Source organism: Macrobrachium rosenbergii, chromosome 21 (assembly GCF_040412425.1).
Source record: "Macrobrachium rosenbergii isolate ZJJX-2024 chromosome 21, ASM4041242v1, whole genome shotgun sequence".
NCBI classification, from domain to species: domain Eukaryota; kingdom Metazoa; phylum Arthropoda; class Malacostraca; order Decapoda; family Palaemonidae; genus Macrobrachium; species Macrobrachium rosenbergii.
The window spans coordinates 5,219,001-5,288,207 of record NC_089761.1 but is presented as its reverse complement, the minus strand read 5'-3'; the positions used below and the strand labels follow the sequence as shown (position 1 = coordinate 5,288,207).

General features: G+C 37.0%; 1 protein-coding gene across 1 annotated transcript; it reads left to right on the top strand.

Moving 5' to 3' along the window:
* Positions 1-12,843: 12,843 nt before the first annotated feature.
* On the top strand, positions 12,844-40,859 carry LOC136849365 (uncharacterized). The gene is made up of 2 exons (XM_067122717.1): positions 12,844-13,016; positions 36,166-40,859. Exon 2 carries the CDS (start codon positions 39,831-39,833, stop codon positions 40,857-40,859), a length of 1,029 nt encoding a protein of 342 aa, XP_066978818.1. The 5' UTR covers positions 12,844-13,016; positions 36,166-39,830.
* Positions 40,860-69,207: the final 28,348 nt, after the last annotated feature.

Sequence of the window (69,207 nt, the reverse complement as noted above, 5' to 3'; positions counted from 1 at the left end):
TTTAAAAATTACCACAACCAAACTCATTAATACCAATAATTGCGCATTAATGCGCATTTTTCTACACTCCCACGAGGGGATTCAATTTTCAAAGAAAAAATTGAATGGAAACAATGTATTAGGTTAGATAATCGTCAAACAATTTCTTCACTTTCTCCCAATCATGGCAGCCCGCCTCTTGGGATTTTCCTTTCCCACTTCTTCATTACCCTGTTTACCAACATCTTGTGACTGCGCCTATCAACAAGTTTATCCTGAAATTCCCTTCTATAAAGCAATGGAATCAAACAGGAAACGTGCCTTTTAGTCTCTTTTAAGTTTTTCCTTTGAGTACAGTTGCACCAGTTACTTCCCCAAAGAATTAAGTTTTATCTCTTTAACTATACCCATTGGAAAATTAGTAGGTTTAAGCAGGGGTTCTTTAATGAGAACAATGTCTCCAACTTCTAATAGCTTATGATTAACAGGTTGGTACCTACATCGTTTATCAGTCGCTTGGTTCATAAGCTGCACAACAAACTCCTTATTATATACTTCTATTAAACTTTCCCTAGCCTTTCTTAACTTTCTGTGACTGTCCTTCACATGGGCAATGGGAGATATGTCAGGAATCCATGTATCATCTGCCGTAGGTAAAGGATGTAGATGGGGAATAATATTTAGAGAGTTTAATTCGTGTCCTTTCACTAAACTTTCGGGAGTTATAGGAGATGGTACCGGTTCAGTCCCATCATTGCTTCAGTAAATATTCTTTTGAAGGCAATTGGACGACGATTTACTAAATGTACAATATTTTGAACAGCAAATTCAAAGTCTAAGTAGTCTAGGACCATATTCCTTATAGAACCTTCAATCAGTCTCTTTGACCATTTTTACACATGATTCTACTAAAGATCCCAGTTCATTGTGGCCTTTATAGTATTGCTGAAAACTCAAGGGTCTTATGTTGTTCTCCCTGAAGTAGGATTGAGTATCCTTATCACTTAAAAAGTTTTCCACAGTTCGAGCACCTGAAGTTAACTGTGAACCTTGGTCACTTAAACAGAGTTCAGGTACCCCAAACTCGAAACAATGCAGCTGAAAGGCTCAAAAGGATGTCACCGAAAGGTCTATACATACCTTAAGATTTATGGCCCTTGACCACAAACAGGTGATACACAATATCCAAACTTTTGATTTCTTACCCATCCAATACACCCAGTAAGGTCCAAAATAATCTATGAATATGTACCTATAAGGTATGGTTGGAGGAGAAACCCTAAATTCCCTGTATGGAGACTGGTTTAACTTTATAGTTCTGCCGTTAAATCTGCGGCAGTGAACACAAGCTTTCAAGACTTTCTTTACAGTAGAAAAACTACAAGGAATCCAAAACTGTTTCCTAGCCTCCGACAGGGTAGCATATACACCAGAATGTGCTAACTTTACATGAAATTTCCTAATAATCTCTTCAGTCCATTCACTGTTTTTGGACAAAAGAATGGGGAATTCATTACCATTATCTCTCCACTTGCAAAACTTACTTTTAACCCTTAGTAACCCAGATTTCTTATCAATGAATAAATTCAGCTGACTTACAATGTTGGGTGTATCTCTAATTTGAGGGTTTCTTTCTTTGAAATATTTAAAAACTTCAGGAAATTTTTGTCTTTGATCATGCAGAACTATCATCTGCCATGCTTTACGGAAATTTCATCATTACTGAAAACCTCAAGATGGTCATACTTGCCCAATTTGTTCTTCAATTTCATTTTGATATTGTTTATGAATGTCAGTACATATTTGTAGACAGAAATCATGTGAAGCCAACTGGAACTTTCAACTGCTGTATTAAAGAGATCCATCTCTGGCTCTGTCACAGTCCTTATTTCACACTGGCCCTCTGAAACTTCAAGTACGTTGGTTAAAGGATTTGGGATTGTTATATCCTTGCTGTCATCTTCTAGGACATCCTGAATGAAATCAGGTCCTGTGAAGAAATTTGATTTTATCAACCTCTTATAAGACATGGACCTGGTAGTACAATCTGCAGGATTTATTATACCTGTACAAAATTTAAAAGTAACTGGGACAGTCTCACATAAATTCTCGATTCGGTGCAATCTGTTCATGACAAAATATTTAATTTTCTTAATTTATCAAACTTATTTGTTCGAGAATTTAGCCAACTCAGTGCAACTGCACTATCTGAGAATACTACTAATTTTGTAATGTTAATGGGAGACACATTCTCTGAACCACTAAGTTCCTTATAAATATCAACAACAGTTTCTGTCCCCAGTAAAAAGAGATTGAAATTCAAGAGAAGGGATGGATTTCAGTTCCAATTGGCATGTCCAATTAACCTATTTTTGAAAGCAGGAAACTTACCTCCTTTGTTCTCAAGTTCTTAAGGAAGAGTACAACTCCATAAATGAGTTTGCTAGAATCACAAAAAGCAATCAGTTGGAAAGTATCATTTCTACGACCAACAAATCTCTTGACTGCAATTTCAGGAACACAATTTACTTGCTTGCAAATATTAATCCACTCTCTTAATTCATCATCCGACAGTCTATCGTCCCATCCAACTTCTTTCTTGCATTGTAGTGAATGCATAAAGAGTCGAGCCCTGTTTAATAATGGACCATAAAATGAGAAAACATCAAAATTGGCTGCAATTGAACTTAAAATCTGTCTTTTGGTTGTTGCATCCCTGTCAAGTACCAGCTTTCTTGTCAAAAGAGTATCGCTGCTTCTGTCCCAAATCAAGCCAAGCAGTTTAACCCTAGGAGGAGTCTTTAACTTGTCATCTATATATTGCTGCAGAGAGTCATCATTAGTTATAAATTGCTGTAATTCAAATTGATAAGGAGAAAATATGCTTCCAAGTTTCTTATAGGCCCATTTCAACTTAACAGCATCATTGGTAGTGTAGGCTAGGTTGTCCATATAAGCTAAGTTATACAACTCTCTCTTCAATTCCTTAACATCAATATCATCCCCTTGGACCTCTAACATCAAAATCTTAAAAAGTGCTAACATTAATAAAGCTGGACTACATGGTAAACCGAATGGAAGCCTACAATGTTTATAAACAACTAAGGAATAGTCTCCTTTAGATACATTTCTATACCAATAAAAGAGTAGCCTACTTTGATCTGAAGGCCCCAACTTAATCATTAGAAAAGCCTTTTTAATATCAAAACAAATTAATTTTTCATTAACTCTTAACTGTAAAATAGAAGTAGAAATCTTCTTATTCAAACAAGGACTTGCAAAAATTGCTTGATTATGAGATAGTGTTACAGGCTTACTTAGGTCAGATTCACAAATTAGACAAAAATACATTTCGACATTTTGTCAACTCTCTGTCCATCTTAAACACAGGCATGTGAGGTAGAAAGCTATGATGGGGTTATCCTCCAAGAATTGCTCTAGACTAGATACTCTCTCTATAATGCCTAGCTGTTCCTGCTCTTTAAAAACCTCATCAATCATTTGTAAAGCATTATCCTTTTACTAAATTTCTTAAAATTTGATTTTAATATTGCTTTTGACAAACCTTGATTCTTACCAAGCAAATGAGCTACTTTCCCATTCCATAACAGAGGCATAACTAACCTTCCATCACTATCTCTGACTGTATTTTCCAAAGCATATTCTACTACTTTCCTGTTCTCCTCCGTGAAGTCTTCGTTATACACGTTAGAATCACTGTTTAAAATAGTTTCTGCCCTTGAGGAAAGAATTTCCTCTGCTTCCTTCTCAAGCTCAGCTTCAACAACCTGACCCTTGTTATTTAACACAGAAATATTAACATAAGCAGGAGACTTAAACTCTTCTACAGAATCCAGGAATAATCCATCTGCATCAAGAATACCATTAACTTCAACGGAACCATCACCAATTATACCAACTTCAGAAGAATGTTTTGTCCTGTCTGGCAATAAAGCAAGATTCTTTTTTATATCTTTCAATATCCCCTACTAACATCACTCCTAAGGGCTAATCCAAGTAAACCGAAGGAAAGACTTCAGAACTCCTCCAAACAGCTCATCCCTCTGCGGTACTAAATGAGAGTTATCATTCCCCACAAGCAATTTAATATTCTCAATTTTGTCCTAGACAGATGCAAAGTTTTGTCAGCTAATACATAGCCCTTATCCGTAAAGACTCTAGCTATATCAGAAATACCTGGCAATACTAATTTTAAATTAATGGACTTCATGGCGATAGCAGTAAAATAATTTTCATTCAACTTTACCTTATATACTACAGTAGTTAATGGCTTTGAAGAATTAATACCATTTACTACCAAGGAAAAATTAGGATCAACAACCTCAAATTGCATACTTTCAACCCAAGCTTCCTCCACGAAAGTTACTTGGCTCCCCGAATCCTTTATACCTCTATCCCCAGAGTCATTCAACGAAAAAGAAGGCATAGCAGTTACTGGGTTACAGGAAATTCTCAAACACCTAAATCAGACCAAGTTAAAGTAGACACAGCAGAGTTTGCGTTTGCTCTCTCGTTAAAATTCCCTTTACCCTTTGACTACTAGTTTCGTGGTCAGAATCACTCTTAGAGTTAACATTACATTTTGGGTCGTTACGAAGTTTGCAAAGATAGCTGAAATGCCACTTGTTACAATGTCTGCATTTACAGTTAAATTTAAACCTGCAATCTTTAGTGTTATGAGAATCATAAGTACAGTTTGTACACCAATTCAACTGCTTTAGTTTCTCAATCTTACTCTGTGGAGTTACATACACCGAACATTTGAAAATTGGGTGATCAACGTCTCCTTTATCATCTGCCAAACATAAAGAACATTCCTTAGCTTTAGATTTCTCAACGTTACTATCGATAGCAGAAGCTAAACAACTAAAGTTCGACTCTACCTTCGAAAGTACCTTTTCCTGTGCATTATTTCCCTGTCTTCCATAAAATTTCTTAGATATGTTTTTATATCTTTCTAAAGCAGAAAAATATGCAAATTTATTTGCTGCAACGACAGCTTGTTAGAGCCAGTAATATTCATTAACTGATTCTTGAAACAGTCATTAAGTCCATTCAAATGAAAAATTGCAAAACAATGTTTCGATCTATGTCTAAAGCCTCAAATTGATTACATATAATTCTCATATTACTGATGAAGTCATACGGATCACTCTGATACGTTAGCTTCAACTCTGATAACTGCTTAATAACACTGTATTGTTGAGACAAAAATCTGCAAACGCTTTCTGCAATAATTCCTTAGCTTCTTCATACGAACGGTTTACTACAGTCTAGAGAATTTACTAGCTTGAGCGAGTCCCCTGATAGCTGTCTCGTAAGAAGGGTGAATTTAACGTGAGTACTAAGATCGTACTTATCTACAGTTGCTTCAAATTCCCTCAAAACTTTGAAATATCCTCGCCTTCTCTATTACCGAATGTCGGTAAAGGTAATTCAGGTAATTTAAGCTGTGAAACTTCCGGGCACGAACGATCCGAAATTGACGCCTTAGTCTTTAAGAGAGAAAGACACTTATTCAAACGATCGTCATAAACGAACCAAGTATCCATTTCCTCACTCACTAATTCATCGCCGTCGACGAGATCACCTGCGCTATCCCAAATTTCATTTAAAATCTCTTTATTCACCTTGTCAAGTTTCTCTTTAAGGTCAAACAACACGTTCATATGCTCCTTAGCATCACTTATAGACATCGATGAAATAACACTTTCTATCCAATTACCCTTCTTAGTAACTTGCTGCCTTAGGGCTGCACGAAAGCTGCGTAAAACGCTCTTTGCCGGCATCTTTACCGAGAGTTTAAGGAACACAAATTTAAACTTGAATGCAATATACTGAAAACTTAATGCAATACTGAATATTTAGTCAAATACAACATACCGAAATATTAGCGAGTGACGTGACTCTGGAACGCAACCAACTCAAGGAATTTCAACACTAAACAAAACTCAAGGCAATTGGACCTCGCAACCAATCCCATCCTCGTCGCCATTTTCGAAAAACAATGTAAGAGAGCAATTTAACATTTAGGTCAAACAAACTTAGTTCTAGAAAAGAACACTTTTAATTTACAATTAAATTAACAATTGTAACTACATTAATAATGGGGACTGACGACTAGGATGATCCTGGTACAGCAGTCATAAACGTTGAAAACTTAGCGCGGACGTCCTCTCTCCGTTAGAGAACCTGCATTTCGGCCCGCACTATTGCCCCTTAATTTTCGAAACATCGGAAGGCCCTGTAACCCATTACATAAAACATTGAAATTTTGGAATGCACGGGTTACAATATAAATATGTAAAATATAATAAGTAAATTTCCTAAACAATTACTTGAAAATTATGAAATGTTACGGAGATATCAATAGTTATATCCCCGCTGGAAACCTCAAATTTACTAATGTTCGAACTTAATTTTAGCCCATTATCGTAGATTACAAAAATTTAAGAATTTAAGACTAAACATGAGACCATTCCGATTTTATTGTAAATATGGGTTTGGTTGCAAGACTTTGGTTATGAATAACGTAACTAAAGTTAAAAGTTTACGATAAAATGCACCTCACTTATAGCAAACTTTACCTCAACTGTTAGCCAGTCCTTTAGGTCCATAATAAAGTGTTGACAAAGGTAGCGGTGGTGATGGAAGTTAATATTCCACCTCTTGAGTAGTGGATGGTGAAGACGGTGATGAGCATCCCAGAGAGGTTACGTCCAGAGCCACAGTCCCCAATTAACGTGAGCCAGCCATTGTCACTGGCTGTAAAAAATTTCTTTTACGGAGCAGACAGCTTGCTTCTGCTTACGCTCTCTCAGTCCTCCATTCCCCCTCTTCAGGTCGCTCACTTCCGACAATGGTTTTCAGCCTTGCGATAAGTGGGGAACAACCTGAACAACCTGCCAAAACTTAAATGACATGGCTCAAGAATGGCTTGTTTCTCCTAAATTGTCCCAAGGCAGTATGTTTGCAGAAAATGCATTTGCTTTTAACCAAGAAACAAACTATTCCCGAAGAATTAATTAAATAAAAAATTACCACAACCAAACTCATTAATACCAATAATTGCGCATTAATGCGCATTTTTCTACAACTTGGGACGGTGACATAGATGCAAATTACTGCAGTCAGCAGATATTTCAATTGCTTCAGCTGTTTTGGCTCGGGTGAACACGCAAAATTGAAGCTGGTATGTGAGGCAGCCAACCAAGTTGGTATGCAAGTACGTAAGTTCGTGCGTTAGAAAAATGGAGATTGTGTGTCTGATTGTGCCAAAAGTTAGGTCTGATTGATTATTATCTAGCCAAGAGCGATATCATCCAGACGTGGCTTTGTGTGCTCCAATCTCTTAGAAAACCGGCAGTTAAGGTAAATCCAGACTTCTCTTTTTTCTGTGTGGACTGTGAACTAGTGAATTTACCATATCCAAGACACTTATGAATTTGTGGGGAGAATTGGACATAGGCATTTATGTCACTTTAATATTATATTTTATTGTGTTCTGATTTGACATTGATTAACCATGCATTTTAGATTTTCATTATTATGTCATATGCTTGTGTACTGTATTTGTGGGAGATTACAGTTTGTTTAATTCTCAACAGATGTCTGTGGTGATGTCTGTGGGGATACTGTGGATGCTGTGGTGATAGAGAAAGAACACTGCAATCTTTGCAGTTAGTGGTTGTTTTCAATGTGGTTGACTTTAAGACTAGACGAATAATGTCTAAGATGGAATGTGTGGGAGTTTTGAGTGAAAAGACGTTCATCCAGAGTAAGGTTAAATCTTGAATTAGACTATTTTGACTTGGTAATTCATTTATTATGCATTTTAATTTTCTTTTTGTTAATTCATTACTTGTTGGGTTTTGTTTGATAATAAATCTATTTATGTAGGAAAGATTGTGTTTCCTTAGAATATCCATTTTGAGAGATATGTGTGTTAAGTACCAAAGAGAGAGAGAGAGAATATGCGGGTTGAGTCCGAGAGAGAGAGGGTTGCTAGTTACCACGTCTTCTGAAGATAGGCATAAAACACGTTATGTAGCATTTCTAAAGAAATGTTTAATCTGTAGGTGTAACATATATATATATATATATATATATATATATATATATATATATATATATATATATATATATATATAATATATATATATATATATGAGAAGCTGCCATTGCTCAATACCACACAAAGGTCAAGCAAAGGGACATGCATCTTATTTTTAAAAAGTTTGTAAGCCAACGTTTCACGACGTACTTTCTGGTTGCATTTTCTTGGAAGAAACAAGTTGAAACATTAAAGTAGTACAAGTTTACACTGAAAACATTATCGTACACATAACAATGAAAACACTAACATGCGGGTAAAACTAAATAGTGTCCGACAAAGTAAAAGGCGCATACACTTCAATTTTCATTGTTTTTACCAATTTGTTTAACCGTTCTTGATTTTTATATTTATATGCAATGTCCAGTTCAAAAAAAGAATGTCTTTGAATAATAAAGACAGTCCCAGCCCTAAACACCCAGTTGTAATCTACACAGCTGTTCGTTGCCTAATAGCATTTGCTGTTTACAGACTTGCTATCAATATTTTTCTAAAAGATTTCCTTTTAATCAGCCTAGATTGCTCATAACGAGTAGAACTGAAACGAGGGCGTCTTTCACTTTGTTGGACACTAGTTCATTTTACTCGTCTTTTATCTATTTTATCTATTAAAGATTTATTAACATAGTAATTTACATCAAATTGGGTGTATTAGCGTGCTAATATACCTACCAGCAAATAATACATTCTACTCAATATATATCAAATATTTTCTTTCATTAATACAAATCATTTGTTCTAGTAAAAGTCGGGAAACCTTTGAACAATTCGAGGACATACACCATTATCCAGAAAATAACATACTTGATAGATTACATCGTTAATCTGAGAATCTCTAGATTCTGATAATTCATTGCATTCTAAAAATAATGTTGCATCGTATGTTTACGTGGCTCCCACATAGTTTACAAGATATTCCTTCAACATCAATATACTGCCAACAATACTTATAACTCAAACGTAGTCTCATTATAAAAGTGTTCACTTTAGACAAAGCCTTACCATACGTAGTAATTGTATTTTCTGAAACAAATAGTGCCTCATACTTGCCCTGCCATCGTTATTGATTCTTTGAATTTCAGCTGTTTCCCATACACATCTCTTATGCTTCATTCCTTTCTTAATTCTGTTCATGGTCGTAGTACCCTCTATGGCAATAACATCTTTGTTTGTAGCTTCTTTAACCAAGTTATCAGCCATTTCGTTTAAATGAATACCTACATGCAAGGGTATCCAGAAAAACTTAACAACATGGCCCTGCTCTTCCATTACATATACTAATACTTTACATTCATTAATCAAATCACTGTCAACTGGACTTTTATTACTGAGAGCAAATAAAGCACTTTAACAATCAACAAAAACAAATACAACCTTTCTTTTATTGACCACCAATTTCAGCCCTACATGAATTGCGTGTAATCCAGCAGAAGAAGTAGATGTCTCATCCTCAATTCTTTTAGACAAAGTCTCATCAACACATATGTCAGTCTCATAAAATTCTTGTAGTACAATGACTCTCCGCTTACAGAACCATCACAGTGGATGGTGTTACATCTAGGCAAAGTTCTAATTTTGGACAAAAACAACCGTTTTAACTCACAGGTATTGTTCCATTGTTTAAAGTCTAAAGTACAAATATTAACATTTATTCTACGACATAACCATGGTTTAATAGACACCTTTTCCCAACTTTGCACAATACTGTAAAATGTCATATTTCGTCATTAGTTTGTGCAGTTTCTTAAAATAATTACTACATTTAACATCGTGACCTCATATACCTGAACAGTTATCAACAGCCATCTTCAATGCCTTTTCACCTCTTCTATCATACAGAGAGCAGCTATACTCGTTATCTCCTGGGTTCTGTCTACAATGCTAGGTGGATTTAATTCTAATCTCATGAGTTCTACCGTTGTACTCATGGGGCAGCCTAATATAATCCTCATGGCTTAATTTTGCAAAATTTCCAAGGGCCTCAGCTCCCTCCCTGAGTAATTTATTACCACAGGAGCAGCATAGTCAGTAACTGAACGCACTGTGCTAATATGAAACATTCTCAAAACAGGTATCCCTGCACCATTACCTCTGTTAGCTAACACTTGCAATGGCTTTATTCTTGTCAGATCAAAACATTCCTCAAGTGGTTAAATTTATCCATGGTCTTAGTAAAAGGGTGTGGGTGGGTGAGGGATTTAACATATCTGTAGAACAATAACGGTAAAAGGTACAGCCATGATACTTAGTTTTTCTGAAAGTTCATATTCTAGAGGGGTGCCTTTCGGAGTTTGTTTTTTGAAATAATGAAATTTTAAAGTTACAGTGAGTCATTCAAATTAACACCAAAATTCAAACTTCCTGATGCTCAGGTACGGACTGCTCACAACATTAGAAGGGACACAGTTTTCTTAATGTGTGTTAATAATAAGTGGTGCCAGGAGAAGCTGGCTGACTTACTCTCAATTATCTATCTGTGTATATTATGTAATACTAAAACTCTGAAACTTTTGTATGTTTGTTTGTTTGCACGCTGGAGCACACAATCAAGTGTTAATTTAGCTGTGTCCTCACCAACCCTCTCCCCTCCTCCTCCCTTTCTCTCTTCCATACCCCTCCTCCTTCCTCTCCCCTCCTCCTCCTTCCTCCCCCTTCCCTCCCCCTTTCCCACCCTTTCCTCCTCCCCCCAAGCACAAGATCAAGTGTTAATTTAACTGTGTCCTCCCCCCTCTCCTTCCCTCGTCCCTCCCTTTTCCCTCTTCCATCCTTCTTCCCCTCCCCTTCTTCTCCCCTCTAATCCCCCCTCTCCCTTACCCTCCCCTTCCCATCTCCTCCCCTTCACCTCACCTTCTATATTCCCTTCCCTCTTCCATCACCTTCCCCTTCATCCTCGCTTACCACTCACCTTCCCTCTTCCCTACCCCTCCCCTTCCCCCTCTCCCCCTTCCCTCCACTTCCTCCTCCCCTGACCCTTCCCTTCCCCTCTCCTCCCTTCCCCTCCCCTCACCCTCTTCCATCCTCCCATTCCCTTCCCTCTTCCATCTCTCTTCCCCTCCTCCTTCCCTCTTCCATTTCCCTCCCCCTTCCTCCTCACCCTTCCACTCACTTTCCCTCTTCCTTCCTCATCCCCTTCCCCTCTCCCCCCTCCCTTCCATTTCCCCTCCCTTCCCCTAACCCCTTTCTCTCCCCCACTTCCACCTCCTCCTAGCCACCCTCCTACTCCCCTTCTCTCTTACCTCCCCTTCCCCCTCCCCTTCCCTTCCCCATCTCCTTCACTCTTCCCTCCCATCCCCTCCCCTCCTCTTCCCTTCTCCTTCCCCTTCTCTCTTCCTCCCCTCCCCTCCCCTTCCCTCCTCTTCGCCCTCCTATTCCCTGTTCCCCTTGGGATGGTCTATTATAATAATAAAACTCTGAATCATTTCTTTGTTTGCACATTGGAAAGTAAAAGAGGCTGGTGGAGCCCATAGACTTTTCCTGATTATTATTAGTAGGGGTAATTTAGCTTTGGGTATGGGTATGGGTATGGTAAGGATATGGGTATGGGTATGGTATGGATATGGGTATGGTATGGTATGGCTATTATAGTATGGACATTATTATGGGTATGGGTATAGGTATGGGTATGGTTCGCATATGGATATGGGTATGGTATGGGTATGAGTATGGTACAGATATGGGTATGGTATGGGTATGGTACATATATGGGTATGGTACAGATTTGGGTATGGGTATAGGTATGGGTATGGGTATGGTACAGATATGGGTATGGGTATGGTACAGATATGGGTATGGGTATTGAAAATATATTTGTATGGGTATGGGTATGATACAGGTATGGGTATGGGCATGGGTATGGATATAGTATGGAAATGGGTATGGTTATGATACAGATATGGGTATGGGTATGGGTATGATATGGATATACATATGGGTATGGGTATGGGCCTTTTGTTAAAAATGCACTAAATACTAAAGTGACCCAACGGGTCATGCATGGTCTAGTCTTAATTGAAAATTATCACACACGTTGAATTTACCTACGCGGTTTGGTTTTCGGGATCATTAACCTACCCTAAGTGAAGAGCCTCAATAGTTAAATGTATACATATATATATATATATATATATATATATATATATATATATATATATATATATATATATATATATATATATATATATAAATATATATATATATATATATATATATATATATATATATATATATATATATATATATATATATATATATATATATATATATATATATATATATATATATATATATATATATATATATATATATATATATATATATATATATATATATATATATATATATATATATATATATATATATATATATATATATATATATATATATATATATATATATATATATACATATATATATATATTTTTTTTTTTTTATTTTTTTTTTTCTTGAAATTTCTGCTGTTCACCCTCTATGCACTTTATTGTATGAATATCATTCTGACAAAGACGGGAAGGGGGCTTTGTATCGGCCATGGGAGTACTAGGCATTTCAAAAAATAACGTCTATAGCAGGACTAGGTAGCATTAGGGGCCTAACCCACAGGGAGGGTTTTAACACAGTAACCTCTGATAACGGTGGTCTTAAGCTCCTTTTCCCTGTTCTATGTTCGGCGAACGTTTTGACAAAATTTCAGACCCCGAGGGCATAAAGACACTGCCGCTTCCCGCTGCCCTGTGTTTGACCGAAAGAGGTCGCAGAGAGAAGAGAACTGTCGTGAGGGAAACATGTCTGTGCTTCCGACTCTTCGTCCCCTTTGTCTTTTACGTCTTCATTTACTAAGTGAAGTGACGAATTAATCACAGAACGTCCGAGCGTCCGTTGTATGCGCAGCAACCTACGAATAACGGTAAGTCTGGAATTTTTCAAAGTTTCGCCGACTCGCTAGTGTCTCTTTCTGTATTTCCAGTTCTTTTGTTTTCCCTCTTCACCACCATCTACAGTCAGCCAGGTAAAAAATTTACTTTTATGAACTCTATATTAAGAATAATTTATATTGCTTAGTGACATTCAACTATTCCCGTGAAGTAACTAGGACTTAGGGAAGGTTAAATAAGTAATTTTCAGCAGTTAAGCAGCCTTGTGTCTCGACCCCATTGTTCGGAAGAGGAATAGCCTTTACCAGTGCTAAATTGCGCATGATAAAATCCGTTGTGTTAAAACCTTACTGAAGCAAAGGGAAAATTGACTGCATCCAAAGTTGGGCAATTGTTCAAGTAATTTCCTAGCTAAATATATATTTTTGTGTCGGGGTTTTCTTCTCGACTGGCGACCTTATTCCATTAATAATCGTCTGTCTTTGAGGTAAATTTTAACATTAAATGACAGGTTACGTGTGTTCTTGGCACTCAGGGCCTCATAAATTACGTTAATCAAGTAATAAACTCATCAGCCAAGCTCCACACGTAACATTGGTGAGCTTGCTTAGGATCTAATTAATTTAGAGAAAGAACCTGGAGGGAAAAAAATTAATTACACATTAATTCCAAAGAGAAAAGAAAGATATTTAATTTAATGTTACTCTTCCAAACAAGGATACAGCACAAGGCATAATAATAATAATAAGAATACTAGTTATAATTGAGAAATTAGCATAGGTGGGAAAGTGTGCATTGAAGGCAGTATCATTCACAATTTGCAAAATCTTAAAACAGAGCACTTTTGCTGCGTTCAGATGCCCAGTGTGTACTTCCAGCGAAGGTCGTGGCCCGAGTTATCGTGTAATTGTTAATATTTTGCTATTTTCCCCGGCCAAGGATTAATGCATGATATTGATTTTTTTAAAACGAGTTAACTAGTGCACAACAAACGAACGGAGGAAGTGCGCCTAATGTATCTCTCGTAGGATAGGGAACAAAATTTGCGGAGTCCATTATATTTCAAATTCAGCAACCGCGTTCCCAACTTCGAAGGGACCTGTATCGAGCGTGACGGCGTTAATAAGTGTGTTTAGATAGCGAGAATTATATCAAAATTCCGTGTCATTAAAATAGCAAATGAACGGCGATAGTTAATTTCAGCATACTTTGCATTTTCAGTAACATAAAATCCTTTGCATTGTTGGTATATTTAGAGTAAATCTGTATTCCTGCATTTGCTTAGTTCGTTTTGTGAGAATTCGAGTGCTTTGTGTAACTTACTTGAGAAAACGCCTCGAAGATTGATATTCCTCCGCCGAGCATTTGTTTTGAATTTGTTTTGTGCTAACGGGATTCGTCCGCCATTTTGGGAGCCCTAGTTGACCACTCCCCATGTCCACCATCTTAAAACCTTTGTTGTTATTGTTTGTGTGATTGGTCTGTAGCACCACCGTCACCTTTAGCCTCTGCCCATTGCCACTTCGGACTACTTTGTTGTGAGGAGTAACCCCCTTACAAAATCTTAGCCAGATAGACTTCGATAGATAGAGCATAGGACAGGGTTCCATACATAGATAAAAACAAGATATAATTCAGTCAGGTCCTATACAAATACCTGACATAAAGAAAAATCATATAAGGAAAAGAACTTACAATTTTACTCTAAACTCCTCAGTGTAGACGTTCGACTCGCTGACAATTGTTGAAAGCAATAACCTAAGGAAGCCCAAGACGACTTATCTTCAATTGAGAACCCTGCCAGTGTGCACTTATACAAATTTTACCTAAAATTTTCTCAGGCAGCACAAATTGGCTGACTGAATATCTCTCTCTCTCTCTCTCTGTCTCTCTCTCTCTCTCTCTCTCTCTCTCTCTCTCTCTCTCCATATCTCTCTCTCTCCGCTCATATTATCTTTCCCCTGCACTGTGTCAACATTCAGATAACCTAACCCTCTTGAGTGTATCCTGACCCTCTTCAAGGAAAGAAGGGCCGACACCACTTGTTGGAGAATATAATTAAATTAAACCAAATAAAAGAAACACCTCTGTCCCACAAAGGACTAGATGAGGACAAGTTAAGATTAATTACAATACTGTCTGTGATAAACTGTCAGGTCACCATGGCCTGCACCCTGGCCTTTTATCCAGGACCTAAGCAGACAGTGTCCTCGCCTTTCCCCCTCTGCATGAGAGGAGGGGGTTGTTTTCTCCCCACCTTAGCACCACAGGTACTGGGACCAGACACTCATGAGGGCCTTAAAAGCAACCACAAATTGATCTCACTTTTCCTTCCACAGTGCCACTAATTTGACAGCACTGTCATCAACTGAATAGCTTACTTCTCTCTCTCTCTCTCTCTCTCTCTCTCTCTCTCTCTCTCTCCCACTCCATCTCTCTGGTATACTCTCTCTTGTTCAATACAACTTCCCTTTCTCTCACCAACATTCATTTGTACACTCTGGTCTGGGGTAGAGTGCATTTCTGGGTTGGCGCCCAGTTTGGCAGGTGGCTGGCAAGATGGGGCCTCAATTTTCTTCCTGTAGGTTATGTGACGCGCCCAACGCCAACACCCTCTATAGCCTAGTTGGACTCAAGTATTCACAGGGGATGTTCCTAGGTTAACAGAATAATTTGCACTGATTGCACCATAGTGCCACTGAACAAGCAAAATAGACTGTGAAAAAACACAAAACCAGACAAAAGGAACACAGAAGAAAAGTCCTCTGGTACCTAACCTGCACCAGCACCTAAGGATACTGAGTGCCACTTCAGTGTGACACTTTACACCAAATAAAAGAAACACCTCTGTCCACAGTGCCACCTTATTGAAAGACAGTGCCATGAGAGCACTGAAGGGACACTTCCTCACTGCCTTCCACAAGTACCAATCCAGTCAATGGATAGACACCCTTCCCCACCAGAACCATGGCAGCAGAGAATTATAAAGCCCTCCTGGAGCTGGGGAAAAACACAAACCAGACAAAAGGCAACAGGTCTCACCGGATTGGAACTTGCCACATGGGTCAAGGAGAAAATGGAGCACTAAAGGGACACTTCCTCGACTTGGCCAGTCAGGATGAGAACCATGAGCAGAAAGACCCTCCTGAGCTGGGAACGGCAGGACCAGATTGGAACTTGCCACATGAAAAATGGACGAACAGAGGGAAGAATGAAGCTGAACAGAGGAGGTATGAAGAAGAATGGAGGGTGTATGAAGCCGAACAAAGGCAGCTAGATGAAGAAAGAGAAGAAAGGAGACGACAGCACGAGTTAGCCTGCAAGGAGAGTGAGCTAGCTCTCAAAGAGAAGGAGCTCAAGCTGGAAAGAGCAAAAATGGAAAATGCCGAAGCTATGGCTAGACAGCAAGCCTCCAGACCCACACCTGCTGCACCAAATGCTCCAATCTCAAGCATCAATTCCCTTGTCCCCAAGTGGACTGAGGATGAGCCAGAAGCATGGCTGGAGGAAATCGAGGCACTCTTCGATAACTACAGCACCACGGAGACAGAGAGGGCCTTAGTACTAGCCAAGCACATGGAGGGAAAAGCTAAGGCAGCGCTTCGCTCACTGGAGAAGAGCCAATGAGGCAACACGGTTGAAGTTCATAGAGTCATCACAAAGGCCTACGAAACAACCCCAGAGAAATGGAGACAGCGGTTCCCAGGTCTTGCCAAGGAAGTCGACTGGTCCTGGACTGAATGGGCCTGTCACAAGACCCAGTCTAGTACCCGCTGGTTCAACTCCTTGTATTGCACGACGTTTGAGGACTTCTTCAATCGGACCATGCTGGAAAACGTTTACCAATGTGTGCCTGGGCCCTTTGCTGTATATCTAAATGATAAGCAGCCCACCACACTTATGGAAGCCTGCCGCATGGCCGATTCGTGGGAAACCTTCAACCAGTCTCACAGCACATCTCAGATGCATTGTGCCCCCGGGCTACCTCTCAAGCTCAACTCGCCTGAAGAATGGACTGCCAAGCAAGCCTACGTGCACCCACTGTAAGAGGGTGGGACATGCTGAAGCTGAGTGCCGATACAAGCTAGGCACTAACAAGCAGCCTCCTACTACCAGCCACAACTCCCCTCCGTCTTCATCCACTCAACCCTCTCCACCAACAGTTACTGCAGGCCACCAAGCCCCTACAAGAGGCCCGTGCAAATCCTGTGGTGCTGCCAGCCACTACAGTGCTGGACATCCGGCCTGTCCACGTCATGTCCCCACCACCAAGCTTGTCAACCTCATTAACACCTCATTCTCTGCGGCCAGGCTGCACAAGATCCTTTACCCCGAGAGACTGGAGACCCAGTTCATCTCGGTGGCCCCTCTTAAGAGCTCTAACCTGCCCATGACCCTTCCAGTCACAGTAGACACTGCGGCAGACATTAGCCAGATCTCCAGAGCCCAAGTGCCAGCCGGTGCCATGGTCGACGAAAAAACCCGGTGGGAGATGAAGTGGATAGAGGGCCATACCATTACCGTTCCCACAGTCAAGCTCCAGGTTACGACACCTTGGGGCACGCTACCCAACCGCCTTGGCATGGTGGGTGGAATTCAGCCCGGAATGGACTTCCTGTTGGGTCAGCACCTTCTCTGGGGAAACCCTTCACCAATGCCACTTAGCGCCCCGCTACCTCCTCCACAAGGCCCCGACTGTGGGAGAACCTGATCACAACAAAACCCCACTTTCTGCCCACCAAAGTGGTCAGCGGAAGGGGCACACACTGAGTCATTCTCGGCCTAGCCCTCTCCAGTCGCGAAGGGCTGGCCAACAAAGAGGTCCTCCCTCTCCCCGAAGAGACATTCAGGAGGAGCAGTACCGCTGTAGGACGTGCAAGCGGACAGGCCACTCCACAAATTGGGAGGGCTGCCCAAGTAAGCAACGCCCAGCGGACGCCCCTGAGCAAGACTCTCTGAGAGGCCCTGATCTCCAGCTGGGGCAGGAATCTCTGCCGCAGCCAAATTCAAGTCATCCGCAAGGTATTGTACCTCCGGACCCCTTGTCAGGCATACCTGACCCTCAACCGCTGCCAGTGCCACTTGCAATCACTGAGCAGTGCCACACTCCATCCAGCACAGATGTTGAGCCATCAATTGAGAAGGACCCTGTGCCAGGTCCAAATCATGAGGCGGATCCCCCCTCCAGGAGATTCAGGATTTCCCACACCATTAATCATAGCAACTGCAGAGCCTCCAGCACCCAACACTTCTTCACCACATCTGTCCCCAGAAGATGAACCCCTGGGCGATCAAACTGTTACACCTTCTCTGGAAGACCAGGAACTGGCCTCCTCGGATGCAGAGGTTGAGATCGCTCTCGCTCCTGTTGTCGCAGCAGCTGGAGTAGGGATCCCTCCTGTAGCTTCTGAAGTTACCCCTGACTTCACGCCCGCTAGCCCCTCTGGTTTCCCCAGAGTCGGTGCCCTCATCACCTCCTAGGTCTGACACAGATAGGCCTTGGAGGAACCCGAAGAAGAAGAAGGGGCGGAAGAGGGCCCAGTAGTTGCCGAGCCATGAGCTCGTCCTAGCACTAGTGCCCGCTCGGCACAGTGCCCTACCATCTTAGAGTGATCCTGGCCCCTTGCCCAGAGGAGGTAGCCAGCGTGATCTCTTAATCATACAGTAGCCTAGACCAGATTAAGTACATCAGATTAGTCACCTTGTCCCTTCCACTTACCATCGAGCTGCAGTAATCACGCAAGTAGTGTAACTAAAACCAGAAAATCTTAACTATTGTGAAAAGAGCCACTCTGCTCATGACACTCATGGCCTAAGACCTCAGGGAGGCAACCATTTCTCATATGAGGCAAACCTCATATATTAACCAGTAACTATTAATTGTATATTGAAAACAAAAAACCTTGTAATTTAGTTAGGACATTATCCCTTATGTTGGTGCTACGGTTGGGTTAGGATAGGTTAGGCTAGGGAATACCTTAGAATGTACCGTTAGGCTGGGTCTAAAACATCACGATTATAGGAGGTAGCATGTAATAACTGTAAGCACCTTCTACTACAGTTAGAATCGTGTAAAATCATGATCAAAACTCATATCCTATCTAGAGTTAGGTAGATCTGTAGCTAGGTAGGCTGCACAGTACAAATCTGCTCAAGGGAGAAGAGTAACCTAATAGAGGCAAACAGCTTGCTTAGTACAGACCTTCACGCCCGAAAGGGAGTGAAGGCCCTCTTAAGGGGGGAAACTTTTATAAATATTCTGCTGTTCGCCCTCTCTGCACTTTATTGTAGGAATATCATTCTGACAAAGACAGGTAGGCGGCTTTGTATTGGCTGGGGGAGTGCTAGGTATTTCAAAGAAATAACGTCCATAGCAGGACTAGGTGGCATTAGGGGCCTAACCCACAGGGAGGGTTTTAACACAGTAACCTCTGATAATGGTGGTCTTATGCTCCTTTTCCTTGTTCTATGTTCGGTGAATGTTTTGACAAAATTTCAGACCCCGAGGGCATAAAGACACTGCCGCTTCCTGCTGCCCTGTGTTTGACCAAAAGAGGTCACAGAGAGAAGAGAACTGTCATGAGGGAAACTTGTCTGTGCTTCCAACTCTTTCTCCCCTTTGTCTTTTCCATCTTCATTTACTAAGTGAAGTGACAAATTAATCACAGAACATCCGATCGTCCGTTGTATGCGCAGCAACCTACGAATAACAGTAAGTCTGGAATTTTTCAAAGTGTCACCAACTTGCTAGTGTCTCCTGTATTTCCAGCTCTTTTGTTTTCCCTCTTCACCACCATCTACAATCAGCCAGGTAAACAATTTACTTTTATGAAGTCTAGATTAAGAATAATTTATATTGCTTAACGACATTCAACCATTCCTGTAAAGTAACTAGGACTTAAGGAAGATTAAATAAGTAATTTTCAGCAGTTAGGCAACCTTGTGTCTCGACCCTATTGTTCGGAAGAGGAATAGCCTTTACCAGCACTAAATTGCGCATGATAAAATCCGTTGTGTTAAAACCTTGCTGAAGCAAAGGGGAAATTGACTGTGTCCGAAGTTGGGCACAAGTAATTTCCTAGCTAAATACATATATTTGTGTCGGGGTTTTCTTCTCGACTGGTGACCTTATTTTCTGTTAATAATCGTCTGTCTTTTTGGTTAAATTTTGCTTTAAATGACAGGTTACGTGTGTTCTTGGCACTCAGGGCCTCATAAATTATGTTAATCAAGTAATAAACTCATCAACAAAGCTCCCATGTAACAATATATAATAATATATATATATATATATATATATATATATATATATATATATATATATATATATATATATATATATATATATATATATATATATATATATATATATATATTATAAAAGGACCTCATTCAAACTGGATGGTATCTAATGGAGTTTTTATTCAAAAAGTATTTCTTGTCCACATGTATCAAGTATCCGTATGTATTTATATCTGTATATAATCCTATAATCGCATCTTCCTGTGTGACCTCCACCCGCTATTCAGCTTTCTCTGAACAACCGTTTTCCGTGCTTTCTCTTACGTTTTTCTTCGTTTCCTTGCTACTGTGGATTATTTTCTCGATATGCTGTCTTCAAAGCCGTTTCCGGTGTTCCCTGCCATCGTGTTGTTGGCGCAAGTTATGAAGGCGTTCTCTAGTCTAATGTTTTGTTGGTGTTCCTGTACAGAAAACTATATTTTCCCAGTAAAATTTTCCTAACTGCCGACGTCTGATTATAATGCCTTATGTTCTGCAGATGTTGTTTGCTTCGCTCTTTACATGATTTGCCAGTTTCGCCATTCAGTCTAAAAGGATCTCTTCCCCCTCTACCGACTTTTGTTTCTAAATTTTATTCAGGCAAAAAGCTGCCTATCAATTTGCACAGAACAATTGTGTATGTGATAAAGTTAATATATATAATATATATAAATATATATATATATATATATGTGGCAAACAAGTTGAGCTGACCATTATCACGGCCCATAGGTCTAAAAAAGCTATATCTAAAACCTAAACAGCCATATTTTTCCCAATCTAGAGATTGCAAAAAAGATAGGCAAAAAGTGATGAAATCACAAAAGGTCCAGAGGGAGGTCAGGGGACACAAAGGAAGGGGTAGGGCATAGGGCTTTACTCCTCAACCTGGTAAATCCTCTATCATAATCTATTATATTAATTTCCTTGGCTGCCTCTGTGTGTGTGTCCCTGCCCTCACCCTTCCCTTTCCCCTCCCTCTTCCCCCCCCCCTCCCCTCCTCCCCAACCCTCCCTTTCCCCTCATCTCCCCCTTTCCTCCCCTTCCCTTTCCTCCCCCTTCCCCTCCCTCCCTCTTCCTCCTCCCTTCCCCTTTCCTCCCCTTCCCCCCCCCTCCCTCTTCCTCCTCCCCTTCCCCTACCTCCTCCCCTTCCCCTCCTCCTTTCCCATCCCTCTTCCCTCCCTCTCCTCTTCCCTCTTCCCTTTCCCTTTTCCATGTTTTATGATAAAATAAAATGTGTTGAGATTCAGTGCTATTAACAAAATGTTTATAGATTCGTAAGGACATTTTTTTTAATAACACTAATAATATACAGGTTTTTCGAATCAAATTGTAACTTGCTTGACCTTTAGAATTTATGAAGTGTTTAATTAACCTCATGTGGTAACTATGAACCACCTCCATTATGAGGATCACAGTAAATACCACTCCTGTTCTACAACTAGTGGAGCGGGATAATGGGAAAAAAGGGCAAATGGTGATACAAGCAACTGATTTGGCATGAGAACTCTTGTTATCCCCATATATCAAAATCAACCTCCGGCCACCTCAATATTTGGCTATTTTCAAAATGGCTGACACTTTTCCAAAATGGTGGCAAATTTACTGAATATTTCAAATATTTTCATTTCATAAGCCTATAAAAGTTGCCTACTGTCCATATAGTGATTGGGAATTTGTATTTTGGCATTCTTACTGACATTAAGAGATAAAGTGAACCCATCTTTCCAATATGGCCGCCATATGAACGCCATATTTCCAAAATGGCCGCCAAAGATAAGAAAGTATGTATCTCCTGAGAGAAACCAATGTTTTGTGTATCAATGAGTTTTTGCAAGTGCAGTTGTAGAGAGTTGTGCAGCAAAGTCTAGATTTGTAGCACTTGCACCTGCCATGGCATTCCTTTTTTGCAGCCACACTTATTCAGTTCTTGGCAAGATTTTGCTACTATTGGCAAATCTGTCCAATACGGAAACCAGGCGCCATCAATCTGTTGCCATCCCCAGTGTCTTGGACTGGGCAAAACTGGATGACATACTAAAGACTGGCACCAAATGTGACCTGCTTGAAAGGCAGCTCTCTTGCAATGCTCTCTAAGAGCAGCCCTTGTAGGGGGAATGCAATCATAAGCTCTGCTTTCTCGCAGAGAGATCAAGTCTAGTCTCATTTACATTTTTATACGAACTGCTTCTGTCGTACATTAGCACCACGAACTCTTCAATAATTTGCAGGTCTTCATCTTCTACAGCTGCTAGTGTTGAACTTAGTTTGGTGAAGGTGGGTGTGGCACACTGAAACACAGTCCATGTTTGCCATGCAGACTTCTTCCCCTTTCCATGCAGATAGTGGCTGATCAACTGCTAGAACTGGGGTTTGGCCAGGATTGAGAAAATGTGAGGTTGCTCTTGCAATATCCATGGCATGTTTTATCATTGCAGCTGAATGAGCTGCATCTTGAAAAAGAGGCAACGTTGATGACAAGCTTATTTCAAATGAGAAGCGTGATGTGCTGCCCAAGATATGGACACAGCATTTTCACTCCTGTCCGACAGACTGACTTTCGCAAGCCATTCATAATCAAGAGAAAGATGCTTTGAAAGCACAACCTGCTGGTGTCCTGAACTTCCACTGGAAGAAGGGAGGGGATTCTCATGTTTAAAGTGAGCAGGAGGTACATTTGTGTAATATCAGGAAAAGATGATTTGGGCCAAGTTTCTGTCCTCACCCTTTTCGTCAGTGCTCGGATGCTGAAACAAAAATATGTCTGTCCCATGGAAGGATGTTTGTGCAGTTGTGGCATTGGATTATGGTCCAGATTGTCAACAGCACAAGTTGTAAAGAGCCCTTTTCTTAGTGTAGTGGGACAAACTACTTCTTCCTCCACAGCCCTTGTTACAACTGCTTCTCCTAACCCTTTAGTCAATTCCAGAACCCTATCATAGCTGATGCTGATTCCATGGTGATGGAATGTATCAATTAATTGACGCTTCCTGGTTTTTGCAAAGACCAGGAGACCAATATCTACTGGAAACGGAGATTCTCTTGACTTGGAATGTCTGGAGAATGTTGAAGATGCTGGATTCTTTCTACAGTTGAAGTCCAAAAGTTGCGCTAAAGCTAGATCAGTAGATGATGTTCCATATTTAAGTTGGGATTTTATATCACCACCGTTTTGTAGCACACTTACAAATTCCAACAAAATTGGTGGCACAGATTCTCTTCTAGTGTCTTCTGTTAAGGTTCCATCAAATTCTATCTCATGTTCAAGCATCTGTTTCCTTTATATCTTAGCTGCTTTGGCCACAATTAGTGCATCATTGTAGTCACATGCCATGGCTAGGGCTTCTCTCATTTTCCTTTTGTAGGCAAACCAAATTTCTCTTCCCTTTTTAAAGTCCTCCAGTTCTGGGATGCAGGCAAGTATCTTCTTTCAACCGTGTTCGGCACACAAAGGAAGCATCAAAATTTAGCTGTTCCAGTTTTTGTTTGTACAAATCATAAAGTTTTGCCATTGAAAAATAGCAGCACCCATCTGTAGTCAACTGCTTGTCTCTTACGTACATCTCAAGCTCAGCAAAAGCATGGGCACGTGCCTCTTGTCTGTACTGCACATAATCATCTCCAATTTTCTGGGAATTTAGCCAGGCCCTTTCCCTGTTGTACACACCTGTCAGACAAGATGGGTGATACATATGGTCCTGAGAAACAATATCTCCAGCACTAAGCTTGGCCAGAAGTTTCTCATCTAGTGGGTTGGTGGCACTTTGTTGCAGCTTTTCATGTAACGGCAATGTCATGGCCAATCATAAATCTTTGATTGGTGCTGGTTGGTCACAAATAAAGCATATTCCTTCTCTCTCAGTCTTAGATTCTTCTGCATCTTCTTCATCTGCCTTCTGGCTACTACGTGTGAATTTTGCTGATGGGGCATCATCTTCTTCTTTTGTCTTACACAATGACTTCCTTTTCCTTTCTAGTTTTGTTGTTTTGAACTTCAGCATACATGATTCATGATATGTTGCTTTGTTATTTTCAAAGGTCTGCAGAATCCATCACCTTCATCAAGCCTTTTAGGATGAAATGGTATAGGCAGTGCATTTAACTTATAGAATTCAGGAATGTTTGTAGCAAGGATAACACAGCCAGCACCAGATGCATCAACTAGTCTTTCATGTGTGTCCTCTTGGCACAAGCAACAAAGCTTCCAGTTAGTCATACTATCTCCCTTCAGGAAAGACGTTGACTTCCAAGACTGTCCTGCCATTGCTTTTGTTCTATAGGCCGAGGGTTTATCCTTTTACCACTTATATAACATATATGCACTTTCAGATATGGGATACAACTAGGCTCAGATATGTCATAATCCTACTCCTAGCCCAATCATTCATCCAATGCTATTTAATTCCCGTGTGATTTGTACACCATCTAGAAGGCTAAAGCCCCATCTTCCTTGGCTCCGCTCTCCCACGCTGGCACATCCTGTCAGTTCAGGTGCAGCTGTTTAAGTTTGAAGTGGGGCTAGCTAAACAGCATTTGGGAAACTAATAACAAATCTCTGCCATTAGCTAGCACTGAACCCCGTGCTGAGTTTCACAGCTATAGTGTCAACCAATGTGTCCTGGTAGTGCACTGACACTACACTAATACACTTTTACATTAAGCTTATTACCCATTTTTTTTCTAAATGAGGATGAAAATTAATTAACTGAGGATTAATTGATTTCTAATCTACAAACAATTAACTGATCAGGCTGAAGTTACCCCCAAATCCATGTATTACCCGACCTTTAGCCTCATATATGAGCTTAAGTAGCAATTTTGGGCATTTTGGCAGACATTTTTTATATAGTGACAGCCATCTTGGATATTTCTATGCAGAGAAATGATGTATCTACATATAAAAAGGCTTGTTTTTAATATTTTAATATAAACTGGGAGTGACTTACGGATCTGAATGTGATTAATCAATTAAATACCAATATTCAAATATCCACAGGACGCCATTTTGAAAACCTGTCGGCCATCTTGGAAAATGGTAAAACTTTGTGTGGCCGGAGGTTGATAATGAGTTGAGCCAAGTTTCATGCTTGTATCACCATTTGCACTTTTCCCCTATTTTTTTGTAGTTACCAGCTCCACTAAACTGGAGTTTTTAAGATTTAAGAAGACATTATAATCCAGTGGGTGTTTCTCCAGGAGGTAAAAGAAATTTACTCCAAAGACAGAATCTGGATTTCTTCCCTGAAGGGAAGCGGATCCGACACAATTCCACGTAGGAACTGAAGATGGCTTCACAGGATCCTGGAGTCTTTAAGAATTTAAGAAGTCATTATAATCCAATGGGCATATTTTCTCCAGGAATGCTTCAGAGCTAAAGACTGCTTCAAAAGATCCTGGAGTTGTGAAGATGTTTTTCAAGAATAATATTTTAATAACTGTCCAGAAATTTTTAACATTAAGTCACCCAACAGATTATAATAAAGGATTTTTGACTGAGCTTGGTTATTTTCGTTTCGAAATGGACTCAGTGGGTAATTCTAGAACAACATTGGGCACTACTGGTGATAGTCCAGAACCGCCAATGGCATCAACATTCGTTCAAAAGCAATCAACAGCTATTCCTGCACCTACACCAAGATATGGTCAGTTGTTTGTAGATGACAGGAAGGTAAAAGGGGCTGGTGCTGCTAGTAGACTTTTGCTGACTATTATTAGTAGGGTTAATTTACCTGTGGGTATGGCCACAGGTATGGTATGGGTATGGTATGAATATGGGTATGGTATGCATATGGGTATGGTTTTGGTAAATATATGGGTATGGATATGGGCATGGGTATGGGAATGGTATGGTATGGATATGGATATGGGTATGGAATGGATATGGGTATGGGTATGGAATGGATATGGGTATGGGTATAGGTATGGGTATGGGTATTGGCACTGGTATAGGTATGGGTATAGAGGTATGGGTATGGTACAGGTATGGGTATGTGTTATGGTACAGATATGGTTATAGGTATGGGTATGGTGCAGATATGGGTATGGTATGGGTATAGGTATGGGTATGGTGCAGATATGGGTATGGTATGGGTATAGGTATGGGTATGGTGCAGATATGGGTATGGTATGGGTATGGGTATAGGTATGGGTATGGTACAGATATAGGTATGGGTATGGTACAGATATGGGTATGGGTATGGGTATGATACAGATATGGGTATGGTATGGATATGGGAACTAGTAAGCGAGCATCTACTACTTAAACAATTAATCACTCAATATGTAAGTCCAGCCTCGCCAGGGGCAGTGGATTTACCTTTTTTAAAGCACATAAAAGTTATCCTTTGTAAATGGTAAACAAGTCTCATCAGTGACAGCTGCTGGTCATGCAACAAGTTGACATCTTTCATCTCTCCTATTTCTAAAACAAGCCTGAACATTGTTCGGCAGACCGCTAACTTACAGCCCCAGCCCACTTTCTGATTAACTCTTCGTCCTTTACCCTTGGGACCAGGGTGAGCAAAAAATTTGCTCATTTTCCCTCTCACTCTATTGGCTTCATTCCACACACCTCCAATATGCTTAGTAAAGGAAATAACTTCCAAAAAATTATCCCAGTACTTCCCTCTTACCCTTTCCCTTACCTCTTATGCACAATCTACAATTTACATCATTGTTTCCCTGCACCAAATATCACCTGGATTTTTACTACAGTTGCTCTGAGCTTTTCGGAGCAACTTGTTCCAGCCCAATATTACATTGTCTTTTCCATGCGTTATTTCTTAAAAGTTTTGCTACAAGTTTGCATGGGAATATTTAAAACACCGTCAATTGCAATAAGCAAATCATAAAATTTATTTTCATCATTACCATTACCACTGAAACGTTTATAATTTTTATACCACACACTAACCACCGTGAATTCAACTTTTTTTTCTGTTTTCGAATTATACCTTTTTCATTTCTGTTAAAAGATGTCTTTTCTATTCTGAAAGAAACCTCCACTGCAAAGTGGTCACTCACAAGTTCACCAACGATGGATGCATCAGCTGTATATTCAGACATTAAAGAGTAAGGCACAGTCACTTCTGCCATCTCTCATCCGTGGGTTCTCCGTTCCCTAAACTCTTACATTCTCCAGCGAGTTAAGGATATTGTTCATAATAAAACCATTCCTATTTTGACTACCTCTGCTTCTTAAAGGGTGATGACGGGCATTCAGATCACCCAATAATAAACAGCACTCATCAAGAATACACGGGCAAATTCTCGAGGTCCAACTTATCTGCATGTACACTCGGCAAGAAAAGTGAAGATACAGTTTTCATTAGATTTCGTTCATCGAATTTCAATTTTTTTCTTACAGAAAACACATAATCTCGGTAAATTTACTCTAGAATATGAAAATACAATGCAAATTATATCATATATATTAAATCTGCAAAACAAAAACGTTCAGATACTTAAAAACACCATGCATGTACGAAGTAATCAGAATTTCTCAGATGACTTCGTTCATAGAGATCTAAAAGATAGTATGTGGATATCTCGGTGTAGTACTATTCATCAGAACGGCAATATTTACTCGTTTTCCGTTATGAACGAGCTTATTATTGCATCATCATACGAGGTAATGCTAATTTCTTTAATTTTTACACATTCATGTTTGTATTTCACGGTGTTAAAAGTCAGCTGGAATTAATGGTAGTAAATGTTGTGACACCTAGGGTAGGTTGACCAAATCTATTTAAATCCGCAAGAGCGTTCTCTATGATGTGAAGGGCAGCGCAGGAGCTTCGGGGGGAAAACACAAGTAACTGGATGTTTCTTGACGTTGCCATAGTTTCTCTCTCTCTCTCTCTCTCTCTCTCTCTCTCTCTCTCTCTCTCTCTCTCTCTCTCTCTCTCTCTCGCCATTGCTAAAACATACTATACCAACATAGTGTAGCTCAATCTCTAAAAGAAAAAACAATGAAATGAGTAGCTCTACCAATAGGCCTAGGCTTACACAACAGCAACTCTCTCTCTCTCTCTCTCTCTCTCTCTCTCTCTCTCTCTCTCTCTCTCTCTCTCTCTCTATTGCTAAAACATACTTTACAAATATAGTATCGCTCAGTCTCTAAAAGAAAAAAAATAATGAAATTAGCTCTACAGTACTATAGGCCTAGGCTTACACAACAGCAGACTCTCTCTCTCTCTCTCTCTCTCTCTCTCTCTCTCTCTCTCTCTCTCTCTCTCTCTCTCTCTAACAATGCATTCGTTCCTTTTCGTTGGACATTGCTCAAATTTAACTCTTGATTTCATTATGGAAGATCGCGTTTCCGATTATGCAAGCATTCCGTTCAATGTGGTGTCATAAATTCATTTGTGTAAGGTTGCTTGGTAAGTTACGTCGGAAAATGTTTATTTTGCTCAGAACTGTCGCTGCAAATTACAACTTAAACGAATACTGTGAAACTTACTACTGCATTTAAGTATCAATGATTTCATAATTGTAGAATATGATTGAAAGTTATAAGAGGTCAAGCAAAAAACAAACTCAATAAGACGGAAGCTCCTCCCCTTTCTAAAGTTGCCAGATGTCGCATTATTGAGCAACATATGTCCGAAGATTTAAAAAAACTGTATCCTCACTTTCCTTGCCGAATGTACAGCTATGCTTTTAAGTGATACGGCGTGATTGCATAGGATTTCGTTAAAAATTCACGAACTGCCAAAAACATACTGTATATTTATCTATTATTTCAATGCGAAAACACGATAATAGCATACAATAATATGTTTCATAAGATTGAAATCTGTCATATATTTCAAAATTATAAGAAAATATCACGTGTAGCCAAATTTCGGAAAAACAGTTACGAAACATTTTCAAAACTTTCGTTCACTCATTGCCGATGGATTTGACAGAAAAAAAAAAGAAGTCACCGTCAAACCTCTGTTCAAATGTTAAATAAAAATACGAAAAAATTTGTTATAACATTAATATTGGTTCCAATATAACCATGAAATTTAAAATAGTCCTGTTTGATTGTTTTTACGCTTCAGCACTGAAAAAAAAATGTAAATAAGTAAATACGAAAGTAGAATGCATCCACCGATATCAACAGGCGAGCGGAGCGCGTGAAACAACCATGAGAGTGGCGGCACAACAAGAACCACCTGGTGTAACATAGAGCAATATTTGGATTTTCATAAAAATAAAATTATTTAAATTATATTTCTTAACCACTTCAAAAATTAAGGCTTACTAGCACATATTCGCCTATGGAATTATTCTTTTGTTAAAGCCAAGATTTTGTTCCTATGCCTAAGTGTGTTAGATTTCTCATTATAAATACATTATACTTAGCATTCACATCTCTATATTAACAACTTCTGGGCAGAAAGCATATGAAGTTGACTAATTCTTGCATTTCAAGTTACCTTATGAATGAATAATTATACACCAAAAGCGAGCAGAAAGACTTTCAAGAAAATAATATTTTAAGCCAGTTAAAAAACAAGTGTTCCATAACCTTGATATTAATACTAATATATATTTAGATTAATAGCCATCTTCCCCATATAATTAAAATCATCTTCATCTTTTATTCCTCAAAGAGCAGGTAATCTCTACAAATAAATTCTTTAGTAAGAGAGATTACATCTCATAAGGCTTAGATTATTTTTTAGGCCTATAAATCATTCTGCAACATACAGGCAGCTTGAACACAGCGTAAAACTTCAACATTCAAAGAAAACTTGTTGTAATTCATATTCCTATTTTGAAAATGTTATGACTGTTGAGCTCATTAGGTCTACTGTTATAATGCTGCAGAAGTAGTTATGTTGACCAGCCCGAGGAGCATGTTAAACGCTCTGTAACTGACGGCACCGCTAACCTTATCACACCGTACTTTGAGCTAAGCAATGTAAAAAAAAAAAAAAAAAAAAAAAAATCTGTTCAAATGACACAGGTTACGAATTATACCAGTGACTAAAAGGGATCATATTTATATAACCGTGGGAAAAATAGTGCTAGCTGTGAATTCGCAAACTTATCGACATATATGACAATGGCAATAATAAAAAAAATGTAACACTACTTGGCAACGTTACGTTAGGTCTGAGATTTTGTACGATACAAAAAGAATCATGTCTCGTCAAATTTGAGCATGACTGTACATACACAATGATTACATAAATTACACTATCCCTAAGATACAACTTGACTGACAAACACTCAGTTCCATCAACTGTAGTAACTGTAGACAAATCAGCAGGAATACTGTTCTTAAGAAATGTGGTCAAACCTCTCGTATTATTTGTATTATCTGCAAAAAGCTCAAAACCCCGATATCCTGGTATCTGAAAACCAATACCATTAATACCTGTTTCTTGTAAAGTTATCACATCTAAGTCATGGGTAACAACATAAGCATGGATATCAGTTGACCTTCTTTAAAGACTATTAACGTTCCAAGATAAAGTTTTCAAACAAAGTGCCTCCATTTTCCCCAATTTCTTGCCTAAACTTTTTAGCAAATGTAACTGCATCCATTTTAAGATCGTCATTTGGCTGCTGCATAATATACTCCAGTATACCATATTCAAAGGGTCCTGGTCATTTCAGCCGTAAGCCATTTCGGCCGTAACATCCAAACTAGCAAACGGCCGAAATGGGTGTATATAATACTTTGATCCCCGTGGGGCTAGTAGGAAACACGAAGTCCCAAGGAGCTTCCGCTATGTCTTACGGCCTAAACTTTATATGGCCTCAAGTTGTGACGGCCTAACAGGTTCACGGCCGAAAATAATACGGTACAATCGCCCCGAACTCTATCTAACAAGGAAGCCATAGGAGTAACAAGGCTGTCATTAAAACTGGCTTGTATGAATGCACCTTTATCATTTCCCCAAGAAAAGGAAATTCCTTACACATCAGTATTTCTACTTATTCTAATAGAAATGTTTTGTAATTCCTTACACTTCCTATCTACAGGAATGACCTTACCCTGGTTATCAACTCCATCACTGCATTTACAAAAGTTTTGTATATCAGCTCCGTCGCATATCCCAATAGAAGTCATTCTTTTATCATTACAAACTCTTGTGATTTGTTCTTGCGTACTCAATAACCCTTTTAAGCTCACTGATCTTCATTGGAAGTGCTTTTACGACACTGTCATGTTTATCACAAATTTGGTCAGCTCAGTGGTCTGGTAAAACTAAGGTATACTTAACTTATCTTTGGTTTGATTGTTGGCCATTTCACTTTGACTTCACCTTGCTGCTTCTCTGCATTCCCATATACTTACACCTGGCATAATATCAATTATATATATATATATATATATATATATATATATATATATATATATATATATATATATATATATATATGTATGTACATATATAACTATATAAATATATATATATATATATATATATATATATATATAATGGATATATATATATATGAATGTTCCAGTATAACTCTGAAACCCACTGAGTAATTTCAACCAAACTTGGTATACATATGACTTACTATCTGGAAAAGAATACTAATACTGTGGGGGTAAGACATCACTGGCACTAAGGGGCACCAAAGGGGGTAGGGGTGGGAAGGACTTCCCTGAAATGGGGCTGGTTCTGCCCACAGACTTAGTAACTAAAGTGGATGGGGGTAACATGTACAAATAACCGAAAACAACAGATATTAGTGTCTTATCCACAGTTTTCGAGGTCACTGAGATGAATAGTGACACTCCCAATGCCCTTTAAGTCCAAGTTCAGCCCCGATAGGAAGGGGCGGATGAGGAGTGGAAAGCGGGTGACATAAAAATAACCGGAAATGAAAGATATCAGGTTCTAATCCATAATTTTCAAGGTCACTGAAATGAATATTGACACTCCTAATGCCCTTTAGTCCAAGTTCTGCCCTGATAGGAAAGTGGGGTGAGAAGGGGTGGGAAGGGGTGACTTGTAAAAATAACCAAAAATGACAGATTTTAGTGACTAATCCACAGTTTTTAAGTCCAAGTTCAGAATTGGTGAAAATTAAAATGTCAAAAATGACAGATATTAGTGTCTTATCCATATTTTTCAAGGTCACTGAGATGAATAGTGTCACTCCCAATGCTCTCTAAGTCCAAGTTCAGCCCTGATAAGAATGGGGGGGGATAAGGGATGAAATATAAAATGTCAAAAATTGTAGGCAATCTAATTGAAAAAACTATCTTAACAGGAAAAGGAGGAGAGAGAGAGAGAGAGAGAGAGAGAGAGACAGAGACAGAGTAAAGGGGTGCTAGGGAGGAGAAAGAGGGAAAGAGTGCAGGAGAGTTGGAGAGAGAGAGAGTGTATCGGTTGTCATTCACAGAGTTTTCCCAGGCAGTGCTTGGTTGGTCAGCCAGTGTGTGTATATATATATGTGTATATATATATATATATATATATATATATATATATATATATATATATATATATATATATATATATATATATATATAGCATATAACCTAAATTACAATCTTTCAGAGAAACGGCTGAATACAAATAATCCATTAATAAATAGCGTACGAGCTTTATTCTGTGTTCATACATTTTAGCGAATACTGTATAGTTAACACAAAAAAAAGAACTGAATATAATGGGCATCCCAGTTCCAAGAGCGGCTGCAGACCATCCAGGCCCAGCCCATAAAATGTCAAAAGAAACATATACCGTGGATGTGGCATTTGGAATTAACAGCGCGAGAGCCAGATGCTAAATCACAGCGTTATTGCTTTTGCAACTGCTGTGTCTAAAGCGAACGGGATTTGCTATTTATTTTCTAAGGTATTCGCCTTTTTAATTGCAATGCAGGTTCATTCACTGCTGATGTTACTATCTCATATCTGCTGTGATTATTTTGTCTCTTTCTCTGTCACACACAAACACTGACACACACACATATGTATGTATGTATGTATGTATGTATGTATGTATGTATGTATGTATGTATGCATGTATTCAAAGGCTATCAGTGGGATCGTAAGCAGAAGATTAATTGTCCAAATAACTGAAGGATGTTAGTATTTTACTGAACATCTGGATTTTATACATTATTTCAACTCACTAATATATCTACTGTATGTGTTTTTGGGTGGCTAAACACTAAAGATTTACGAAATATTGTCTGTCGTATATGCTGGTTATCTTAACACTGTCCAAGGGACTCTGGATTTTCGTTGTCAGTCCAGTCTGCTTTTATGCTTGTCACATCCATAAACACTGATCCATTTATCCTATGACAGGTTCCATTAATGATAATGTGGGAATAACAAAAACGAAAAATGAGGTACTGTTCATATATAAATTATGCGTACTGGATAAGTTTACGAAAAGATCGTTAGAGATTAAAGAATGAACTGAATGACAAACGACTTCCTTTCTGGCACTACGTTGTGTTAGCGTATTGTTTTTTTATGTCTACTTAAATAACGCTATTATTGAAATACATTTCGTTCTTCCTGTGACTGAACAACAGTGAACGGTATTTCAATGAAAAATGTCAATTAAAAAGGATTTCATAATGGATTGGGTAAGTTATCATATTTTGATGATTTAAGTTATGATATTTTTCGAATAATATATAATTTATTTTCTATGCTGAATTTTTAGATATATTACGCTTAAAGTGTGGTTTAATCTTTTTTTGGGAATGTGTTCAGTAATCTTCAGCTCATTGTTCATATTATACAGGACATAATTAGAAACTAGTATATTTGCATTTTCACATATATATATTCATCCATTCCTTAATTATTTATCAGTATATTTACTTACAAAAAAAAAAAAAGTTGAATCGATGGAAACGTTCCTCCGTTTCGTTTTTATTTGGAGAATGACCTTCTATCTACATCATTCTTGAAATAGGCTACTTGGACTTAAAAACAGCGTACATCATTTAGAGTAAAAATTCTTCGGGTTTCGTTGTATATATTCCACAAATTAAATTTAGTCTCAAATTCATCAGGAAGTCTTAAGGGGAAAGTTACCGATAAAAGACTCGTAAAGAGTAAAACCAATTAGAACTACCAACAAATTAAACAAATATTATTACCACATTTTCATTCATTAAAGTTCATATTGATTCTATAGAAGATAAGTTATGATAGTAACCTTTCACTGATTCTATGTTAATTGCTGACACCCATCCTCATAAATATGCCTCTTGGAGCTCTTGATTAGAAACTTACCTGGAACTACTTTTGTTTTGTATTTATTGACACATTAAGAGGTTACCTATATTATTCCCCTTAAGTAAAGTAACCGTTCGTTAATAGGTACATCCAGGATCTATTTTTGTTGTGTTAATATCATCATTGTTTAGGAAATGGACTTAAAGACTCTTGTGGTTATTACTGAATTGACGAGTATTCGTTCACTTGAACAATTTTTACGTGTATTCTAGGTGTATTGTCTTATTGCGTTCGATAGGCAATTTTTTTTCATTTTATCAATAAATGCTTTGATAACTTTCTCTTAATATCCGCTGAAAACAGTAAAAATGAAAACATTTGTTTGTATGTTATTAATCACGGGACTTCTGACTCAGAAGGATTTTCTTTGTGTGAAAGATTTGTGCTTTCTTGTTTTATATTTAACATGCTTACAAATATCGATTTCGTGCTCCTGTTTCTGTGTGAATGTGCAAAATAAAGGATTTTTTTATTCCAACTTTTCTTAGGAACAGAATCGGATCTCGCTGATAACTTTTAGAACCAATATATGTTCATGGCAAAACTTGACAGAGAGCATCACACAAATCAAAGACATCATTATGAAAAACAGAATATCGAAAGAAATAATTACCCTTTATGGTTTATCATTTAATAAATTAGTTCGTTTGGGTATAAATACATAATTTTTACTAAAAATCACAAATAAACTAAAAGCGGTCCTTTCCTACTCAGTTTCCATGATTACGCGAAATGAAGTTGGCATTTCTTAAAATAAAGAACCGCTTTTAGTTTATTTGTGATTTTTTAGTAAAAATTATGTATTAATACCCAAACGAACTAATTTATTAAATTATAAACCATAAAAGGTAAATATTTCTTTCGATATTCTGTTTTTCATAATGATGTCTTTGATTTGTGTGATGCTCTCTGTCAAGTTTTACCATGAACATATATTGGTTCTAAAAGTTATCAGCGAGATCCGATTCTGTTCCTAAGAAAAGCTGGAATAAAAAAAATCCTTTGTTTGAACAAGAAAAGAAAACGCTAATGGGTTTTTTTGGAAAACTTACGAGATATCCCATGTCAAAGAAGTATAAGGGTCATCAACATGAATTTTCATGTAGTGATGGATAGCACTGTTTCAACCGTACCTCAAACCACAGATGCTGTTAGATATAACCAATGGCAACAGACCGTATATGGTTAATCAAAATAGTCTTGCAGCCTGGTAGGGTCCCGTATACACTAAGATGTACCCTAAATTTGACTTCAGATCTTGTTTAAGGGTTGTTTGGACATAAAAAAAAACTTGGTCATATGTTCCAAAACTGGCCTATTTTCCGCCATTTTGAAATCCAAGATGGCTGCCTGACAAAAATGCTAAAAGTCAATAAAAGACCGGAATATACTCAATATGCATATCATTTCAAAGGTCTTGAATAGGAGAATACATAATTGGATGATTTGAGTGTTATCACATCTGTCTGTTTTTTTTTTCTGTCTATGAGTATTTATTTGTGTAACTTGTCGATCTATCTTACAGATAATTTTTCTTCTTTTCAGACTGACGATTGTATTATCACATCTATCTGTTTGTTTGCTTGTTTGTTTGTTTTTTCTTTTTTTTTTTGTCTGTCTATGAGTATGTATTTGTGTAATTTGTCTATCTTACAGATAATTTTTCTTCTTTTCAGACTGACGATTGTTCTCGGATAGTTCTTGGCCCCTGAATCATAATGATGACTTCTACATCGAAGGACATTGCCCTGCCTCTCACACTTCCAGACAAATGAAAACAATCATTAACAGACATAGAAAAGTGTATAATCTGTCAAAGCAATAAGAAGGGTAAGAAAAACAGTAAGTACTGAAAATGGTCGAATGAAAGTGAAAGAGTCGGAATGTGCTTTAAAAGACCAGATACTTAATGATCTTAAAGAGGATGAATGTAGTAGGTTTGTGTATCACTTAAACTGTTACAAGTCATATGTCTTGAAAGGAAACCGGATTTCTTGTGTAGCAGGTTTAAGTGCTGACGATTCCCATGAAAAGCTTGCTGATAAAGAAGAGCCTGCAACCTTCAGAAGTAAAAGATCATCACTGTGCGTCCCCCGAACCAAGAAGCCTCAAGTCTATGTAATTTGCAACCTAGCCAACAAGGGTAAATATGAAACTCAACTTCCCCGTATTTGTGAAGTTGAACATGCTAAATCTTTCTTAGCTGCAGGCTGCAGCACGCTTCAACTTAGATGCTGTATTTGACAGAACTTCTACGTTGCAAGATGCCAACAATGTATTTGCTGCAGACATAATGTGTCATAAAAAATGCATTTGCCAACATATTCTGCAATATAAACGTGATTTAGATTGACAGATTACTATTGAGAAAAGTATTCCTGATAAAGTGTATGAGGCATTCCAAAACTTATCAGCACTGCAGTTGGATTCACATGGATATGCCTTAAGCGACTGTAGAACCATCCTAAATAATGCTCTTCCCCCTAACCAACATATATGTAACCGTAAATTGAAGCACATGCTTGTAGACCATATTGGTGAAGAAATATGCTTCACATATCCTAAAGATAGAATTAAATCTCAAATGTTTTTCCCATCAAAGATTAATAGTGTCTCGCTAAGTGAGAAAATACGAGCTTTTGATTGTGTAAAGCTGTGTGCTGAAAAATTACGTGAAGAGTGTCAGGATTATGACTTTGGTTTAACAGGAAAGTTTGATGATGCAAATAATCTTACACTTTAAATGGATATCAATGGATAGCTATGATTCAGGACGTCCAGAAAGCTGGAAAAATATTCTTTGACAAACTTTTGTCTTCCCATTCAAAGTCAAAACAAGTAATAAAGAAGTGAGATTCCATATTTCAGATTGATTACACACTTGCCCATGATGATAGGAAAAAAACTCCAATGCATATCAGCATAGCACAAATAGTACATGAAATCTCTCGCTCTAAAACACTGATTCGAGTACTCAACCACATGGGCTTGTGTATGATCTATGATGAACTTGAACAACAAGACCATTCCCTGGTATGTCGAACACTGAAGAGAAATGAAAAATATCGGCTTCCATTACCTCCTGTTATTAACTCTTCAAATCCCATTCATGGTGCAATGGATAATTTTGACCATGAGAAAGATGCTAAGTCAGGAATTGGTGGGAGTTATGATACGGTTCTCGTGTTATTCCAAAAGACCACAGAGCAGCCAGTACATACAGAGGAGATGAGCTATACTTATATGTCTAGTATTGATACAAGAAAAAGAGCTCTTGAATTCACCCATCCTTGCCAACAGCTACTTAAAAGTGGCAAAGGTAATAAGCGAGGATATATACTGTACCACATGACTATGTGTCCTATGCTAGCCAAGATCCCAAGGGTGCTGCAGTTGATGGGTGGGAAAAGGATTGTTTAAGGTTTTTGAGTAGATTTCTCATAAAATCTAATGTGTTTGATCATCTGTTACCAGAAACATCTGATGTGCTATCATGGAGTGCATCCAATAGTCTCATATCAAATGATAGTATGAAACCAACTGCAATAGCTTTTCCACCTATAATTCCACACCCAGCAACACAGTATGACACTCTATTTACATGTATGGTCAACTTTCAAGATGCTTTATTGCAGACTGGACAGGATTGTGGTTCATTATGGTGTGATGAAGGAGTATACAGGATTGCAAAGGAGCTTCAACTTTTGCAGCCAGAAAAGTTTAGCAATATATTTCTAGGCCTTGGTGGTTTTCATATGGCGAAAGTAGTAATATCTTGCATTGGCAAGTATCTTGAAGACAGTGGTGTGGAACATGTGTTCACAGAGAATGAAATATTTGGCCCAAAGATAGTCCAGAGTATTTTAAAGGGCAGCCATTATTCGCGTGCTCTAAGAGGATTATCTCTAATTGCCGAAGTTATGCATCAACTTCTCTGGAAACAATTCCTTCAACAACAGGGTGACTCTCAAAATCTCACCAAATTCTTTTCAGAAATAGCACTGCTACAACGTTATTGTAATAGGAAAAATTCAAGAGAGTCTCTGAGTATCCTTGGAAATGTGACATAATACCCACATTTGATAAATTTGTTGCAAAAAGAGATCAAAGTGTCATCTTTAAATATTGGAGTACTTTTCTAACCTACCTGTTCCCTCTGCTAAGAGACCTGACTCGTTCACATAGGGAAGGAAACTGGGAATTACATTTGTCAGCTGTTCAGCGAGCATTACCACTGGTCTTTACTTTTGACAAGACACACTATTCACGATGGGCAACAGTATTTTATGAAGACTGTTTGCAGCTGCCACACAAATTTCCTTCAATCCATGCAGAGTTTCTTAAGGGCCATTTTGTTGTGAAACATTCTACTCATAAATTCAGTAGTGTCCCAAATGGACCAAGCGCTTGAGCATATGTACAATAAACCTACTAAAGGCCATGGGGGCACTGTAGGACTTACAAGAAGGAAAGAGGCAGTAGCTCAGCATGATCTAACTAAGCAAGAAAAATTCATGATATCGGCCTTTCTTCGTGAGTTTTGTGGCCTGAATGATGAAGATGAGTGTAATTTACATCACGAATTTTCAACATCCGCAACCAAGCATGATGAGATTTGCATTCAGCAAATGCTTGCATATATTCAGGAAAGAGACAACCCTTTTGATCTGTTAAAAAACAAGAAGGTGAGAAATCTTGTCACTGGAAAAGAGACTAGTGATGAGAAAAGCAAGTATCTTTTGAACTGTATTAGTCTTGGACAGCAAGCGTACGGGAAATTTGTCAAAACAAGGTTTAAAGATAAAGAAAAGAGTCTGTTTGATCCAATTAAAAAGATGAGTAAGAAGCATAACATATGCAAGGATTCCCCTGCTGTTATACAGAAAGACACGAATAATGCCCTCCACATTATTGACATTGCTAGAGCCAGAGGTTTCTGGCTTAGGAAATAACATCCACCTCGTATTACCTAACTAAAGATGGCTATTTGCGAAAGTCCCTCAAATCAGAGCTTGCACATGTCATTGAAAAAAGACTTAAAGAACCAGTTCCACAGAAAGTACCTTTCTCAGACACTACTCATCCTACAGCTATTGTCTTTGATTTTTCATGGCATATGCTAAAAAATTATCAGTGACACAGTTGAAGCTGAAAACATTTGACGATATGGCAGCTCATTTGCGGAAAATATTTTCTTGCATGTCAGCCACTTGCAAACGAATTGATGTTGTCTTTGGTATTTATGACCTAGGTAGCATAAAAGACTGAAAGATTGAGGAGAAGAAAAGTTGATCCAATAGAGGTATCTATCAATCGCAGTGACGCTCCACTTCCAGTAGATATGGAAAGGTTCTTGTCATCAATCAGAAACAAGGTAAGGCTGCAAGAATTTTTCATCAAGTGGTTAATTGAGAAAGTGACTCAAGGTACAGAAAGTATGTCCATACCTATATACCTTGGAGGTTCTCATGAAGACGACTTGTATAAGTGCCAGAGAATCAGCTCTCAAACTGCTGTGGATGTACCGACACTTCATTGTCAACACAAAGAGGCTGATGACAGAATGTTGTTACATATCAACCATGCCACTTGCACAGAATTATTCAAGAGAGTCATAGTGGCTTCACCAGATACAGATGTTTTAGTATGTCTACTGTACCACTTCAGTGAAACTTGGAAATTCAGTGGTCTAGAAGAGCTATGGGTCCTTTGTGGACAAGCCAACACCAAAAGGGCATTGCCAGTCCATGATTTAGTACTGACAATGTCAAGAGCACTAGTTTCTGTACTTCCAGCTGTCCATGCACTTAGTGGTTGTGACACGACCAGCAAGGTTTCAACGAAACTTGCTGTATTCAAGGCAGCAGAGCAAGGTGGAATAGAGTTAATCAAGGATTTTGGAAAAAATAAAGAACTTTCTCATGATATGGAAATCAAAGCAGAGCAGTTTCTTGCCCGAGCCATTGGTGGAGTCAACATAGATACATTCAATGAGCTGCGATATTTCCTGTACCATCATAAAAGCATTAAAAACAATTTTGAAAGACTTGTTCCAACTTCAAATAGCATACAGCTTCATATTAAGCGAGCTTTTTTGCAATGTTATCACTGGACAAATGCCACAAAAGCTACCATAGATATACTGAATCCACTAGATTATGGTTACATTTTGAAAGATGACTTCCTGGTACCACTTATTGTTTCTGAACCTAATCAACCCCCCGATTTTCCATTTCCATGCACCTGTAAAAAATGCTTTAGGTCAAATGCATGTCCTTGCCGTGTAGCAGACATTAGTTGCTGTGAATTTTGTAAATGTGATGTAAGTGGAAAGTGTGGCAATCCACATAATACTATAAGAAAGCCATAATGATTCCAAAGACATTGAAGATGATTTAATGGTGGAATGTGAAATGAAGGTTTGAGAGTGTGATTTTTTTCCCGAACAATTAATAGTTCGTTACACAAGTGTATGATTTATTTGCTTAATTTTACTACCGCACAGTATTGGGAGAAATAGATAAACAATTATGTATGAATAAATTTCTTTGAATTTAATTTTTTTTTTTTATTTATACCCTTATCTGATGAAAATTCATGTCAAACCATCCTCTTATGCATTCTCCTATTCAAGACCTTTGAAATAATATGCACATTGAGTATATTCTGGTCATTTATTGACTTTTATCATTTTTGTCAGGCGGACCCTCTTGGATTTCAAAATGGCAAAAAAAATGGACGTTCAGTTGTCTGGAAAATGTGACCAGTTTTTTTTTTTTTTTTATGTCCAAACAACCCTTAAACATGATCTGAAGTCAAAATTAGGAATACATCTTAGTGAAGATAATCACCCTTTAAAAGGCTCCATGACTAAAACATAAAAAGAATGTTTCATTTTACTAAAGAACGAGTCACTTTTATCTAGGATGACTGAGCCCATGCCTTTATCTGGCCTGATTAGGACGATGTCCTCTACCGCAAATAAAGGTAAGTGCTCAGTCATCTTAGATAAAAGTAACTATATTAATAAAATGAAAATTATCCTTAATGATCGGACAAAATTTGAAAAAAAAATTGGCGTACCAGGTCTCCACAATATAATCAAAGTTTAAGACAAGATCAACAGACTTTTTAGAACTCTAAAACAAAATAAGATTATTACTAAGGATGTGTATCAGGAACATCTCAACAGGCTCTTCCTATGGCATTTTATATGGTCTCCACAAATTACACAAAAATGGAGTTCCTTTAAGACCGATATTATCATCACGAAATACTGTTAACTATAAATTAGTTAAATTTTTGGTACCACTTCTAGAACCTCTAACAAAAAATAAGCTTTCTTTAACCAACTCTGCTCAGTTCAAAGAAGTAATCATCATTCAGGATTCAGATTTATTTATGGCTAGCCTTGACATTGAATCTCTCTTTACCAAAGCTCCAGTTACAGAAAACATTGAAATTATTTTAAATCATTTGTTCCCTGACCTGACTGCAGTTTTAAACATTTTGACCGAACGTTACTTAAACATTATTTTAGAACTGGCCATGCTGGACCCGGCCTTTGTTTTTAAACACTCTGTATATTGAGGTGGAGGGGGTTGCAATGGGGTCGCCTCTGGGACCCACTATGGCGAATATATTCATGGTGTTCCTTGAGGAAGGCATCATGGATAACTGTCCCCTGAGCTGCCTTCCTTTATTCTACCAGTTATTAGCAAAGAAAACACGTTTGCTCTGTTTCGACACAAGCACGACGCAGAAATGTTTTTAGATTTTGTCAGCAGCCAGCATTTTTAACATTAAGTTTACTCTGGAGAGGGAGATTAACAGAATAAATAAACGAACAATAAGCTCATTTTCCTCTATGTCCTTGTCTCCAGAGACAACAATGGTTTATAAATAAATGTGTATTCCAAGGAAAAAGTACTTTTACAGGACTGGGTATGAATTTCTTTAGTTCTTGTTTTTAAAAAGTCAAAATGAATGCTATTTCATCTTTATTAAAGCAGATTTTACTCATTCCTCAGCCTGGGAACATGTTTCATGTTGAACTTACATTCTTAACACTTATTTCAGAATAGCTGTTTTCCTAACTTAGGCTAGTCTCCAGAAAGGTCTATAAAATGTTGAATGCCAGAATGAATCCAACTCCTACCATCGCAACAGTACCGAAAAACTTAAAATGTTGATGCAAATTTTCCATGACAACACCTTTAGGAAGAAATTTCTTGCCATATTCCAAAGAACGTTCTCAGCTGGAGACCTGAAACTTTTACCAAAGAATCCTGGCACTATCGGATCGCTATTTAAAATCAAGGATCGTCTTAGCCACCTCTTGTCTTCGAACATCGTTTACAAATATGTTTGCCCAGGATGTGATCGTGGGATTTACGTCGGATGCACGAGGAAGCTACTGAGATTGTTTATTCCCATAAAAGTGGGGGAAGGGAACTGGATGTAAACTGTCTAATCCAGAGCACTCAAATATAAGGAAATCAAAGTTTGGGGAAAACTAATATTTTCCTATAAAGATTTTTCTATAATTTTTACAACCCCAAAATGAAAATTACCTCAATATACTTGATTCTATTATTATAAAGAAGATGGTCCCAACGCTAAATGACTCAAACGACCTCTGTCCAATAGTTCATCGCTTAACCTTTTGTGTTTTTCTTCTCTCGTCCTTTCTTGCTCTTCCTCGGTTCTTGAGAAAACTTATGGTTTAGTCTTATTACTTCTGCGGTTTAGGTATGTCCTGTGCCCATTCCCCCTGTTTTTATTTTTCTTATAATTCATATGTATACATCGATGTTTTAATGTGACTTTTTGAAAGAAGAAGCAGTTTTTAATCGTTGCAGCTGTTAAAAATAACGACGATAACAATTGTGATTAAATTTCGGCATAAAAACTAATTGTAATAATGGTTCCCTTGAGCCAGCAACTCGCTTCCTGGCGATGGTATCCTCAATCGAATCTCCCCTTGGATATATATATATATATAAAGAGTTTATAACCCTATATACAACCCCTATTTAATAACCCCGTTTGGGTCTCCTAACGAGAGCTGTTGTCCTGATCAATATATATGAAGTCGCGACAGACTATTGGATATATAAATACAATGGAATGATATATATAATGATGCTGATTTACCCCTATATAACTATATAATGATATATATTGTCTTGAATATATATAGGGTTGTAATGGTATACAGATGTTGGTATATATATATATATATATATATATATTATTATTATATATATATATATATATATATATATATATATGCAGTATGGGGTCTGAGGTGGGAGGTATGAAACCATATATTCTTTGGAAGCTTGAATTTTATATCATATACCCCTTTGGTATATATGTCCATGTGAATAGGTTTCATCTACTGAATAAAAATAATAATATTAATATTATTATGTATTATTATTATTATTATTATTATATATTATATATATATATATATATATTATTATTATATATTATTATATATTATTATTATATATATATTATGTATTATATATGTTAATATAGAAGATATTTGAGATATATTTTGTTGAATAAAATGTATGTATTTATGTGATTTATACTGAGTTTTTTCAATTCATCAATAACGTTTAATATCCACTCGCACTCACCTTAGGGAATAACTGAACACTGGAGGAACTCTATTTACTAAATGTGATGTGCAGGACAAAGCATTTATTAAAGAATTGAGAAAACCTCCTGTGTAAAAGTTATCCCAAATGTGCAGTGAATTAACAAAAATGATGTTTTATTATTATTATTATTATTATTAAGACTATTATTATTAAAACATCATTCATAACATGAACCCTATTCATGTGGAACCTGCCACTCGGGAGAACGGGGTTTGTTCCCAGTACATGGCAATAATAAACACAAAGAATATTTTACATGGTATTAACTTGCTCAAGGTATATCAAACCCCGTTCTCCCAAATGACAGAAAAGGCGCTGGTTATTAAAAAAATAGATTAACAAGGCTAATAAATAAACAGATAAAAATTAAAGTAAATTATTAAGATACAAAACATTTTTATTAAGGTAGTAATATCATTGCATCTTCGAACCTTGGCAATAAATTATACCTTTCTAAATGGCTGAAATTGTATGAAGAAATGCTTCATCCCAATTATACAATACAAATCACTTCCGTTTGCTAATGGATAAACAAACGTGGTTGGAAGTTATTCCCAAGGTATACTGGAGTAGATATTTAACGATGTTTAAGACTTTGGATATTTATATTATATATATATATATATATATATATATATATATATATATATATATATATATATATATATATATATATATATATATATTCTTATTTCTTTATAATAAATCACAGTAGATGCACGTGATTTCAGTGTATAAGAGAATCCCACAGGAAAATGACAGGCAGAAGTTCAGTACCAAGCCATTCACGTTTATTAACGCATCGTCTGGGCACAAATGAGACACAGATGAAAAGACGGTTGCAAAATAAACAAAAAGAACAAGAATACCAGATGGTCAATTGTCAAAGGGTAATAAACAGAAAGATAATCCAGGATAATCCGGGATCAATTGGTCACAAACTAAACCCATAGACCTAACTACAAGAGATACGAAAGTTTAACCATATCAAATCCAAAAACATGCATAATATTGAATACCAGATGATTAATTGCCAAGGGGTAATAAACAACAAGGTAATCCAGATAAATCCGGGATCACGAGGTCACAAACTAAAACCATATACTTAACCATAAGAGATACAGAATCTTACCCACTCAAATCGCAGACACATGTATAAAACTGAATACTAATTTTGCTTATATTTATCAACAACTTTTTTAATTATGAAGGCATCAAGTTTAAACAAACCAAGAGTTAAATTTAGAACACATTCATTATTTGACTTGATAAAACAAGATTCAGTGATATTCCTTTTAACTGTGTCGTTCCACGGGACTAGAGATCTTGCTTCACTCCAGTTAATACGATGATCTAAATCTCTCATATGTGCGGTATAGTCTAGAGTAGGGGGAGTCAGCTTGTACCACAGTGCCAGTTTAGGTCATTTTTTTTAAATCAAAGAGAACATTGTCACTTAGTTATATAGTGATACGTAAAAAATGTTGACTTCAAAGGTATCCCTGAGTCATTGGAGGATAACTTCATTGGCAATCCTCAGGGAGGTTTGTCGACGTATTGGCAGTAGATAGTGGAGGTTACCATTTTGCGTAAGTTCTTTCTTGAATACATCCAATGGAAAATTAGCAAAGAGGGCCCAAGAAGGAAAGCCCATTGCAGTGCTGTCAGTCTGTTGATATACTGTATGATGACACTGGATGTCTGCAGGCCTCTCTGGTAGATGTCGAAGTAAGCCATCAGGGTCATTTTTGTTTAGATTTCTTTCCTAGTTTTAGTTAAATAGTTGCAAAATTGTCTAATTATATACCCTCTACTGCCTATCTGCATTATTTGTACCTGGGTTGTGAAGTAATACCCAGGATACTATAATGATAATGCCAACTGTGAGAAGTTAAGCTTTCCAAGTGTACTTGTTTCTTTTCAAATTGGGAAGTCTATAAGGATGGTCATATTATATATCAATAGGTTGCCTGCGATTTATTGCAGATCCATTGACAAGGCATTTGCATCAACATCAGCTTTATTGTTGGAACTCTAACTAAATGATGAAATCACTGCAATTTGTTTATATTACTAATTCATTTTAATAGTTCTGACACTGTTATGGCGTACACATACTGTCTGTTTGCCTCATTTGTCCCTAGGATGCACAATGAAGGGGCAAAGTTCATGTTCTATCACAAAATAATGAGGTCAGCATTAAGATGTTGAAATTTCAACATACTACTGTTTCTTTTCAAAATATAAATGATGAAAAACTATAGCCAAATTATAACTCAAATAACAGGACTCAATGAGTAAAATATGAAAATGTAATTTCAATCTTTCTTGTGTGGGTGAAATGGAGCCAAATAAGTAGAACAACCAATTGTCTAAGAACACATTCATTCGATATAGCAAAGAAAATCAGTTCTCACATGGTGAAGTGAGTCAATATGGTCAAAATGAAAATGTTTCAAATTTATGAAATGTTCTGTAATTGGAGACTTACTTGTGCAAAAGTGGTTGTATTATACTGGTGAGCGCAAGGCGACTTCGGCACCTATTGTTCGCTGACTTTTAGGCTGTATAAGATGATTAACACTGAAAGCCCATAACTGGCACCTTGAATTACAATTAACACCGGTTAATCGAAATCTGGATCTGCTGAATCCAGAAGACAAATCTGATCTCTCTTTGCATTTGTAACGTGTAGTTTTAGCCCTATCTAATGCTTGTCTTGTTTTATAGTCCTATCGTAGGACACCAGTAAAATAGAAGTCATCTTTTTATTATTATTATTATTATTATTATTATTATTATTATTATTATTATTATTATTATTATTATTATTATTATTATTATTATCTCTGTTTGCATAATCTCTTAGGCATCTCTTATAATTATCTTCATGGTGATAGTCTTCGTAGCTTTGCCAGTTTTTCTTAGTGATACTTTGACATTCATTAACCTTTATATTAACGATAATGGAGACACGTACCCACTTTACACTTATGATAACTCGAGAATGAGAATTATTCTTTGTGTAAAATCATAATGCTCCTCTCACGAGAGAAACTGACAGCGAAAGTCAAATTTACTTCTCACGAGAGGTAAATTTGTCTTTCTCTGTCACTTCTAGTATCTCTAATGAAGAAAAATTTAAAGATTATCTTCTTGTAAATAACCGAAAGAACCGCCAAGCTAACAATCATAAGTGTGCATGAATTTTAGGGATTGTAAAGAACCCAAGGATACTACATGTGTAACAGAATGATTAGTTTTTTAGTTATTTACTATTTTTATGCCAGACCTTTCCTATCGTTGTCATGTTAGAATCGCAGTCTCTGCTGCATTTATTTCTTCTATTTTTCTTCTCTTGTGGTGGCAAGTTGTGTATAATATCCCCAAATTTCATCGGTGTTGGAACGGACTTGGTTCAATGCGCTTTTATTCATTAACGATGTTTCGTTGATTTTGTCAATCAACATCACGTCTGGTCTATTGGCACGTATCACCCTATCTAGTCTGATACCAGAGTCCCAGAGGATCTTTGCCTGATCGTTTTCTATCACTCCCTCAGGTTGGTGTTCTTACCACTTATTACTGTAAGCGATCTGGTATTTCTTGTACAGGCTCCAGAGTCATGCCTCTTTTTGTACTGGTTCTGTGCCAGCGCCGGAAATTCGCTTGCTATGTGGTTTATGGTCGCATCTTTCATATTGCGCTACCTGCATATGGGTGAGATGTTATTTCCATCTATTATTCTTTGGGCATATCTGGTTCTTAGGGCCTGATCTTGTGCTGCTGTTAGCATTCCTTCTGTTTCCTTCTTGAGTTCTCCCCTCTGCATCTGTAGCCACTGCCATGTTTTATCACTGGCAGGTTCTTTAGTCTGTCTCATGTACTGTCTGTGCATTGGTTCGCTGTGCCATTCCTCTGTTCTGTTTTTCATTCTCCTGTCTCTGCATATTTCTGGGTCTTTGCTTATTTTTATCAGTCCTTCTTCCCATGCACTCCTTAGCCACTCGTCTTCACTGGTTTTCAGATGTTGCCCCAGTGCTCTCCTCTCGATGTTACACAGTTCTCTATGCTTAGTGGCCCTCTCCCTCCTTCCTTTCATGTTATGTATAGTCTGTCTGTATTTGTTCTTAGGGGTAGTGCTTTGTGTATTGTCATGCGTTTCCTAGTTTTCAGGTCTATGCTGCGGAGTTCAACCTTCATCCACTCACTACTCCTGCACTGTATTTGATTACGGGTATGGCCCATGTGTTAATGGCTTTCGTCACGTTACCAGCGTCGAGTTTTGACTTGAGTATCGCCTCAAGTCTCTGCATAACAATCCTATTCTTTCCTGATCTTATCCTTCATATCTTGAAGTTTTATATCCTCTCCTTCTATTATTCCCAAGTATTGGTATCCTGTCTCATCTATGTGTTTGATGCTATTCCTGTCTGGTAGCTTTATCCCTTCAGTCTTTGTCACTGCCTTTTTGTATGTTAACCAAGGCGCATTTTTCTATTCCATACTCCATCCTGATGTCTCCAGATACAATCCTCACAGTCTGGATTAGGGTATCTGTTTCCTAGATGCTCTTACCATAAATTTTTTAGTGTTACACATACTACTTTGATCTCGAGCACTTCACGTCGTCCATAAACATTAGATGGTTAATTCTGTTGCCTCCTTTCTTGAGTTGGTACCCAGATGGTCATCCATCTTCTGTTGGGCAGTACTTTTGTCATGGGAGTCATGGCTACTACGAAGAGTAGTGGGGGGCAGTGAGTCACCTTTACCTCAGAAGATCCCATAAGCCAATCTTTAAAATCAGACCGATGGTGACTCTCCTGATGTTAACAAACTCTGATAGTCTTATCCCATCTTAAAAAGTACTATATTCCTGAAAGTTCAAAGTAATATGTAAATATTTACCAATATTGTTGTATTTTTAGAAGAAAACTGAAAGAAGTTTTTGTTTGGTTCATTAGATGGTTAATTCTGTTGCCTCCTTTCTTGAGTTGGTAGCCAGCATCCATCTTCTGCAGTACTTTTGTCATGGGAGTCATGGCTACTACGAAGAGTAGTGGGGGCAGTGAGAGACCTTGAAAGATCCCTCTCCTGATGTTAACCTCTGATAGTCTTATCCCAGAGCTTATAAGTACTAGATTCCAGTTGCACATTGTATTTTTTTAGGAAGCTGATGATGTTTTCCTCTGCCTCATATATTTTCAGGCATTCTATTAGCCACGTGTGCAGTATCATGTCAAAGGCTTTCTTGCAGTCAATCCATGCCATCCTTAGGTTGGTTCTCCTTCTTTTACTATTCTTCATTACCATTTTGTCTATCAGGAGCTGGTTTTTGTGCCCCTACACTTCCTTCTGCAGCCTTTCTGTTGGTGGGGATGGTGTTTATATCCTCTAGGTAGCTGTACAGTATATCCTTACACTGATGATACCTGTTAGCAACTTCCACATTACTGGTAGGCAGGTGATAGGCCTGTAGTTATTTGCTATATTTCCCTTGTTCTTGTCTTTCTGTACTAAGGATGTTCTCCCTGTGGTCATTCATTTGGGCGCATTGTGGTTTGTGATACAATGCTGGAGTTGTTCTGCTATTCTTGGGTGTAGGTCCTTGAAGTTTTTGAGCCAGTACCCATGGACTTCATTGGGACCTGGGGCTTTCCAATTGGATATTTTCTTTAGTTGATGTCTGACTGTGTCTGTCGTGATCTCGGTGAATCTTTGTTTTATTCTCCCCATTTTTTCTGCCTTGACTTCATAGAGCCATGTTTGTTGTTGTGTGATACCGGATTGCTCCATATGTTTTCCCAGAGTCTCTTACTTGGTTCGGCTTCAGGGATTTCCTGGTCGTTGTCTTCCTCTCTTAGTTGGCTGTATAGTCTTTTCTGGTTGGTTCTGAAGAGTTTTTTCTGTTGGTATCCTTCATTCCTGTTCATGTACCTTTCAACCTTATGTGCTTTGGCTTTGAGCCTCTCTTTTATACCTTCTATTGTGTTGTTCAATCCCTTCTCCTGTACTTTGTATTCCTCATTCAGTTCGTCTCTTGTTTTCTTGCTTCTTAGCCTCTTTTCTGCCATCTCTTTCAGTTTACTCAAGTCAGATCTCATCGCCATGATTTGTTTTTCCAGGTGCCTTTTCCAAGGCGGTTGCTGTTTTGGTTTCTGTTGGGTTGATTGGGATGGTGGTGTTGGTGTTTGTATCCCCATGAGCTCTACTACTAGTCTTGATCCTGCATATGCCAGGTTATTTGTTTCTGTGATACTGCTGGTGTATATTAGTCCCATTATTTCATTAACTTCACTTGTTTTCCCCCTTAGTTTCTTTGTGTTGTAGGCTTTCATGGAGGAGATCTTTGTTGTTTCTGTATCTGGACTTATCCATTGTCTGATCTTTTCCACCCATTCCGACCTCTCTGTTACATCTTCGGTGTTTCCTCATGTGCCGTTGTTTGGTAGCTCATCATTCCTGTTGTCTACTGTGGCATCGTCTCTAGTTCGTCTTCTTGTCCTTCGTTGCTTAGGTGTTATTTCTCTTTCTTTTTCCTCTCTTTCTGTTGTAAAAAGCCAGTTCTTTTTATTTATGTTCTGGTCTGCCAGTTTCTGTTTGAGTGGTGTTATTTCTCTCATTCCAAATGTTGACCAATCTTCTTCTGTATCCTCTTTCTTTCGAGTTGCTTCTGATGTAGCATCTCCATATTTCCTTATTTTCTTCTCTTGTTATTATTATTATTATTATTATTATTATTATTATTATTATTATTATTATTATTATTATTATTATTATTATTATTATTTGAAGGAGTAGACCCTCTTTTAAACAAATTCTAAACTAAAAAGGACCTAAATATAAAGAAGTTTTTCCGATTTATCTTATATAATGGTTTTTTCCCTATCTTGAATATTTGATTCGCTTTTCATGCTCCAAAATGTATATTCAGCAACTGTTAGCTGATATTATTAATTGGAACAAAATTTTGGGTGCAAAATTTTTAACTGGTGATGAAGTCTTTTACCCATTAAAATCAAAATCCAAACAAAAATCGTTCGTCAAACAAACAAAAATTTGAAGGTTTGTATTTTAATAACCTACCTACTCGACAGATGTAATATCTATGCAGATCTTGATCATCCCATCTGGACGTAATTACGGTTCCTTAAGGTCTGAAGAAACGAGGTCCTTTTTATGGATGGTTATTTATAGGTGATGTTCCAGGATTTTGGTGCTGAATGATTATTTTGCCCTTTATTAAAAAATGTAAATAAAAAAATTAAAAATGATTCACCGGAGCCATTTTTAGAGGTCGATTGCAAGCGGCGTTGTAGTATATCACAGTATGAAAAATGGAAGAATTTTTCGATCCTCCGATGTCGAATTTTGATTCAAATTTGTATAATTTGGGATCACCAGTTCGGCATCGGAGGATCAAAATTCTCTTTCCATTCATCCCCAGCACTAACAAAATTGACCGCGTTCACATTTGACTTGGGAAAACTGAGAAAAACAACCGTAAAGATCAACATTTTTTTTTTTTTTGCCAATCATGATTCAGCACCGAACATTATTTTGGTTGATTTCTGGCAACCAGGTCACCCCCTTTCTTCTATAAAAGGGGCATTATTCGCTCGAGGCGAGAGGTATCATCAACACCACCTGACTGGTTGAAAAATAAGAAACTAGAAGTTTAGTAGCTAAAAGGAATTCTTGACTCCATTTTCAGAACGGTTTTTTCACTTGTTTGGTCTTTTTGGTCTTTGAGTTTGATTTTCAAGCACACTTTTTCTCTCGAACAAGAACTTCTTCGGCTTTCACTTGTGACAAACAGATGTGTTAGAAAAGTTGAATCATAAGGAAAGTTGTGAAAACACTCAATATTTATCTCACTAATTGATGGTGCTAATTTTCATTGCTAATCCTTTGCTGGGGCATATTAAACCTATTATTATTATTATTATTATTATCAGGATCCCATCTATTATTATTATTATTATTATTATTAATTATTATTATTATTATTATTATTATTTTATCTCGTGATTTGATTTAACTAGTATCATAGTTTGCCTTTTCATCATCCTTATTCATTTCATAAACTACAAATTTTTGAACTTAATATAAAGAAGTTTTAGATTTTCTGGCACCTGCTAAATGGTTTTTGTCACCGCAAATAGCGAAAAAATTGCTCAGGATATATGTGTCCACCACCCGCTTTCAAAATGTATATTAACCAACATTCAGCAAGAACAAGCATTGTTAATAGACACTGCCAGACGTAGGAGAAAAGGTTATAAAAATCAAAATAATTTATAAATTAGGTGAATAAAGGAAAAAATGATGTTACCATTATAATCAAAATAGCATAACAAAAGCACGTTAGAACAAACAAAAAAATATTTGATTTGTAATTTTAATAACCTCTTTACTCACGTGACAGATGTTGCTATCTTATGGCCAGATCTTTTTTTAAATTTCAAAATATTCATAAAAAAATCTAATTACGGTTCCTTAACCCTGGAATTTATTTGAGTAAATTTTTTTCTCAAGCATCTTTCTTCATTTGTCTGAAAGATTCTTTTTGTAATTAATTGCATATCTGCAGGAATAACTAATATTATTTCTGCGAAAACTGAGTTTCAACAAACAAGCTCTAAAGGAGTTTGTATAAAATACCATATAATCAGCCAAATATATGACTAAAATAGCATTGCACAATATATATATTCTTTCAATACCTAAATTACTATTTTGATTACGCAATACAGAAATATATAAAAGAATACACTAATCAAATTAAAATGCATGTAGATTAAACGACAATTTCTTTAAGCAAAATCAGTTCCATAAATAATGTGCATAGCTTCTCTGGTGCTTTCTCCTTTTCCTTTCTTTTGCCGAGATACAGAAACCGAATTCTAATTTTATCCATAAAGTGGGTTTAAATTTATTTGCTTATCCATTTCACTAGGGAAATGGATAATGGGAGGTAGAGACAGACAGACGGACAGACGGACATAATCCCACTCAAGGATTGTTGTTTTATCCTTTCACTATAGCCCTGTGGTACCAGACATTTCTGAGAGATAGTCATAGCATCACACTTAGTATAAAAACTGAAGAACTATTACAATTCACTCAGGCACTGGCTCTTGACTTAATCAAACAACCTGCTGTACATCATTAACTTTATCAACAAAGTTATTTCTTTACATAGGTTATACATTGTTTGTTTATATATTAGACACAGCAGTTAATATTGGGTGTTGGAAGCAGCTATTACAAAACATAAACACCTTCGCACTTCCATTTCAAGATATACAATATATTAAATTTCGAATTCGTAATCAGACATTTAATTATTCAGCTCATGCCTTTCAAATGTAAATGTAATTTAGTCATCGTCTACATCTCTCGGAAACAGAAGCTAAATAAATGCGGTAAACTAAAATCCTTTATGAGCTTTCCACAGAAATCATAAACTAATTTTCTGCCTTTTTCACTTTTCTAAATCGGGTGTCCTTTTCTTCTCTTTTGACAAATAATCGTCTCCTATTCTAATAAAAAAATTCTCTTAATGGCGCTCTCAAAATAACATTTAGAGATTTCTATTTTCTTAAAAAGATTTTTAGAAAGTCTTCTTGTTCTTCCTTAAAGACATTCTAAGGTCTCCATTTATATCCAAATTAATTAGCCCAATCATTCTTTGAATTTACCAGCTTCCCATCCTCGTACAAAACTGAAACAAGACTGAAAATGCTTGGACTAACCATATGGTTTGCATGCAAACACGCAGGTCGTTGTGTATCAGGAGATGGGATCGATAAAAATAGAGTAGCATCATCAGCATAATCAGCAAGCTTAGATTCAATGCCAACTCGTATATTGGGCTTTCATAATATAAAGATCTATGATCCTAAAACTACTCTGCTGAGCACCAAAGATTATGTTCTTAAAGTCACTACAGTGCTCATCAACAAATACTTTTTGCAATTCATCAGTAAAAATTCAGTAAGAACACAAAGACATACTCCCCAACACCCATTAGTCTAAGTGAAAAGAAAGATCTTAAAAGTAGCACTAAAGCCAAGACTAGCAATACGAACTTCATGAATAGAATCAAAGGATAACTGTAAGACACTGGAAATCGAAAGATGCGCATTTCGAGCACACTGGCCCCACGAATTCCCATTTTTTGTTTCATTTGAAGTAATCTTATTTCTCATTACCAAAATATCTATATTTATCGATCAAAATTCTTGGTCGTAAATAATTACATCGCTAAAGATGATTACAATGTGGCATTTAAGGTATAAAATAAGATCTATCAAGATAATCAGTATTTCCGAATAAATATTTTCGTTCCTTAAAACAGTCGTTCATATATCACATTTAAAACTATGGTTTCATCTTATTAATGAAATTATTAATTCCTTCACGAGCAAAAATAAAAATTATTGTTATTATTGCACGAGTCTGTATACGTTTCAGTAATCATTGCGGCACTTTATGATAGCTCCTCTTTTCCAGCTGTCTTTCATTGCGACTAGTTGACATTGATCATTCTTCTTCATTTTAGTTTTGAATTTAATTGAAAGAACTTTGCAGCTCACTTCAAACATATGATGAAGAACAGAACTTAAGACATTTTCTGTGTCGAATTTTTAGTTATTTTCGTTTCTTCTATCTATATATGTAAAAATGGATGTATGCATTTATGTGTGTGTGTGTGTGTGTGTGTGTATGTATGTTCTAGCATAACTCTGAAATGCATTGAGCAATTTCAACCAAACTGGGTATACGACTTACTATCTGGAAAAGAATACTGTGGGGTTAAGACATCACTAACACCAAAGGGTACCAAAGTGGGTTGGAGGTGGGAAGGGCTTCCCTGAAGCAGGGGTGTGGGTGGAAAATGCTTCTCTGAAACAGAGCTGGTTCTTTCTGTAGAATTAGTAACTAGATAAACTCTATGTGTTTATCATACCTCATTTTGGTATATATATGACTTACTGTCTGGAAAAGAATACTGTGGGGTTAAGACATCACTGGCACCAAAGGGGATGGGGGTGGGAAGAGGAGTGACATGTAAAAAACACCGAAAATGGGAGATATTAGTGTCTAATCCATAGTTTTCAAGTTGCTGAGATGAACAATGACACTCCCAATGCCCTTTAAGCCCAAGTTCAGCCACGATAGGAAAGGGGGTGAGAAGGAGTGAAAGATAAAATGTCAAAAATGACAGATATTAGTGTTTGATTCATAGTTTTGAAGGTCACTGGGAAGAAGTGTGACACTCCCAATGCCCTTTAAGTCCAACTTCAGACCCGGCAGGAAGGCGGGGTGAGGAGGGGTGAAATATAAAATGTAAAAAATGCTGGGCATTGTAACTGAAGCAACTATCTTAACAGGAAAGGGAGTGAGAGAGAGTGAGAGAGAGAGGGGAAGTAAGAGAGAGAGAGAGTAGAGGGGTGTTAGGGAGAAGAGAGAGAGAGAGAGAGAGAGAGAGAGAGAGAGAGAGAGAGAGAGAGAGAGAGAGAGAGAGTTTATTGGTTGTCATTCAGAGTTTTCCCAGGCAGCGCCAGGTTGGTCAGCTAGTCTTCTATAATAACAAGAATACTAATGACAACCTTGATTGGTCTGGTTTCAAAATAAGAATTATGCAGCCGGATGACGACACTATTTCTTGTGGCAGCAAACATGTAATAGTGGGAGTGATAAGATACTGCCAGTCGGCCAACCCACCCTATAGTTTACTTCATACAGGTGGGTCGGCAATAAGAGTCTTTACACGATAACATACAGGATCAAATACGACTTTTCCGTCACTTTTTATTCTTTTCTTTTAGGAACATCCAGATATTAGCTTCTGCGGGAAGCTGTGTTTGATAAACAATATGCATTTTCTAATTTAATTTATAAAATAGATTTGCACTGATTAGTTTATAGACTAAACGGGAGAAATGACCAGGAATTAGATTTATAGTTATAAAAGGTCCACGAGGGTTCAAAATAACGAGACCTGTGTCCATTAACAACCGCACTTCTGAATGCATTATGGTCTACCGTGGTCGATAATGGGTCGCTGGTATCTTTTGTGAGAATTCAAACGGCGGGTAATTGAACTTTCCCCAATAGGAAACTTGGAAATGGTCGCTTCGCCAAGGGTTTTAATGGGAAACAAACAATAATTAGCCGGGTGACCAAGTAAAAAAATTGTTGACGCAAGAAAAAGAGCAAACGAGTTCGTGATAACAAGGGAGATAGACATCGTAAGAAAGAAAATACAGTAATTTTGTTTAATTGCTGTAAGCACTAAATGAGATTTAATGATGTGAGCCTATGAAAATAGAAACAATAAAATATTGTACGCTACTATAATTATTTCAACCAACGGGAAAGTGAAGGATGCGTCAAAATGAGCTATATGCTGAAAAGGAAATGATGGGAGATAAGACAAGAGTAATTAAGTTGAAGCATATCCAGGTCGGATATATTATGTTAAAACATAAATGAAAGAGTAAAAGTACACAATTAGATAAGTAAAAACAATATTATTATCTAAAGTTATAAAGATCCGCTCACGCTGGTGGAGAAAAAATTATAATCTAAGTAGGTAAGAAACAAGAAAAATCATAAGCATTGAACAAAGTCATCAGAAAAGGATAAAGAGAATCACGTAGAAGTATAAAAGTAAGGTGGGGGAGCTGAAGGTTTTTAACTGATTTTAGGGGAGTTTTCCAAGAATGTTTATTGTGAGGTAAAGATGTTCCATCCCAACTAGTGAGACAACAATATAGATGTTCCTGCCAAAACTCGAAATCAGCCAAAGTGGGAAGTGGCCGGCCAATTCGGGAAATGGCCGAGGTGGTTTGGCCAAGGTCCGATTACTTGAAATTAACTATATATATATATATATATATATATATATATATATATATATATGTATATATGTATATGTGTGTGTGTGTGTGTGTGTGTGTGTGTGTGTGTGTGTGTGTTACAGGGAATATATGAAACTAGGGATTTCAAGAAATCTCTGAAATTTTCAGGAAATTCGTAAAATCAACAATTCACTTAGGGATATTTGATCCCCGAGGGGTAGTACTAAACATGGCGAAACAGTGATCTACACTGTTTCGCCGTGTTTAGTACTAACCCCTCGAGGATCAAATGTGTTTCACCGTGTTTAGTACCAGCCCCTCAGGGAGCAAATGCACTTAGGACATTTGACACCCGAGTGGCTAGTACTAAACACGGCGAAACACATCATACACTGTTAATTTCAAGTAATCGGACCTTGGCTACACCACCTCGGCCAATTCGGGAATAGGCCGGCCACTTCCTACTTTGACAGATTTCGGGTCTTGGCCACTTCCCACCTTGGCCGATTTCGGGCTTTGGCCGTAACATTTCTCCGTTAAATGTAGTGCATTTTGTCTTTTACATATTCTTTTAATTTTAGGACATATATGAATTTTCCATGGAAAATGAATTTCCAAATGAAGACCTTACAAAGCTGAGTGTACCTTTAAATATCTGATACATAAGAAGTTTGGTCATTCACTTCACACTTTTCAAATCGCATTTAATGTCATGAGTTGATTTTGCTACTTGTAATGGTTAACTTTACGACCGTAAAATTACCGTACATTTTAATCTACACTAACGTGCTCCCCGTGTTCTTTTACTTATTTTTAAAATATATTTTTAAACGGTAGCAAAAGCAGCAGAATACTTCTGTTGCAAAGGTAATCGCATGTTGTCGACAGAGGTGAACCTCTAATTTACTGGAGATGTGAGAAAGACTTTTTTGCGAAGCTACGATTGTGACATTTCACATTTTTTTCAGTTTGGTATTCTAATCCAGATAATGCTTTCCTCGCCTTTAGCATTTGGTATCCCACACAATGTGCTCATGTATTTAATGAATATGCGGGCTCTGTTCGAAGGAACAGATGCATTGCATTCTATTTTTTTCTGATTTTTCAAAAAACCAACTAATTGTCTGTAGGAATGGCACCAATCTTTCAACAGAAGAGACCCAGGAACCCAACCCACCATGCCTGAACTTTTTAAGAAAATACAGCTGAAACAAGCTAACAGAGAATTAATGCTTGAACAAGTATCGCTTGGGACGAGGTAGTTTGAATAAAATTAAAAAGATTATGCGGAAGTTGATATACGAAGGTAAAGGTGCCAACAACTTATAACACGGGCAGACTCATGAGTTTCGGTTTGAATTAGTAAAATAGTTTTTTAAAGTGTGTGTGTGTAGTATGTATAGTATATATATATATATATATATATATATATATATATATATATATATATATATATATATATATATATATATAAATCTATTATTTTCGAGAGAAAAAATATTCTACTTGTAAACCCTTTATTTTAGTATGAAAAATATTTTGATAAGAATTTTGTTAATTTGATTTATATCCTCTCGAAGTATATTTTCTCCTCATTTTCGGCGTTATGCCTCCTCGTCATTCTGACCTTCAGCAGTTTAATTTTCGGCATTCTGTCTGCATATGAATACTACTTATTCAAGAAATTATGTATTCCTGCTTTTCAATTATTTTCATCTGCAACATGTTGCCTTATAGAGAAAGCTTTCCTAGGCGGTCTTGTTGCTCTCCCTTAGCCATGATTCCGTCGCATTCTCTCTTTGTCGCTAGATGAATGACAAATGTAATAAACAACCACCAGTAAAATAAAAATAAAAATGTTTTATGTCTCTAAAACAATATTGTGAATGGTTAATGCTGCTATTTCGTTTTTGGTACCAAAAAGCAGTCGTTAACTCTTTGCGTCATGAAACACCTACAGACAGACATACAGACAGGATCTTTAGTCTCTCTTTCTCACTTAAGAAAGTTATTAAGTAAAATTGATTATTCACGTAAATCATTACACATCAGCAAATACTGAAAAATTAAGGCAAACATTTTTATAAACTCGTTACATATATTATATTAGTTCACTTTTCTTTTAGCTCTCTATCGTATAGTTAGACAAATGAAAAGGATTGAGAGGAACAAAAAGCAGAAGATTTTATTAAGATTCACGTTGTGTTTGTCACGCGTCTCCTTTGCCCAATGAAGGATTGATTCCTCTAAAACGCGTCCCACCCGCTAGAGAACAGCACAACACCCACCGGACAATCGTAATTAATAAAAAGGATATTGAGACTGTGATAAGACAATGACTTAAAGCAAAGAATGAATATCTCTCATATTGGACATTGACACATTTATCCTAATAAAGACGACGGTTTAGTAAAAGATAGGTAAAAAGTGCATTTTGTTAAAATGTAATTAGTATAGGCACTAGGTATTCAATTCTACTCTTACTTATGAGTCTTATATTTATTTGTTATAGCGCTACTTTTGCCATATCTTGAAATTTTATTGCATTCACACCCCGAAAAGGAGAAGCAAATTTTAAGAAAGTAGAAAAGTAGAATAATAAAAATTCTTACAGTTTAAGAGAAGGCCTCTGTCCAAGCAACCATAATAATGGTCTGATGAATTATTGTGGCCAACTAGAAATTAAATGACACAACATTTTTAAATGTGATGCATGAGCGGCTGTTTTGCAGAACTAAAAGTTTTATTCGGATGTCTCCGTTTATTGCAGGGTCTTTATTGCACCTAAAATAACAGCCGTGATAATCAGCATTAGCATTGAAAGCTTGAAAATTGAAATGAACCTCCCAAAATTACTTCGCGTGAAGCTCAAAATGGAAATTATGAAGTAAAAATGTCTCACTGCATAACATCAAAAGTGCAAGAGTGACTATAAGTTACTCCTCTGAGTCAACCGGATGAAACAGAAGTAGATGGAGAGATGTACTTGACAAACTAAAGGTTATTAGCTCTAATCTATGGCAGAAAAATCGTTCGCTTTTGTCCATTGAATGGGTAGTTTTTGACAAATTAAATATTTTTCCTTCGTTTGACTTCGCATACAGAAAAAGATGGTTAGCAAGTTCATCTCGTAATACACGGAGGGAAGGGGGACCCCGTTAAAAATAAAAGCGGATATTCAAAATTGGGGTATATGAGTCCGGTGTTCAAGGCAGCGTGGTCTCACCTTCATGATGAGGAATACCAGTCTTGAGTCAGCGATTGTAGGTGGCCTTTAGATACTAGATTCTTGCTCAGAATTCCCTCGTCTTCTACGGTAAGAACATTTCCATAGAACGCCAGATATTAGATAGCATCGATTTTCCCTTGTCATTTATCGATATTCTCAACAGCAAGTCTCCACAATAAGAATTTCATTCGAGTGCCAGTTTTGTAAAAAGAGAGGAAGAAAAAGAAGAAGAAGAGGTTAAAAAAAAAAACCCTGGATTCTGGAGCTCCCTTATTTTGTGTCAATATTCTTGAATTCAAGGCTATTGTGCGGATTTACATGGATATACAAACGTGAGTAACTAGTGAACAAAAAAGCATAGAGTGACAAAGTTGTGTGTGCAAATAATCAATGCTTCTAGTAAACATAGTGGTTACACCCTTGCCGAAAAAAATATATATACACCCTAAGGCGCACTGCCTCAGGGGGTGTCGCTGGTGGGTGGAGAGCAAACCCCCCACCACCAAGCACATTTTCTTTGTGGATAGTGGAAAATGATCTAAAATAAACGATTTTCCAAATTAATTACGGAGCCTGGACTCCACTGGGCTTTTTTTCCCCCTTATGTAACACTGGATAAAGTGAGTGATGTAATTTTCAATATCATGGAAATAAAGTAGGACGATATTGTTGGTGTACAAAACTTTGGCAAAAGTAGAGTAGTTGTTAAGGCTTCATCAAGTGAAGCGTTCAAGAACTCGTAGAGATGTATGCTGATGAGGAGGTGAAAAACAGTGATAAATGAGCATCTTAGAATAATGAACCTGAGTTCGGCAATTACCTATGTACCAGTGAGAAATGCTCCATTTGAGATGTATTATAGTACCATCATGAGTATTTTGTGTATGTATGGGAAAATTGAAGCAGTTAAGTTTAACCAATTTCCTGATACACCTTTAAACGGATAGTTGAACGGAATCAGGACCCTCAGGGTGTCACTGAAAGGTAATTTACCGTCGTCTATCAGAGTTCAGGGATATAACCTTTCAGTATCATTAGAGGACAAAGGAAAACTTGTTTTAAAATGTGGACAGGAAGGCCATCAAAGATTGTTTGGAGGAGTTATGTATAGTACCAAATACTTGAAAAAAAATGCATTCCCAGGCCTCATTACTACAAAGAAAGGAACAAGGATAACAGTTGATGAACAGAGAACGCCAATAGAAGAAAGTCTTGTCATAGCAGATAGCAATCAAATAAATAATGGAGTTACAGTTACTTAACCCTAGGAAGTTGAACATAATGTCACTAGTAACTAAGGAATCTCTAAACCAAGTTAACTCTGAGGATGATGAGATGTTAAAAGCAAGATCATCTCAGGTGAGATGTGGGAAAATACAGTGCAGGGTTGCAGTTGATATTCACCAGAAACGTATGGTTCAGAATGCTGATGATATTCAAGAAATTGTGAGAGGGTATGGAATTTCACAAATTGATGGCGGGAATGGTTACTGTGGGTTAACTCAACATAGAACGACGCACCTTTTATCAGAGGGAGAAGAAGAAAGCAGCATTTCAGCTGAGACACTGGAGGTGATTTTAACTGGGGAAGGTTCAGGTCAAGATACATCTGTTTCTAATAAAGACGTAGACAATAATGATAAAATAACAAGTGACAGCGACGTTGAGAAAGTGTTCTTAGATTAAGAGCTTTCCTTTCCACATGTAGGTCGAAAGGAGGGAGTTAATAAGGATGTAGGCAAGGGGAAAAGGAAATGTAAAATATTAAAATATAATTTCCAAACTTTACCAATATGGAACTGACAGTCATTACAATAAATATCAATTGCTTAAATGACAAAGATAAACAAAGTATATCAAAAACTTTTTTCTGCATCGTAATATAGATATTGCCTTATTACAAGTACATAATTTGAGGAAGGAATAGTTCTTTGGTGATGTCGAGAATTCATACAATTTGTACATAAACACTTCTGTTAAGCAGAAAGACGAAACTGGTATCATAGTAATAAAATCTTTAGATTATAAGTTGATAAGGATAGAAAAAGACTCAGACAGTAGTTGTAAGAGTAAAAATTTTCTTGTATGGAAAGTATTTCAATGTCATAAGCGTGTATGCACCATCTGGGTAGCAAGGAAAGTCTGACAGAGAAAATCTATTTGAAGAAGACATTCTTTATTTTTATTTTATTTTTCATTTTTGGGTGACTTGAATTGCCTTACTAGTCAGAAAGATAGCAGTAAGGTCTCTAGTTATCTAGTTTCACCTAAGTTACGGAAATTGTTAAATAATTTAAATCTAGATGTTTACTTTTCCATGAGTTGTATACCATCCACAATATAGCCTAGTGAGAAGTGATTATGGTGCTAGGCTAGACAGGGTTTATGTGGATCAACTACTGTTTATTGGTCTAAAAATTGACAAGACTTCCTATTTCTCTTAGTGACCACGTTGGTTGTGTGGAAGTAGTTTTCAATGTAAACACGGGAATAAAAGTTGGGAAGGGGTCTGGAAGTTAAATGTATCACTCAAAGGGCGAAGTAATTTGTTAAGAATTTTCCAGTTTTTAGGCACAGAATATCAAGAAAAAACATAAATAGCTAAGTTTTTTAGGATAATGGGAAAACACAGAGAAGGCAACAAGAAGTTTTTTATATATAAAAGTATTTAAAAAAATAAAGCAAAATATGGTTTGTTGAGTTGCTTAGAAAACAGGCTTGAGAAACCAAACGAAAAAATGTCAATCGCAAGGAAAGCACATTACCATGAAATATTGTCCGTTAAAGAAAAATAAATGGTTTGAAAAGCAAGATAATGGAAGGTGTTAAGATAAGGCCTGGGACAGAGGAGCGAATTGAAGGTAAAAAGATTTCACCGTATTTGATGAGGCAACAGAAAATAATTTCAAAACGAAAGCTTACGACAGAAATAGTAGAAGAAAAAATAGCAATAATGGAAAATGAAAGTGACGTAAAATCCTGAAAAAGTACAGATTCGATTATGCTTTACGTATCAAATTATTATAAAAGTATGCTGACCACAAAAAATTAGTGTGATTTCGATGGCCAGCATGACTTTTTAAAGTTTGTAAGTAAAGATGTAAGGGAAACAGAAAACCAAACAATTACAGAAGTGAGTGGTCTTAAAATAAATAAAATAATAAAAGATATGAATAAAATTAAAAGCCCAGGGGATGATGGTTTACCGGTGGAATTTTACCAGAAGCTAGAAAATTACTGGGAAAGAGATTACAGAAGTTGTGGAAATAATGTTGCAGGACAACGATCTTTCAGAGTCAAAGTAAAGTCAAAATTCCGCTGATTCCTAAGGAGGGAGATCTCAGTGAGGCTTATTAAAACCTGGAGACCTACAGTATACCGATGCTGACGGCAGACTATAAAATAGTAGCAAAATTATTGAGTAATAGATTAACGAATATAATCACGAATTTTGTAGTGTACCTGCAGGAATATCATTGACTGTAATTTATTACAATGAGACATTTTCTCCTACTGTAATGAAAATGAACTACATTGCACCCACATATCTCTAGATTGGTCAAAAGCATTTGATCGAGTAGAGAGAGAGAGTTTGTTTTTAAAATCATGCCAACAATGGGATTTTCAAGGGATTAATGGATTGTTTAACTGTATCTTTCTCTGTAAACAGACCAGCTAGGCAAGGTCACCCTCTGCCACTATTGTTGTTTGGGTTATGTTAAGAACCTAAAAAACAATAAAATGCAACAAATTAATATCACCTGCAATCGTACCTGGTAATAATATGGGGTTTCATGTAGGATTTGCTGATGTCAGCATATTTGTTAGTAATGAAAACAGTATCGTTGTTATCCAAAATGTGTTAGCAAATTTAAAAAGGCTCGTGGTGCGAGGGTAAACCATGAGAAAACGGGTACTGAAGGACGAGGGCGCTGGTGTGAAAAGAGTAACTGGCTTATCACACGGCTGAACAACAGGAAGCCGGTAAAGGTACTTGGGCTGTTATACTTGAGCTGTTACGATGAAGCTTATCTCTGAACTGGAATGCGGTGGTAGAATGAAAAAATGTAGAGGGTTTAGAATGTTTACGAACGGGAATATATATATATATATATATATATATATATATATATATATATATATATATATATATATATATATATATATATATATATATATATATATATATATATATATATATATATATATATATATATATATATATATATATATATATATATATATATATATATATATATATATATATATATATATATATATATATATATATATATATATATATATATATATATATATATATATATATATATATATATATATATATATATATATATATATATATATATATATATATATATATATATATATATATATATATATATATATAGAAATCATCAACACACAACCACGTTAGCTTATCTTGCAAATTTTCTAATATTGAAGAATTGTTCATCTTGCTTTCTCTTTTCCCAATTCATGCCATCATCGTCCTCTGTAGATGAAGTTGTCTGTGTTATTGACACTGTTTAGTTTTAGTCTTGAAGTAGTTTCAAAAGATTCATAAAAGTATCTACCCTCCTGTCGTTTCCTTCTTCCTGGTGTTTCCAGTCACATAAGTTCGATCATAACTTCTCTATTATCCTATAAGGACCTTGGAAACTTATTGGTAAGGGGAAATCTTTCACTAGTAAGAACACTAGGACTTGCTGTCCAATACTAAATTTCTTAGCTTGGATTTTAGCATCATATTTTCTTTTCATTTCTCTTGACTTATTTTCCAAATTTTCTAAAGGATTTTCCTAATTTCTTTTTAATCATTTCCTCAAGTTCTTCACATATTCTCCTTGGATTTCCTCTTGATTTTCTTCCCAATTGTCTGCAAGAATCTTCCAGTGGATATCTAATGTCTCGACCAAAAATCATTTCATTTGGTGAACATCCCATACTTTCTTGATAAGCATTCCTAACTTCAAATAACATTAAAGGTAAACCAGCACCCCATTCTCTTCCTGATTCATTGCAATACTTAATTAACATACTTTTCAATGTCTGGTGGAACCTTTCCAGAGCTCCTTGAGTCTCTGGATGATAAGCAATTGATATTTGTTGCTTTACTCCTAACAAGTTCATCACATCCTGGAATAATTTTGAAGTAAAGTTCGTTCCTCTATCACTTTGCACAATTTCTGGTATTCCAAACTTGGAGAAAAACTCCACCAACTTCTCAGCAATTACCTTTGCACTTATACTTCTTACGGGAATCACCTCAGGATACCTAGTTACTGGACACATTAATGTTAACAGATATTCATTTACTTTCTTTGTTTTAGATAGCCCAACTATAATAATTACCTTGCTAAAGGTTCTCCTCTAACTTCTATGGGTTGTAGGGAGTGCTTTCTGAATGGTTTCGTTCAGTTTCAGCTATCTGGCATGTAATGTGACACATTCTGCAAAATCTGCTAACATCCTTATGAAGTCAGGCCAGAAAAAATACTTCATAATCTTCTCAACAGTCTTCCTGATTCCCATATGTCCAGACTCATGCGCTACTGCTACAACTTGTTTCCTCAATGGATATGGAATCAAAATTTGATGATATTTACTCCATTCAGCATTTCCTGGTATATCTGCAGGTCGATGCTTCCTCCTTAGCAATCCTTCCTTTAGATAATAACAGGTAGAAAGAGAAGTTTTGTTTGCATCCCTTCTTGATCAATAACTCTGAAGAACAGATCAGCCAACGTTGTATCCCTCTTCTGCAGTTTCATTAGCTTCTCTCTAGTCACTTGAACAACTTCAAGGGCTGAACTCTCCATATCTGCTAACTCTGCTTCTGTAGTTTCACTACTATCTTCAGAATTCCTTTATTCTCAGAGTCTCTTTAATAACAACAGGATTCTCTTCTTCTTGGGAAATCTCTTCATTACTAACACTAGGGAAACTTCACACTTTCCTGGAACAGCTCTTCTAATCTTAAAGATCCGTCACTTGATCCTTCTGGTACAGGTAAATTCTCAGTATCTTCATTTGCAAATGTAGTTCTCTTCATACTTCTGGTAGTTACACAACTTGGAAACAGGTGGGGGTTATTCTTCTCTAAATCTACTGTAGGACTAACCCTTAATGGTTTGTCTGTCACTATAGGACAAGGAACAAATGGTACACCACCAACTTCATTACCCAGTAAAACATGTACACCTTCAACAGCTAGTGAGTCCTTTACAGCAAAATCAAAATTCCCTGTCACCAATTCACAGGATAAGTGCAAGCGGCATATAGGAGTTACCTCTTCTCCTCCTATACCCTTCAAAATAACTGAATCTCCGGTGAGATTCTTTTCCAGCTTTGGGTGAGCACCACGAACTACCACACTATGGTTACTCCCCGTATCACGTAATACTTTGACTGGTACCTGCACACTTCCTCCTTGAGTTGTCAGCGTACCTTCATAGATATATGGCTTAAAAGCCTCCAAGCTGCTCAGCCACTCACTGCTTGAAGTCACATTTCCACTGGTTGCTAAACACTCTGCTTGTTTAGTCTCGATCTTCCCCACACTGCTCTTCAGTTTTGCTTCCAGCTGGTTACCTTTAACCATGACCAGCACTGGTTTGGTCTGCTGTTGTGTCTGATAACAATCTCGACTGTAGTGTCCTACTCTTCCACACTTGAAGCAGACAACATTAGTCTTCTGTATCTGACTTGAGAACAGACTGGATGATGAGGATTTAACATTCAATTGTTGAGGGTGTTACCTGGCTTTGTGTGCATAGCCACTAGAAGATTCCAGTTGTAATCTTCGAAATTTGGATGAGACCTGAAACCTGTGCATTGTGATTTTGGTACTTGACATTATAATTTCTTTGCTATATAATATTGTAGTCTTCACTCAATGTAACCCAGCTGTCAAGTTTAACCTCTCTCTCTCTCTTAAATAGGCTCCTCATGTGTTCAGGAATTCCTCTAGATATTGTTCTAGGACTACTACTTTCAGCTTCGTCCATAGATTTAACTGGCAGCCTCCAACCATCGTTTAAAACATCTTCTAACACTTTGTAGGCATAATCCAAGAAAGTTATCTGGTCATCCTTTCTCGAGATCACAGATCTTTCATTATAATATTCAGGGTCATCTGGTAAACTTAGCCTTGTTGTTTTTGAGTACTGCTTGTACTCTTTACACTGATCAATAATAAGACTAAATAGGCACTTCTTCTTTTACCAATGAGAACACTCTGTAACAAGACTGACCATTTAACCTCTGGCTATCCCATACCTGAAGCCACTTTTTCAAAGCGGTCAAAAAACTCATCTGGAGCTTCTTCTGTAAACTTTGGAATTAACTGCACTCTTACTATATCAAATGCAGGGCCTGAATTGCAGCAGGTAGGGTTAGATGGTGTTACAGGTAATGTGGTTCGAGCTTTTATTAACTCCTTCTCCCTTTCATGTCTTGCTCTTTCTCTTTCTTCTTCTGCTGCTTTTTCTTCTTCTCTTTCTTTTCTTTATCTTTTCTCTTTATCTTCTCTATCTCTTTCTGCCTGCATTTTCTCTCTTTCAGCCTGTATCCTCATCTTAATCAAATTTTCTTCTGCTTCTATACGTCTAAGCTCTGCTTCTGCATCACTTTTCTCTTTCTTTTGCTCATGTTTATCACAAATTCTGCCTCAGCTGCATTCAACAACTCTTGCCTCTCTAACTCTTCATCTATTTTACCAGAGAGTCCATCAATGCTTGGATTACTAATATATTTGATTTGTGTAATCATACCACTAGACACATTACCCATACATGCCACTGCTAAAAGCAATCCACTGTGCCTTAGTCAGGTTGGATTCGAATAACTCTTGGATGGAAGGAGTTGCTAAAACCTGAACATTGAACAAAGCCTTTTTCTCTAAATTACTCAAGTAAATAATTCACAATACAAAGCAAAAAATAACTATGTGATCACTCTCCTATCAAAATATATCCCTAACACCAACAGCATAAATCATAAACCAGGGTGATATTTTGTTTTGTTCCCGGGTCTCTGGGCACCAAATAATATAATGTCATGATGCGTATCAAGTACCTGATTATTACACAACTAATCTCGAAATTCAAAAAATATACCTCACTTCAGGCAGATACCTGAACTCTCATAACATTAATTATTACGACTGAGTACTCTAAAGGTAACAGTGATCCCTTAAGAAAAACTTATTTATCAATCACTTGAAAAATTAGACTAAGTTTGTCAGAATATGTGTGAGGTATCAAAAATTAAACTAGAAATATTCTAGAGTAGAGGGGCTTCACTCCATCAAACAACTCTAACTGTTTCCTTGGTCTTAATTCACTTTAGCAAAACTAAAAGAACAAAACATGTTTATCATTTTGCCCTATGCACGCACAGTCAATCCTATTCACTGGTGATCAATAAATGAAACAATGTTTTTCTAAAACCATTATATACAAAAATTTATTTTCAAATTCAAAGTTTATAATTAGTATTCACAATCTGAAAAATTTATTATTACTTGAAAATAACACAACACTTAATTAATTCTTGAATTAAATTATGAAGCAAAACTAACTCACAAAAATTTTATCAGGGATTTAAATTAATCAAGCAAAATTTAAACTATCAAAAATTACTCAAAGATTTAAAAATCTTAGCAAAATGAAATATTATATCAAGTATGCAATGTTAAATTACCAAGAAAGATTTACAATGCTATGTAAATAAATGCTACAATACAAACATAAAGATGTGAAAATATGAAGAGACTAAATAGAAAAACACACAAAAATACACATAAGATTTATCAATAATGATTTTATTCGGTCAAAATTTCCTAACTTATCATACCAGGGTATTAATAAGTAAAATTAACATTACCTTACACAAACTTGTGAAAACCTATGTAAA

What these genes read in the sequence shown, in the direction of transcription:
- LOC136849365 (XM_067122717.1), top strand. Translation starts at nt 39,831, where the DNA reads ATGGAAAGGTTCTTGTCATCAATCAGAAACAAGGTAAGGCTGCAAGAA.